Source organism: Cannabis sativa, chromosome 3, assembly GCF_029168945.1.
Source record: "Cannabis sativa cultivar Pink pepper isolate KNU-18-1 chromosome 3, ASM2916894v1, whole genome shotgun sequence".
Taxonomy (NCBI): Eukaryota; Viridiplantae; Streptophyta; class Magnoliopsida; order Rosales; family Cannabaceae; genus Cannabis; species Cannabis sativa.
Window position 1 is genome coordinate 76465951 of NC_083603.1, and position 72089 is coordinate 76538039.

The 72089-nt window shown below is 32.4% G+C and overlaps 1 protein-coding gene across 1 annotated transcript; it reads left to right on the forward strand.

The window, feature by feature from the left end:
* Nucleotides 1-20837: 20837 nt before the first annotated feature.
* LOC133036291 (uncharacterized) lies at nucleotides 20838-23826 on the forward strand. Its single transcript, XM_061112842.1, has 7 exons — nucleotides 20838-21101; nucleotides 21346-21426; nucleotides 21925-22032; nucleotides 22270-22437; nucleotides 22548-22658; nucleotides 22781-23101; nucleotides 23200-23826. Exons 1-7 carry the CDS (start codon nucleotides 20838-20840, stop codon nucleotides 23683-23685), a joined length of 1539 nt encoding a protein of 512 aa, XP_060968825.1. The 3' UTR covers nucleotides 23686-23826.
* The last annotated feature ends 48263 nt before the right edge of the window (nucleotides 23827-72089 follow it).

Below are 72089 nucleotides of genomic sequence, written 5' to 3' on the forward strand. Positions count from 1 at the left end.
GTTCAATTTTAAAATAATTAAACTTTTCCAAGTTTTTTTGAACCTTCTCTAAATATTTCGTCATTTTCAAGCATTTTGCTTAGGATTCTCCCAAGACTTGATTTATAATTATTTGTGAGGCACCAAAGCATAGAAGGTTTTTAACCTTCAATGTCTCAGCTATTCTCAATCCAGCCAACAAGGCCTCATATTCTACCTCGTTGTTTGAAGTATCAAGTTGAAATCTCAATGCATAGTGGAATTTTGAGTTTTCAGGCAACATCATTATGAACCCTGCCCCTAGCCATTCTCATTTGATGCCCCATCTACATATAATTTCCAAGTTTATGCATCGTGCTTAACAACTGGGTCTTCTTCTGAGATTATCCCTTCAATTAGAAACTTGACCAAAGCTTGACCTTTGATTGATGCTCTCTGGTGGTAGGTTATATCAAATTGTCCCAACTTGATCGAACATTTTATCAATCTTTCTGAAGCATCAAGTTTTGATAAAACTGGTTTTAGTAGTTGACCTATCAGGACATTGATTAGATGTACCTAGAAATATAGCCGTAATTTGCAAGATGCATGAATCAGGCATAATGAAAGTTTTTTAAGAGGGGGATATCTTAATTCTGTCCCCCAATAACCTTTTACTAACATAGTAAACAAGTTACTAGTGTTTTCCCTCTTCTCGCACTAAGGCTGCACTGATTGCATGTTCCAAGACAGTAAAATAAAGGTATAAAGTTTCTTTAGAGGTGTTGATAGATGCTTCTTTATGCCTTTAAAAGCTTCGTTGCATACCATTCAAATTTCTTATTGCCTCGTAAAACATTAAAGAATGGAAGGCATTTATCTGTTGATTTCGAGATGAATCTATTTGATGCCGCCATTCTTTCTGTCAAAGCTTAAGCTTCTTTAGGCTTTATTGGTGAGGGCATCTCGACTAGGGCCTTAATTTTTTCTAGGTTAGCTTCAATTCTTCTCGCATTTACTATGAAACCAAGAAATTTTCCCAAGAAAGCCCCAAAAGAGCATTTCTTTAAATTAAGCTTCATATTAAACTTTCTGAGTATCTTAAAGCATCTGCGAGGTCCTTAGTGTGATCTTCACTTTTTATCAACTTCACCATCATATCATCGACATAGACTTCCATATTTCATCTGATCTCATTCCCGAACATACCATTCATTAGTCGTTGATACGTCGCTCTAGCATTCTTTAAACCAAATGGCATGGCTTTATAACAATAAAGTCCCATATTCGTTACAAAACTTGTATGTTCCTGATCAGGGATATGCATTTTGATCTGTTATATCCAAAATATGCATTCATAAATGTCATTAGCTCATGTCCTGCTGTTGCATCCACTAACTGGTTGATACTAGGTAGTGGGAAACGATATTTTTGACATGCCTTATTCAAGTCTGAAAAATTGATACAAGTTTTCCAGGTGCTGTTTGGTTTTGGGACAAGAACTAGGTTTGAAATCCACGAGGGATAAAAGGCCTCGCATATAAAGTCATTGGTCAATAATTTATCAACCTCTTCTTTAAGTGCCCTTTGTCTCTCGGGGTCTAAGGGTCGTTGTTTTTGTCCTTTTGCTAGGTAACTGGGGTCGATATTTAAATGATGACAGATCACTTTAGGGTCTATCCCTATCATGTCTGAATGGCTCCAAGCAAATTTATCCTGGTTTGCCTTTAAAAAATCATTTAACTGCTATTTTAGTTTTTCATCCAAATTCTTCCCAATATAGAGACATTTTGTGGGATTATTTGGATCTAAAATAACCTCTTGCAGCTCTTCAATTGGTTTAAGCTGGTTATTCTCGTCTTGGACTCTGGGATCTAGATCCTCCTATTCCTTCTCGCCTTCTTCTATTATGACTACCATCAATTAATGATTGGCTCTTCTATTTTGAAGTTCTATGCTATAACATTTGCGAGCCAACAATTAGCCGCCTTGTACTACACCTACTCCTGCTTGTGTTGGGAACTTTAGAGATAAGTGTTTGATTGAACTTACTGCCCCTAGTCCAATCAATGTAGGGCGACCCATAAATATATTATAAACTGATGGAAGATCAACAACTAATAACTCCTGCATTAGCGTCGTTGATAATGGTGGCTCTCCTACAGTTAATGGTAGTTCAATGATGCTTTGGCTGGCAACACTATCACCTGTGAATCCACATAAGCTTACCATTCAAGGTTTTAACTTCATATCGTGTAACCCCATTTTCTTTGATGTATTCTTGTAAAGGATATTTATTGAACTCCCATTATCCACTAACACTGTGTTCACTCTCTTATTGCCGAGTTGAACTGTAACGATGAGAGGATCGACATGCAGATACCGCATATGCTTTGTATCTTCCTCCAAGAATATAATTGGAGGTTCATCTATCTTTGCTTTTTTTACTGGTTCTAGAGCAAACATCGATTGTTCGTTCTTTATTTCATTGCTATATCTTTTCTGGGCATTATTATTGTTTCCAGCGAGATGCGGCCCTCCCGAAATGACCAATATATCCTCACCCTCAATAGGGAGAGGTTCATTCTATGGTTATTCGGGTTAATAGGGTGATTGGGGTGGTTTGGCTTGTTCCCTTCATGTTTCACATACTGTGTGAAATATCCATGCTAGATTAGACTCTATATCTTGTCTTTTAGTTGTCGACACTCTTCAGTAGTATGCCCTATATCTTTATGAAATTGACAAAATTTCGTTAAATCTTGTTTATGTCTCGCATGTCTCATTGGCTAAGGTTTGCGAAATGTAACCTTGTGTTCATTTCCAAGAAAAATGTTGTCACGAGTTTCATTCAACTCGTTGTATACTAAGTAGATTTAAACATACTTGTCATGGTTTTTTTTTCTGTCTTTTTAATTTTAGATGATTCTCTAGAGTCATCTTTTCTTTATGTGTTTGAACCACTTGGATTATCTATTTTAGTTGAGGTGGTACTTGATGTTGCAGTACTCGTGCTGGGTTTACTTCGCGAGCTAGTCTTTAGCAACTTCATCTCGTTCCTTACTTCTCCTTTATGCACAAATACTTGTGCTCTTTCATTGAATTCATTAATGTTCCTTAGTGGACGACCTTGTAGGTCATCCCGAAACTCACTTCTAGCCGTAGAAAGGTCGGTTGTGATCCCTACTTGAAGAGTAGTAAGCTGAATACTTTTATTTAGGTTTCTAACCTTTGCAGCGGCTGCGCTAAAGCGACTCAAGTAAGCCTTAAGCGAATAACCTGGTTGGTACTTTATGTTAGTTAAGGATGACGCTTCAAGTCACCTGTCTCTAGTAGCTTGAAATTGTTTCTTAAAGTCCTTGGATAGTTGTTCCCAAGACATTATTGAATGATGAGTAAATTTGTCGAACCAGCTACTCGTTGCTCCAGTTAAAGAAGTTGGGAAAAAGATGCAACACAAATTATTCGAGACATTGCTGGCTCGCATTATGGTATTAAAGTTATTCAAGTGAGCAACTGGGTCTGTAGTCCTATCATACTGCGAGACATGTGGGTTTTTGAATCGTTGAGGGAATTCAGAATTCAAAATATTACGATGAAACGGCTCGGTTTCCTCATCCGAGTCATAACTGGGTAATTTCCCATGTTCCCCATCGTGATACTTTCTGAACTTATCCTCCAATTCAATGATTTGTAATTGGATGGGATCCACCTATTGTTGATTTGCATTAACTTGATGGCATAAGTCAGGTGCATTCTGATTTAGTCGCTCGCGAAGATCGAGTTGTCTATGATTCAAGTGCTCGTAAAGATCTTGTTGTCTTCGCTCGTAATTACTCATAGACCTCATCTCTAAGTAACTCTCAGATTAGTAGTTTTGCATATTCCTCATGCTTTCTTGGTCAACATAACGTCAAGGTCTACTTCCCTCTCATGTTTGCCTACCCGATCGACTGTTTCCTTGAGACCTTGAGTGTTTGGAACTAGAACTTCCTTCGTCTTGTATCAGCCTTCTCCTTCAGAAGAGGTTAGATACATGCCCTTTATTTAGATACATGTATACATTTCCCCTCTTTGATCGAGAAAGGCGTTGAGGGTGTCTTGGAGGTAGCCCACTTGTTCTAGGTTAGTTTCTAGGGTTTCTCTCGTTGCCACGAGGGTTTCCTTGATCCCTAGGTTGAGGCTGTCTCGCATCCTCATTCATGCGAGAAGCTTCTGGTACATCAGTCTGTTCATTCCCTTGGTTAGTAAATCCTTAGGATTCTTGAGGAACGTCTCACCGTTGCTCTTAATTATTTGTTTGCTTATCCACTAGAACATCCCTAGTGCCCCAAAGTTGTTCTTCCTGGGTGTTTTGGGGATATCCCTAGTTTGCTTCATGTCTCCTGGTTTTAGAACCTCGTGGTCTGCTTTGTGGTCTTCTTTGAAAGTAGGGGTGTAGAGGTAGAATCGCTCCCTGCTTCATATAATGCTCTGACTAGGCCATCCACCTAAATGCTATACAATGTGCTAGCTAGTCTTTAGTGGGCCTATCACATCAAACTTCTCCTATCGCCTCCTCAGTCTTTTGTACAAAGCCTGCTCGATAGAGTTTATACTTGACAAAGTTAGCGTCAGTGCCTAGGAGAGAGATGTTTCGTTCGTCTGAAGGGAGTTGAAGAATTGCCTGAGCCCTCTTCCTAAGTTCTAGTGTGAACAGAGGATGATAGTAGGACGGAATGTGTTGGAAACTGGTATGATTGGTGTCCATCCCCTTGACAAAATAGTAGTCCTCAACGAAGCCACATATTTTTATCACCTTAGTATCGGTGATGCCCATCAGCCATGACTCCTTGATCTGAGAGAAGTAGAATCACCCTGACCTATTTTTCTTGGGGCTTGAATTCAGGTCAACAACCAGTTGGTATCATGAGGAAAAATGGTTCACCCCATCCTTGCAAGGCCTCTAACACGAACAGGGCATAATGATACTTGAGGCCCTTGGGAGTGAATTGTGTTGGGCTGATGTGGTAATCGTTGGCCATCTTCTTGAAGTATGGAAGCAAAGGAAGCATTACACCTTGCTTGTGATGAGCTCCCGACAAAGCACAATAACCCTCTCTAGGGTCGATAGCCAGTTTACCAAGGGAGGGAAGGAAGCATGTCCTCGAAAAGATTAGTCAATCTTTTAATGGTCAGGATAGATGGCAGAGAAATCTATTAATCTCCTTTTGAAACTCTCCTTCACATGGGATGAGCCTCGGTGTACTCCTCCTTGACGTACTCCCAACCAGCTTCCAGGACATCACTTGCTTTAAAAACAAGTTCTCATTCCCCATTAGAACCGCCAAACAATAGCACCTAAGCTACCCCCTCTTCCTCATCTTATTCAGCATCAGAAGGAGTAGCGGGATAGATCTCACCATGGTCCTCCACTTCTTGGACTTCAACATCTCCAGCAGTTTCTTCTTCCTCGATGGCAGGACGAGCCTATTCTGCTCTAGCCAGAGTAGCTAGACGGGCAATATTGGGGTTAGTAGATGAAGGTTTCCTAACAGTCTATTTGGTTCGTGCCATCATCGTATTTTTGGATGGAGCATTATCAGAGGTATGCTCTGCAATATTCAAAACAAAAATAGCAATAGGTTTTCCCTCAGCAGCTGGGGCCGGGCGGCCCTCGCGCAATTTATCAACCATGCTTGGATGGACCCTAACGTCCAACTAGCAGGAAGATAATGCCTCCAACCTTTCTTAAGTTCCCAAATGAAATGATCGTATCCCTCACCACGAATCTGACCGGGATAGGAATGATGTTGCACCTCGAGCTCCAGGGAAGGTGTACGATTGCTACTTATTTCCCAATCTTTGAAGCTAAAATTTGAAAGATCATCACTAGATGAGGATGGGCTAACACTGAGATGGGGATGATCTTGGTAAAAGAGTTAAAGAAAATCCTAGTAGATATGATGCTTGCTTCCCCAAAACTCTCTAGGATTCATCTACAAAAGGTGGGAGACATGAGATTAAGAGTTTGTTGGAGTAACAAATGAAAAATAGATTGTGTATACCGACCATGGCTGATTCAGAATCAAAAGAAAAGGTTTCACCCAAAAATAGAATCTTTGATCCTAAAAGTTTGAAACATCGAATTGGAATCTGATTTTCACTAAAAAATTATGGACGAGTGAAAATGAACGTTGTAAGGTTAAAATTGAAGCGCAGTTAGATAATCAGATGTTATGGTTAGTCATGAATGAAATTTCCAAATCCTAAACCTAGTTATTCTATGGTTAATTTATAATAGTTCAAGAACATGCAAAATTCATAGCACAAAATTTCAGAAACCATACATGCATTTCAGTGCAAATGTGTAAAAGAAAGGAATGAAGAACTTACTCACTAATTTGAAGCTTTCTTGCCCTTCTTGGATAGTTTTGTCAAGAGTTTTCATATGAATTACTCAAAGAATTTGGGAGAAAACTTGGCTGAAAATCTTTTGCTCTGATTATTTAGAATTAAAATGGCTAAAAGTTATACCAAGGGCTCCTAGCTCTATTTATAAGCAATCTGAAAAAGGAATTAATCTTTTCAAAATTCAAATTTTTGGGTTTCCCCACCAAAAGTAGACGTTAAGCACTCATTGTAGGGAGTACAACTATCAATCGTGCTCAAGTATCGAACCCTAATTCGAGGTGTACCCGTCAATAAGCATTAAATGGTCAGATATCAAAGAACCCGTAGTCAGAGTCACATTGAATCAACATCCATCATCAAAGACATGCGTCACCCATCCAGACAAGACTCCAGGCTGAGTGAAGTCTACGTGTGATCAGGAAGGTCTCATGCAGACTTGGGGGGAAAATGTTATCCTATTTTTAGCACCTTGACGTGGTAACAAGAATGGATGATACATGTCCCACATTTTTGATACCTTGAAAAAGGAAAGTATTCCTAGCAGCCCATTAATGGTTATTTAACATTTGTAACACTTGGATACCCGAATAGGATGGTCGAGACGATGTCCGACCAAGATGCAAACATTCTTATGCCGAGCGACTCCTGTAAGATGGAAATTTCAGAGATGAATCTCATTGTTTCGAAGACATAAAGATAATCCCTATAATTGTGGGATTGAGTCAGAGAATAGAGGCAACACACTTTAGTTTCCTATTCTTTACATTGTAATTATAAAATTAATATTGTTTCCTATTTTATTTATTATAGACAAAGGGAAATCATTCTTCATGTATTAAGGCCCTATAAATATTGTCATAATCTCAATTTGAAAGGGATGGGAAAAATTGATTCAGAAATACACTTAAGAGAGAGAATAGTGATCTAAGAGGAGAAATAACTCAGAGATCAATTATAAGAGCTTTCGAGAGGAAGAATAATTTATTCCTTCTCTCAAGTCAATACAAATACAAGGGGAGTAGGATATAACCATTCTCATGGGGCCAAACCTCTTTAAAATATGGTGTTCACTTTACTTTACTATTTTTGCTTTCTTTTATTTATCTTATTTAATTGCTTTATTTTTGACTCATTGTGATTGGCTAGAAGTGAGGTCAACATTTTCCTGCTTCCATTAAGAGCAAAAACACAAGCCTTTGTCTTCGTTTTGATAGGTGAACAGGATGGTTGTACAAACTTGATGGGGAGGCCTTACTAATCAAGGCAACCAAATGGTGAAAGATCCCAACGTGCAAACTCCTAGAAACATGAGAGTGCCACTAGGAACAAACGCTGAGCAAGCTAATGCACAACCTCTTACGGTAGGTCGTGGAGTAAATTCCCCTCTAGTTGGGTTCATGCCAAGCGTACAAGAGACTAGAAACACTAGTACAACTACCAATCAGACCACTCCTAGTTGTGAGGTCTCGTCCACTTCTAATACTCGAAGGCCAGCTGGAGATGACACTAAACTCTAAAATCTGTGAGAGGCACTTGGGCTTATGAAGGCCATAACAACACTCTGTATCATGATCAGAAGGATTAGCAACCCTAACGAGTTTAATTATGTATTAATAAGAAATTATATTATTATATAATTTAATATGTGAAACTATACTGATAAATTGTATTTTAAGACCCTGTTGTTGTACTAGGGACATTTTTATAATTTTGACTCGAGAAGGGTCAACATATAATTTTATGATATATCGTGCTTATGGGCTTTATTATTATATAGTATGTTTATTCTATCTACGTGCATGTGTTTTCTAACAAGTTGGCACGGTATAGTCACAACTGAGTATTTTGGGCCAAACCAGGTTTGGGACCCAAAATACATTTTTGGGATTTAATTTTGGCATTAATATGATAATTGAGGAAATCTAAAATAATGTGTTATATATGTGTGATTAGAATGATAATTTTACCATTGATACTTATGTATGTCATTATTTATGCCTTAATGACAATTTGGTCATTTGACCATCTACTGCATTTTCAACAAAATGAAATTTTGGAAATTGGAAAAAAAAAATTCTAAATTTTCTTAGCTCTAGCCGACCCCACCTCTCTCTCTCCTTCATCTCTTTTTTTTTTTTTTGTTGATTTTGGTAGAGAAAAGCTTGGATTTGGAGTTACTTGTGCTTCCTTTTGTTGGTGAAGCTTGAGGGTGCTATTTTACCTCTTTATTTCTGAATTTAAATGTTAAATATTGTGATGATCATTAGTGTTTATGATGTTTTTTAACTATGGATGCATGTTGTGCTATTTCTTTTTTGTGGATTTCGGATAATATCTTGGTAATTTTGTGTGTTTGAGCTATTTGGATTATCTTTAGTGCATTTAGATTGTTTTGGTTGAGATTAGGGTTGAGAATTGGGGTTTAATTTATGGTTTAATGCTCTATTTTTTTGGGTATTCTTTATGGGTTTGAATGCTTTGAAGTTAGAGTTCATGGTTGTGGTTAGTCGTGGTTTTGAAGGGCTTGATTAAATTGTTAATTTTAGTGTTGTTGTTAGCTTTGGTTAAGCTCAATTTCTTGCCTAATTCTTGAGTATGTTAGTAAGGTTTTGATTTTAGGTTTGAGCATTTTTTGGATTGAGTTTTGGTAGGTTTTTCGTTTATTTTTTGAGGGTATGTAAAAATTGCTATTTTTGGGTTTCCAGGGCCCCTTGCTGCGGCCACGGCTGGGCTCGTCGCGATGTGGGAAACTTCTACGTTGCTCTCCCCAGCGAGGCCCTATTTTCCCTAGGAATTTTTGGGTTTTTGTTTTTGCCATAACTTTTGACTCGAGACTCTGTTTGGGATGTTCTTAAATCGTTCGAAGGCTCGTTTCAGGCTCTATATGCTTATCTGTATTTGGGATGCAAATTATGTGATTATGTGAAATTGAATTTTGGGATCCACCCTATTTGTGAAAACACAAGAATTTGTGACTAGGATTGCCGACACTTGCTCAAGAAGACCCAGGGATTTGGAATCTCCACATACTTGGGATATTAGGTAAGACAGTAGTTAGCAAGTAGAGTTAAGGGTTGTGGCGCTCATATTTGATATTATGCTTGTCATTGAGTAAGAAACTGAGATTAGGGTTATTAACCTAAAGTGAGCAGTTATACGATCTAGGGTTATTACTCTAGTGTTTAAATGATTTTGAATGCAATACTATGCTAAGTATGTTGAGATAAAGAATTGTTTAGGTGAGGCATAATTAGGTTAGACTCAGTAATCAAAACCGAGATAAACTAATCTAATGCCTTATTATAAATAGACATGTGAGCGCAACACATATGTCTATGCTAACTAGACAGTAGAATGGCATCAATATTTATTTGAATTGAGAATATATTGTATATCGTTATTTATACTGTCTTATTGGACTTGGCTCACGGGTGCTCTACTGTGCAGAAAAGGGTAAATTAGTTTGTGACAACGCGGGTTGAGTCTACCAGTTGATGTGTTTTTTATTCTCTATTTTTTCCATTTAGGTCGGCATGTAAAAATAACTTGTAATGTTTCTCAAAGGTTTTTTACGGGATCCGAAAACGTGTGTAATATTTTGGAATGTTTTGTAAAATTGTAATAGTTACAAGTTATATTTTCATTCCGTAATTAATTTAAAGTTTAATTTTGCTCTTTTCTATTAATCCCAGTTTAGCGGGATTAGGTTATGTAGCATGGGGGATCGTAGCGTGCCTATTTGTTAGAGTTTTACAATTTTGTATCAGAGCGCCAAGGGTTTTAAACTTCCTGTAGGCCGACTGAACATGTACAATCATCGTTAGAGACAAGCTCGACTCGTGGTGCAATAAGTGTTGAGAGTAAATGCTTAACTGGTTATGTGATAAATTGTTTACCATTTTCCATTTTAGGCAGCATATGAGCTTCTAGAAATGAATGTTATATGAAAATCATGATTAATGTTTAAATTGATAAATGTTTATTTAAAAAGAGAAATAGTAAGTATAAGTTTAGGTTAAGGCAATAAGTGTGTAAGTGTGGATCAAGTGCCTGACTTACCAGGGTTGTTGATTTCAGGGCTATTTGAAAAAGAATGGAGCCTCCACAATCATCTAGACCACAGGGCGACCACGTAGAGCCTGGTAAGGACCAAGCCAATCCACCGGCACCGCCTGCACCTCCGTAGAATCCGAGGGATAATGCAGGGGTTAACAATGCTAATCCACCTACCGACTGGCAGCCAATGTTTGTCAAAATTGGAAGCATTATACTTCGTCAAGAAGATTAATTGCGCTGGTTTAGGCAATCAGCACTGACAGCCCCAACATAACAAGTGTTACCACCAGCTCCTGTTCCAATGCTGGGTAACCTGAGATTTATTCTACCACATCGAGATTCAGTGTTTGAACATTTTGTCAAGTTACAACCTCCAACATTTTAGGGAGGTAATGATATCATCAAGGTTGACCAATTGATGAGCACTATTATCTGCATCCTAGATAATATGGGGGTGACAGGAACAGAACAAGTTAAGTATGCTACATTCATGTTTCAAGAACATGCCCGTGTCTGGTGGGATATTGTGAGGCAGACTCGAGATGTCAGTACTATGTTTTGAGAGTAATTTAAGAGCCTATTTGAAGAAAATTTTTATAACATTGCCATCAGAACTTCCCATATGGAAGACTTTGTGAAGTTGACTCAAGGGAAGAAGACATTGGCCGAGTATACCCTGGAATTCGATCACTTATCCAAGTTCGCAGGTGATCTGTTACAGATAGACGTCACCCAGAAACAAAAATATGAAAGGGGATTGAATGCAACTATCTATTGGGACAAGTTAGCCTTGATTGTTGAAGAGGCAAAAGAACATGTGATTAAAGAGAAAGGTTCTAAGGATGTTGTCACGGCATCAAACCCTAGTGTGGGTGGTAGTGTCAGTAAGGGGACCGACAATGGCAACCCAGATCACAAACAGAAAGCTAAAGCTTCCGGAACACTGGGAAGTAATAGAAAATTTTGAGGAAATAGAGGTGATTGTTGTTGGATTATATTTTACCAGGATCTAGATTTACTACCATGTATGTTATTTAACATCTTAAATATGAATCTCTAAAATAATGTTATTTAAACACATATAAAGTTTGAGAAACCTTACAGTGGTTGCAGCAGAATAATAATGACTCCTTCCGCTCAGATCTCTAACCCTTGTATCCTTTCTGTAGCAGAGTATCACCAAGATCTGAGCCCGATTCTCCTTCTCTTGAATTTGGATTCTTCACAGTCTTACACACTATGATTGAGGACCACTTGATATGTGTGGGCATGTACTCAATCACTAATGGCTGAATTTTGGTTTTTTGAAGAAGAGGCTATGATGTTTCGAATTGAAGAAGAAGAAAATGAAGAGCTCTCATCAACCTAGAGAGAAAACTAGGTTTTTAGCTTTGGATGCATTAGTTGGATAATGAGACCATAGCCTTCTTTTTATACTAATTTCCAATAGGGTTAGGGTTGAATTATTTGGAATAAAAAAATGATAAAAATAGAGAAAAATAAGCTGTTGGAATTATTTTACCAGGATCTTAGATTTACTAACAAGTACGTTGTTTAACATCCTAAATATGAACTTCTAAAACGATTATAAATAAACACATATAAAGTATGAGAAACCTTACAGTGGTTGCAGCGGAATATGATGTCTCCTTCCACTCAGATCTCTAACCCTTGTATCCTTTCTGTCGCAGAGTATCACCAAGATCTGAGTCTGATGTCCTTCTGTTGAATCTGGATTCTTCAAGATCTTCCACACTATGATTGAGATACCACTTGATGTGTGTGGGCACTACTCTATCAATCAAGGGATTCGTTTCAATAATGAAGAAGAGAGAGAGAGAGGTGGTGACTAGGTTTGGTAGAAGGCACTCAGGTTTTTCTCTGAAGGAATAAGATGCATCATCTTTTCCTGAAGCCATCACTATCTATTTATAGTATGCCACCTAGGGTTAGGTTAGAATTATTTGGCATTAAAATAATGAAAAAAAAATTAAACGATAAAACCTGCATAAGTGGCCGGCCAAGGCTCTAAGGATATTGGGCCCCACTTTTGCAATTTTGCTGTTTTATCATTTCTACATCTCATTTTCTCAAAAACGACAATTTTCAAATTCAACCATTTAAATGCCAATTTCAACTATTTAATAACCAAATTTAATTATTAAATAATATTGTCATTTAATATATTTATTAATTAGACTAATCAAAGTCTCTTAATTAACAAATATACCCTAGAAACTCTTTCTTTACAATTTTGCCCTTGCTTATTGAAAAATTCACAAACTAGACATAGTCTAATTTTAGAATTATAATTGATTAGCCAAAATCAATTAATTGAGTCATACAAGTAGTATTGTCTCAACTAGTGTGGGGACCATGGGCCTATATATCCGAGCTTCCAATAAGCAGACCAAGAACTTACCAAGTAAATTCACTGACTTATTAATTCTTTGTTGCATCCATGCATAGAACTCAGAATTGCACTCTCAGCTATATAGAACGCTCTATATGTTCCACCATATAGTATTAATTATCCATTGTTATAATCCTAATTTGATCAATGATCCTCGATATAGATGATCTACATTGTATAGGTATTAAATTACCGTAATACCCTTCAATGTATTTTATCCTTAAAACACTTAGCCCCATATAAATGATATTTCAGCAAAGTGAAATGAGTACTAAATCATTTATCTCTGTTTAGCCAAGCTCAAAGGAAATCATCATTTACTTTCTATTTGCCAGATGGAAGCTATAGATTCCATATCTATGTTTAGCGCTCCCACTCAATCGCACTACCATGTTCCAAAATGTACGTATCACCCTGACACAAAAGTAGGCTTAACTAACAAATCAAAGAACATGTGTAACACTCCTGAGATTGAACCTAATCATATCAGGACTAAGATCATTTGATCTAGGATCAACTAGGTGATATTGAATTGAATAGATATTACGGTAAGTTTAATATATCTAAATCAAAGTTCAATATCTGTCCCTTTCGATGCATACTCCATGCATCCAAGCCAAGCTTTACTTTGACCAATGCTCTGGAAAGAACATAGCATTTATCCAAGATGCAAGTAAACTATGTTGTAGATTTTCATATTAGTAAAACCATGTGTTTTGATAAATCTAGGAATATCGTTAATCACATAATCTTGATTACTTTCAACTATGCTGACGACACAATAAACAAGAATAAAAATGTGAAAAGGGTTTGGATGAATTTATAAATAAAATAGACAAGTAATTGATAAAATGAATCAAATAACACACAAATGAATGAAAAATACTTATGTTTCTTTATAGATATTGAATAATAGAGATTACATTAAAATGGAGTTTTATTTAGGGCATAAAACCCAACAAACTCCCACTTGCACTAATATAAAACTAATCATTACATATCAATTAATCGTAAATTCTGACGGTGCTTTTCGAATGCAGTTCCTGCCAAGACTTTGGTGAATGGATCAGCTAAGTTGTCCTCTGTGTCCACTTTTTCCACCAGTACATCCCCTCTTGCCACATATTCTCTAATGATGTGATATTTCCTTTCTATATGGTTTCTCCTCTTGTGGCTTCGATGCTCCTTACTGTTGGCTATGGCTCCAGTGTTATCACAAAGCAAAACTAGTGGTTTTTCCATTCCAGGGACGACACCGAGACCTGTGAAGAACTTTCTCAGCCAGACAAGTTCTTTGGCAGCCTCTGCAGTAGCTATATATTCTGCCTCCATGGTAGAGTCTGAAATTGCAGTTTGTTTAGCACTTCTCCAAACCACTAGTCCACCCCCAAGAGTAAACACCATCCCAGATGTAGATTTCCTGTCATGAAGACATGCCAGGAAATCTGAGTTGGTATAGCCTATGGGATTTAAAGCACCATCCTTGTAGACTAACACAAATTGTCTTGTACTCTTCAAGTATTTCAGAATATAATTAACAACATTCCAATGTTCCTGACCTGGATTTGTCTGATACCTGCTCACGATTCCTACTGCATAACAGATGTCAGGTCTAGTGCATAATATTGCATACATTAGACTTGCAACTGCAGAAGCATAACGAATTCTTCCCATGTCCTCTATCTCTTGAGGATCAGTGGGACACTATTCGTTAGATAGACAGGTACCATATCTAGAAGGCATAGTCGCCCCTTTGGTGTTTGTCATTGAGAATCTCTCTAAAACTTTATATTTGTAAGTTGTTTGAGAGAGAGAGCAAGGGATCTGTTCTTCCGATTTCTGATAATTTGAATACTGAGAACATAGGCAGCCTCACCCAAATCTTTCTTTTCAAATTGAGTGTCTAACCATTCCTTGATGTCAGTCATTTTCTTGACATTGTCGCCAATGATCAAAATTTCGTCATTCTGAAGAAAGCCGTAGGTCTTGATGATTTCATCAAACCTTTTGTTCCACGAGCGAGAAGCTTGCTTAAGTCCTTAAATAGACCTATTTAACTTGCAAACTTTCTTTTCTTGCCCTGGAAGAACATAGCCTTCTGGTTGCTCCATATAGATGGTTTCTTCAAGAACTCCATTTAGGAAGGCTGTCTTAACATCCATTTGCCAAATTTCATAATCGAAAGCAGATGCGATGGAGAGAAGAATTCAGATGGAGTTGAGCATGGCGACTTGACTAAAACTTTCCTCATAGTCCACACCTTCTTTTTAGGTATAACCCTTGGCGACCAGTCTAGCTTTAAAAGTTTTGACTTTGCCTCCAGCGCCTCTTTTCTTCTTGTAGACCCACTTACATCCGATTGGACGATAGTCATCGGGTCCGTCTACATATTCCCAGACTTTGTTCTTTTTCATGGAATACATTTCTGAATCCATACCGGCTGACCATCGTTTCCGTTCTGGACTTGCCATTGCCTGTTTATAGGTTAATGGGTCGTCTTCAATACAGTCACCAACGACCATATTAATTTCACCATCCAAGCCATAACGAGACAGTTTTGTAGAAACCCACCCACTACGACGAGGAGCAATGATCTTCTGAACAGGAACTTTAGTGGTAGTTCTCTCAGTTGTTTTGACTGAGGGAGTGGGATTATCCTCTTCTTGAGTGGAAGAGGACGGAACATTGGAAGGAGTTATATCTGAAAGCATTTCCTCTAATACAACTTTACTTTTCGATTTGTCATCTTTAATATAGTTTTCTTCAAGAAAAGTAGCATTTGTAGAAACAAACACTTTGTTATCCTTGTAACTATAAAATAGTCCACCCCTAGTCTCTTTAGAATTTCCGACAAACATGCAAACTTCAGTTCGCGATTCCACTTTGCCTTCTTTCTTTCTCAAGACATGAGCAGGGCACCACCAAATTCTATAACGGTGTAAAATAGGTGTACGACCATTCTATAGTTCGACGGGTGTCTTAGGAACTGCTTTAGATGGAACAACATTTGAAATGTCATTTGCCATCTCAATAGCATATCCCCAGAAGGACGTAGAAAGAGTTGAATAACTCAGCATAGACCTAACCATTTCCAAAAGAGTGTGATTTCTTCTCTCTGCTACTCCATTTTGCTGTGGAGTGCTTGGGGCAGTATATTGGGATTCAATTCCAAGTTCAATTAAATGATCTTTGAACTGCATATCCATATATTCTCCACCCCTATCAGTTCGCAATATCTTTAATGTTTTACCTAATTGGTTTTGAGCCAAAGCATGAAATTCCTAAAACTTTTCAAACATTTCAGATTTCTTTTGCATTAGGTAAAGAAAACTGTATCTAGAGAAATCATTAATGAAAGTGACGAAATACTCATAACCACCTCGGGCTTTGACATTCAGGGGTCCGCAAACATCAGAATGCACTAACCCTAGGGGTTGTTTGGCGCGCTCTCCCTTTGCAGAGAAAGAACGTTTAGTAATTTTTTCTTCTAGGAAAGACTCGCATACAGGAAATTCACCTTGTTGGGTTTTATGCGCTAAATAAAACTCATTTCAATATAATCAGATTTACTTATTAATATAGATCAGAAATAACATTTAATGTTGCATGGTTCACATGATTTATTTCATGATTGTATGTACAAAATGTATAAATTCATCTGAAACCCTTTTCACATACTTGATCCTGTTTATTGTGCCGTCAACACATTGGAAAGTAAACATGACTATGTGAATAAAGTTTCCTAGATTTATCAGACACAGGGTTTTACTGATATGATAATCTACAACAAGAGTTTACTTGTATTTGGAGAAATACTATGTTCTTTCCAGAACATTGGTTAAAGTAAAGCTCAGGTTGGATGCATGGAGTATGCATCGGAAGGGACCGATATTGAACTTTGACTTAGATTTATTAAACTTACCGTAATATCTATTCAAGTCAATATCGCCTAGTTGATCCTAGATCAAATGATCTTAATCCTGATATGATTAGGCTCAATCTCGAGAGGCTATTCGTGTTCTTTGATTTGTTAGTTAAGCCTACTTTTAGGTCAGGGTGATACGTACATTTTGGGAACACGGTAGTGCAATTGAGTGGGAGCGCTAGCATAAACATGGAATCTATAGCTTCTATCTGGCGAATAGTAAGCAAAGGATGATCTCCTTCGAGCTTGACCAAACGAACATAAATGGTGGAGTACTCATTTCACATAAGCTGAAATATCATTTATACGGGGTCAAGTGTTTTAAGGAATAAATACATTGTAGGGTGTAACGGTAATTTAATCCCTTTACAGTGTAGATCATTCATATAGAGGATCATTGATCAAATTAGGATTATAACAATGGATAACTAATGATGTGTCTATATGGTGGAACATATAGAGCATTCTATATACTGAGAGTGCAATTCTAAGTTCTATGCGTGGATTCAACGAAGAATTAATAACTTAGTGAATTTTAGTCCTAAATTCTTGATCTACTTATTGGAAGCTCGGTTATATAGACCCATGGTCCCCCCACTAGTTGAGATAATATTGCTTGTAAGACTCATGTAATTGGTTTTGATTAATCAATTATAATTCTCAAATTAGACTATGTCTATTTGTGAAATTTTCACTAAGTAAGGGCGAAATTGTAAAGAAAGAGTTTATAGGGGCATATTTGTTAATTATGATACTTTGTATGGTTCAATTAATAAATATGATAAATGACAATATTATTTAATAATTATTTATAGTTATTAAATAGTTAGAATTGGCATTTAAATGGTTGAATTAGAAAATTGGCGTTTTTGAGAAAATCAGATGCAGAAAAGGTAAAACTGCAAAATTGCAAAAAGTAAGGCCCAAATCCACTTGTATAGGGCTGGCCACTTTTGTAGGAAATTTAAACTGATATTTTCATTATTTTAATGCCTAATAATTCAAACCTTACCCTAGTGGAATGCTATAAATAGATAGTGAAGGCTTCAGGAAATTTACACTTAAATTTCTACACTTCTGATTCAGAAAAAACTGAGTCTTCTCTCTCCCTATCTTTGGCTGACCCTTCTCTTTCTCCTTCCCTCTTCAATTTCGAAAATCTTAGTGTGAGAGTAGTGCCCACACACAGCAAGTGATACCTCAATCATAGTAAGGAAGATCGTGAAGAAAGATCATCAGCAAAGGAGATTCAGCATCAAAGATTCAGAGAAAGAGATCCAGGTTCAGATATTGATAATGCTCTGCTACAGAAAGGAATCAAGGGCTAGATATCTGAACGGAATGAGTCATATTATTCCGCTGCACCCAATGTAAGGTTTCTTAAACTTTATATGTGTTTATTTCATCGTTTTAGAAAGTTCATATTTAGGATGTTAATAAACATACTTGTGAGTAGATCAAAGATCCTGGTAAAATAATTTCCAACAACTGGTATCAGAGCCATGGTAATTGATTTACTTGCAAGAAATTTGGACTTTAAAACGATTGTTTGTATGTTCTTTGGATGGTATCATGTTGTATTGAGTGTTATTTAATGATTGATTGATGTTTGTGAAATTTTCGTAAAACATAATTGTGATTTTATCTCTGGAATTATTTTTATTGGATAGTATGGAAAAAATTAAGCAAGTTAGCCTTTTACAGAACTTAATTTGGATTTTATTTGAATTAGTTATGATTTTTTGAAGATTTGAAAAAATCGGGGCTCTGCTGATATTTTCCTGCGATCGCAAATCTGTCCGTACAGTTTCGAAATCTTTTGTTTTTCTTCAATTTTTCATGCTTTTTCATGGAATTAACTTCCAATTTTTTGTATAGTTTTGTATTTATACTATTACTATTCCTAATTCAATTCTAATTATCATTTTGAATTAATTTAATATTTTTTAAATTTAATTCAAGATATTAGTGTAATTTGAATTTGAATAGAATTAGTATCTATCTTCTTGCTTAAAAAAATCTATCTTATTTTTAAATTTGATTATATCTTATTTTTTTTTAAATTTAAGGTCAGATTTTATAAGATATTTATAAAATCTTTTATGATATTTTTTAAAATATCTTATCTTTTAAGATATTTTTAATTATATCTTATCTTTTAAGATTTTTTTTTAAAATCTTTTTAGATATTTTGACCTTATTTAAATTTAAAATAAGATATTTATAATCATGTAATTTTAAATAGATGTAAGATATTTTGCTAACTTTAAATTTTGTTATTTTATTTATTTAAATTAAATTTAAAATCTGAAAAGATATTTCATTTATCTTTTCTATTTTTTATTTTTAAAATAACATTTAAAATTTAAAAGTAGTTAGTAAATTTTTGAAATGATATTTAGGTTGGTTGAAACCTAATTTTTCAAAATTGTAGGTTTAATTTTAAATTTAATTTTAATTTTCGAATTTTTTCAAATTTTTTTTAAAATTTTCGAAATTTTTTTATTATTTAATTAATTATTTTCGAAATTAAATATTTCATTTAAAATTAAATAATTCCTACATCCAACTATCCAGCTAACCTTGTTGCAGGAGTATGTGTTTTAGCTTATGTGTAAGTTTTCAAAACCTATTATTACTTGATTGCAAATAGCCATGGTTACTTTTTGCCAGATCTAATGATCTGATGGCTCCCTTGGTCAAGATAATAATTTGTAACAGGTATATTTACAATCTTCTTTCATCTGTGTATGACCTAGCAACATGATAGGACCCATCCAAAGTGTGCCTGTGTGAGCCTATGTGTTTAATTTTATTATAGATGCATATAGGTTAATGTTGCTAAAATAAATTATCATAGTTATTGATAGAATTTATTTAGGCCCATTTAGTTTTTGGGCCTATTCAATTAATAACAGTTGTTCTTATTAAGGTTAAATTCCTCTCTTTTGGGCCTTGTGTGAGAGTTGGGAGCCATAGAAGTGGGTACGACATACTGAACCCAGCACCCCCTCACACAAACCACCCTAATTGTGAAGGCCCATTTGCCTGATTTGAATGACTGTACTAGGTTAATTACACTAGTTTAACCTAATAAAATTGATTAGCAACATAATTAATTTCATTTATTTTGAAATTAATTTAAGAAAATTATAGTTTAAAGAATTTTTTATTCTAAGCTAAACTATATGTATTTTCTTGTATTTAATTAAATATAGAATTATAACCATCTAGATTCTTTCTGGAACTTAATTTAAATTTTTCATTAAATATTCTTATTTAAGTTGATATTTAGTTATTTACAACTAACTAACTTAAATCTGAATATCTTTTGAATTTCAAATTTCAAAATTAAGTTGAGTAATTTTAAGCATTGGTTATTAAGATTCTTTAGATATTTTTTAAGTTAATATCTTTTCAAATATTAACTTAAAATGGAATATTTTCAAATTAAGTGGTTATAACTTAATTTTTGATATTTAATTAAATTTAAATTTGAAAAATATTTAAGTTCTAGATTTTTTCTAATACAACTTAAATTAGATATTTTTTCAAATTTTGTGGAAAAGATACTTAGTCAAATAAGATATTTTCTAGATAGTTATTTCTAGACTACTTATTATTTCTAATATTAAATAGGAAAATATTATAAATTGTGAAATTAATTATTTAATTAATTTTGGTACAATTTATTTTAGAAATTTTTACATGAAAAATCCTTTTTACACACTTTATTACATAATTACCCTCACACGCCTATTACTACATTTATACTTACAAACTTATTTTTATTACACATTTACCACTTACTCATCATACCATGCATACACGTGTTCTCTCCCCATGCATCATCAATCAAATCATACTCTCTTCCCTCTCTTTTTTCATTTTGTTTTCATTTCATTTTCTATTCTTCATTTCTGTTCTCTAAGTTCATTTTGAATTCAAGTAACCTCCATTAACCACCCATAATTTATCACGTTTTTCCCTCTTATTTTTGGTTCATCCACGAATTTTCAACTTCCTCTTAGCCCACGATTTAGCAACTGTTTTTCCCTCTCTGTTTCATTTTTTTTCAATCTTATTTATACCATGGCAATCACTCGGTCATCTTCATCCCCTTCTCCAGTTCTCAAAAAAAAATCAAAAATGGGCAAGAAATCTTTGGCCAACAAATCCAAGGGTAAACGCCCAATCAATGATGATTTTGATTCTGATTTTGAAGCTCCCATGCCGAAGCGTGTGAGACCCCATTCTTCGAAGAAATCGAAGCTGAACTTGGAGGAGCCCACGCTTCCAGAAATTTCTGGGAAAAAATTTCAAAAATCTATTACACATGCTGAAGATCGGACTGAGGTTGGTTTTTCGTTTTATTTTCGTTTCCCCCTTTCTTCCATTTATGCTTTACCCAGATTTTGGTGTTTTCATGTTCATTATGCTTTGTGTGATTTTAGGGTTTCATTTGCGCATTTTGTTTCATGTTTTTAAATTTTTTAGTTATTTATTGTTGCTTTTGATCATTTCATTTGATTCTGGTCTGGGTGTTGTTCTTTAATTTTGTTTTGTTTTCTTTATTTTCAGTGTTTTTTTGTGCTTACAGGTTATGTGTTTTGTTTTCGTTTTTGGTGTTTTCAATCATTCTTCGGTAGTTTCTTTTCAGTTTTTTAATAGTTTGTTACTGGTATGTTTTGTTGTGTTTTCGATTTTCATTAGGTTTAGTTGTTTGCTGTTATATTTTAGATTTCAAAACGATTTTCAAATCTTTGCTTTATATTTTTCTATAGTTGTATATGTTTTTTAGTTTGTTTGTTGTTTTAATATAGTTTTGTTGTTCTTTTTATACTGCATTTTTCGATTTCTTTTAGGGTTAGTTGTTTTACTGTTTTTTTTATGTTTCCAAACGATTTAAGGTCTTTCCTGTTATTTTCTGTGTAGTTGTTTGCCATTGATAGTTTGTTTTTAGTTTGTTTGTAGTTGTATTACGGTTTTCATCTTGTTTAACTCGGGATTTATAATTTATATTGGCCCTTTTTTGTTATGTTGCGGGTTTGGGATCTGTAAATTTAGTCCTTCGATTTTTACGGATCTAAGTGTGTGTGCACCGAGTGTGTGATTCGTGATAAATAATATTAAAAACACTTTATCTGTTAATTTGCTTTCTTTGTTTCGTCAAACTCAGTTTGGGCATTTTCTGGATATGCCTGAGTTTGTTTTTCACCCACAAGTCGTTCATAGTTTATTACTAAGGGAAGTTTTACAGCCTAATCCTAAGGAGTTTTGGGCTAAGGTTGCTGGCCGTTGCATACGGTTTAGTGCCGAAGAATTTTACCTTATTTCTGGTTTAGATTGTTTCGGTGATTGCAACAAGTTGTTGTTTTCACAGGAAACAAATCAATTGGTAGAAACATGTTTCCGTGGTGTAAAAACTATTGACAACAAAGCCATCGAGGATGCTTTTTTGGGTAGTCGGTGGGGTTTGGATGAGTCTATTGGTTTGAAAATGGCTGTTTTGTATTTCATTCAGTGTTTTCTTCTTAGCAATACTCCTGACAAAGAAGTGTCTAGGTTTGTTCTAGATGTAGTTGATAGCGGTCGGTGGGATGAGTATTGTTGGGGTAGGGAATCATTTGAATTGACAATTGACTCATTCAAAGGTAGGATTGAGCATGGGATCATTATGAAAAATAGAAAGGCAGAGAAGGGAGGCCAATATGATGGCTGGTATAGGGCATTGGGATGTCCTTGGGTTTTTACTGTTTGGTTTTATGAATGCTGTCCTGCAATGGTGAACTCTTTCGTAAGAGAGTTTCATCTTCTATTCCCGTGATTACGAACCGGAGCAACACCATCGTCACCAAAAATCCAACCCTTCGAGACTTGAAGGGCAAGATTTTTGATTTACCTTTGGAGAAGGTACTTTACAGTTTCTTTACTGTTTTTTTCCTGTTTCTTTTCAGTTTTATATATGTTGTTGTTTTTTGGTTTTTCCAATTGTTTTAATTTTTTTTCATATTATGTTTAATTATGCTGTTCAGTTGAAGATAAAAAACATGCGTCCTACTGATGAAGAGAGGCAGCAGCTTCAACTTGACGGTCTATTTCTCGATGAATCTATTGATGAACGTGGTGTAGCGAAGCAATCCTTCGAGGGTGGCTCATCTTCAAAGAAGTCTGATTCAGCAGATATTGATTGGATGAAATCTAAGCTGGAGATGCTCAGTTCGAATCAATCATCATTGGCCGAGGACTTCATTTCGTTGAGGTGTTTTGTTGATTTTAATTTCAAATCCGTAATGACTGTAATTAAGGATATCCAAGAGAAGGTTAATGCCATTCATCGTCGTCCTTCTGACGAGGTATTTATTCTTATTTTATTGTTTAGGTTTTTTTATATTTTTTTTTGTATAGTTTCTTTACTGTTTTATTTAAGTTTCATTTATGTTGGTTGATACAGGGAAAGTCATCGGATGAATTAGTAACTCAAGATTCTGATGATGATCCTGATGATGATGATGATGATGATGATGCCGAGGATGATGAGAAGCAATTGCCTGATCCAGAAAATATTGATTCCGACTCCGACGATGGTTGTGAGTTGGTTAAAGTTGGTGGGGATGCTGATGATGCTGACAAGGCTGTTACTGCTGTCCCTTCTGCTGATGTGAATCCTTCTGAGGATGTTGGAGGGAGTGATAAAAATGTTAAGGATGTTGAGAAGCCGAAGGGCGATGAGTCTCGATTGAAGGGGGACGATTTCTTTGATGGGTTGAGCCAGCTTGTAATAGATGATGATCAAGTTGTGTTGGCTGGCTTGGAGGCTGTTGCTAAAATCAATGTAAGTTTACTTTTAATTGTTTTCAAAAAAACTAGGTTTCTTTTTGGTTGCTCATTAGTTTCTAGTATGTTTTGCAACTGTTTTAATGCATTCTTTATTTTTTAGGTCTCCGCACCCAATCCAGATGTTGTTGGTGAAAAGTCAGATGCCCTTCATACTGATGAAGAAACTGAGGATACTGTCTCTGATACACCTCTGTTGGATAAGAGGAAGCGTGCTCCGGCCTTGAAATCTCCATTTGTTGATTTCGGGTCCGGCGATGTCGGGAGCACTCCAATGGAGCTTATGTCCTCGGGTTCTCGCCACTGGGATGATAGGGATTTCAAAATGGTGACTTATGTGAAGGGCCTTTCTGCTCTTAATGATGCTTTTGCTGATCCCGTATCTACCGAGATTGAGGCAAAATTTGACTCTTGGATTGGTGAAGGATTGCTTAAACATCCTGTGTGACTGTTTTTTATTAAATCTTTTTTGTATTATTTTTTTTTTCCGGTTTATTCCCGTTTTAATGCTATTTTTTTGCTGTTTTTTTGTTGTTGTAGGCATTATAATTGTTATGAAGACGGCGCAAAGAAATTTACCCCGGGTTTTAGGCTAGGTGTTGATTATGTTGAGGATAAAACTTGGTTTTACCATTTGGCCACATGCGACATGTTTATGAACGACTCGGGAAAGTTTCCAATTTATATTGTACTTATGGTAGTTTGTTTTTAGTTTCTTTATAAATGTTTTTTAGTTTTGATACTACATTTCAGTTTTTTTACAGTTGTTAAACCTTTTCATTTGTGTTTCTGTGTTGTTTTTTTTTCTCAGCATATGAACACCATATTCTATTACCTTCGGAAAAAAGGTAAGTATTCTTCCGCTGTGACGTTGAATTTCGCAACCACTGATTGTCTTTTTGATGATTCCATCCAAGCATTGTACCACAAATTTAACAAGGCCAAGTCAATGAAGACTAAGATGTCACACATTCACGCTGCCCACCCAATTGCGCATTACATCCGAGGTATGCGCATTCCCTGTTCCAAGCCTTGGTATGAAGCCGATCACGTGCTTTTCATCATCAAGTTAAGAAGGGAAAGTCATTGGGTTTTTGGGCGTCTTGACGTGCACGAAAGGACGTTATTTCTGTACAATTCTTTGAGAACCGCGAAGATGAATGCCGCAGCTAGGAATGCGATGAAGGCTTATTCCGTGTTGCTGCCTTTGTTTTTCGATTTACTTGGGTTACGGGAAGAATAGAGCACAAGTTCCTCGCCTCGCTTTCGACCCTACGGCTCCATTCGTAATCGTGGAGCTCAAAGGGTCTTGCGTCTCGGCGAAGAAGTGAGTGTTTCTTTTAAGTTTCTTTTATGTTGTTTTTTAGTTTCTAATCTGTTTATTTTTTCTCTATGTTTTTTAACAGTGATTGTGGAGCATATGTTGCTGCCTTTGCTGAATTCTTTATACACGGAAAGGATGTCCCTGCAGACTTTGACATCGAAGTTTATCGAACCCGACTTGCTTCACTTTTTTACTCGTACGGACAAAGGAAAATTGACGAAAGTATTGACAGCGAGGATGAGAAGCAAACCAAGTCTTCTAAGGCATCTAAATTGAAGAAATAGGAACTTTTAATTTGGTGGCTCTATTATGTTATTTGTTGAATCTATTTACTTGACAAGTTTTAGTGTTGTTGTGTGTTTAAAACTATGTAGCTGGTTTAAAACTTTTAGGATATTTGACATTCACTCCTTATAATATCTTTATTGTATAGGTTTGTATTTCCCAAAGTTGTGTGTTTTTTTAATTGTTCAAGTTCTTATATACGGTCGCACAACTATGGAGAAACTATTAACCAACTAAATACAAACTATGTTTTCATTTTTCCTAAATAGTGCTATGAATGTATATTTATTCTTCGTATTCCATTAACTCTTTTCCCTTATTCAAGTTATGTTTTATCAATTATTGATCGATCGCCTTTAAAACTCGTAAAGAATAAGTCATTCCGTACTTAATATTTTACAAAGGGTCGCAATCGTAACAAAACGATTTTGAAACTATTAAAAAACTGTTTCAAATTTCATAAAAATGAAATCCCATGTATTTAGAGCATCACGGATCAACTTCGTTTGAATTTGCACACAAAATTAAACAATTCAAATATTTCATATGTATCTATTTTATTGCTTGATTGTTGCATGTCTTTCGATTGTGTCCGTGTTGTCCACATTTGCCGCACCTGTTATGTTTTTTTGTATCCCATTCAGATAAAAACCTTCGTTTCCTTGGTCTTCCAGATCTTATTTTTTGGTTTGGTGGCAAAACAATGATATCTTTTATGTTTTGTGGCACATCCCAAGTTGTGTGATTGTGTACCGGATATGTTGAGCCGCTGTATGTTTCAAGCCATGTTCGCGTGGTGTAATAACCCGAACGTAGTTGTAAACATTCAAGTTCATCTCTTTTATAACAAAGCAAGCGCATGAGCACACGGTAACTCATCAAGTTGGAATCGTTGCAACCGCATGTTTTCTCCTTGAGGTTGATGACCCATGATCCTGGTTAGTTCAATGACTTCGAACATGGTCTCGTTTATTGGTTTTACTCGCGGATTAAGTGTAAACTCGTTAATATGTATAACAACGAAAAACAAACTATAAAGAAACTAAAATGCAACTAAAATATTTAACATGTCATTACATTTTCGTTAATGATTCCACAAAGTTGTCGACTAATTTCTTTTCTCGCCGTAGGTGTTAAAAATGTTGTTGTTTTCTCGTGCTTTTTTCCCGTTTGTGTATGTCCATTGTTGAATCAATGCTCTCAATGACTCCATCGGTGTTGTGATTGGTAGCTCTCTAGTCGCCAAGTTTGCCGCATTTAGAGATTCGGCAATGTTTGAAGTCATAGTTGAATACCGTTGTTTTTGCGGTGGTATCTTGACCATTTGTGGTATCCAACTTGTTGTAAATATGGTCTTACACGGATGTCCAAGCTGTCCAACTCGCTCATATGGTATTCAAATTTCCTCTCTCGTGTATGCTCCGTCGGCGAAGAATGGTTTATCCGGCTTGCTTGCATTCTTCTTGAAGGTTGCTTTTAGGTTGCTTAACGAGTGGTATACACAATAGCAATGTGTGATTTCGGAAATACTTGACAAGCCGCCTTACTTATGCTCTCATGTCTATCCGAGATCAAGCACCGTTCCTCTCTAATCCCATATGTTTCTCTCACTTTTGTGAAAAACCATTGCCATGAGTTGTTGTTTTCTCGAATCCACAACGAAAAAGCTAGTGGAAAAATGTGCCCATTTGCATCCCGTGTACAAGCAGAGAGCATGTACCTCCATATGTTGATTTAAGGAAAGTTCCGTCAACAACTATTATAGGTTTGCATTTCTTCCATCCTTTTATTGATGCATCCAAAGGCGACAAACAAGTACTTGAAGCCGTTGTCATTCTCTCGTTTCCATGTGCACTATTGTTCCGGGATTAGTTTTTTGCAACATGTGCAAAAAACCGGCAGCAACTCCGTATGATTCGTTGGCTTTTCCTCGTAATTCTTCTTGCGCGTGCTCTTTGCTTCTCCATGCTTTCATGTAGTTCATTCGACCCCATACTTGTGTTTCATTTCTCCTCTCGATGTCTTGTGGCGTTTGAGTTGTTTTTATGTTGGTGAACCGTGGTTTGATGTAGTTTCCAATCAATTTCGTTGTAGCTTGTCTCTTGTCGGCAAATCTGATGTTTAGATCACAAGTGTGTATCACCTTTCTGTCGTACTTTCGAATGATGAATGACTTTGTTGGACCGTTTCTGGATGCTGTTAGTGCCCACTTGCATTTTGGATCCAAACAACAAATCTTGTATGTTCTTGCACATGATTTTTTAACTCTGAATTGGAAGTTGTTCCTAATTGCATAGAAACCAAGCACACTCTGCAGTGTTTCTTTGTCTTTGTATATTTGTGCTTCTTCTATTTCCGGATGATGCGGATCTCGTGATTAGTAGTTCGTCATAATCTGTGATTTCGGTTCCTTTTTTCTCGTTGTTTTCCGCTTGCTCAACCATTTCCTCTCGCCACAAGTTTTGCATAGTCCATGAAGTCAAAACTTTCTTCCCCAAATTCCAAGTACTCTTGCTTCAATTATATGTTGTTGATTTGTTGAGTCTTCTGTTGTTGCTGCATTGTATTCGATTGGTTGGAAGGCGCTTCTATGTGTAATTAATGAATTGTCATTTCCAAAGAATGTTGCATCGATGGTTGTTGTTGGGTTGTTGATGACATTCACACACATTGGGTATGTTGTGAAGTCGGGGTCTTTCAGTTTGAGTTGTATGTAGAAATGCAGGCTTTGATCATCCTTTATCCTCAATGGTTGGTATCCTTCCTTCACTTGATATTTCAGTTGCAAAACAGTGTTTTCTTGGTTGCATTCCAGGGCATCTTTGAGTTTCTGTTGCAAATCTTCATAGTTACAATTGGCAGAAATGTAGTGTCCACTGGCTTCATAATTTTCATAATTCATTCGATCATCGAATTTTCCATTGTAGAAGACTAGGAATGGAATGTCTTTCCTTTCCTGTGTTTTTGCAATGGTTATTAGTCCGAGGCAACGAATTTTAAAACTGGTTTTATTATGTTATGAAATAGAGTACAAACTTACTTCTATCTCTGTTCCTTTGTTCAAGCATTGTATTTCCTGTCCTGATTCCTGATTTTGCCATTTTTTTGGTTGTTAATAAACTACAAAGAAACGAGAATAAAACTATTAAGAAACTTCATTTAAATTTTGGGAAGCTAACCATGTCTCAAACTGTTCTGTCCTCTATCTTTTCCACAATAAATTCCTGCAAAAAACGTAATGAAACTATTATTAAATGATTATGCAACTGTAAACCAACTGAAAAACCACAATTATATCCCCAAAATTACATAGTTCTTACGCATTGTCATTTTTCATCATGTTTATTCGAATCAGATCGATTTACAACTATTATAAAACTAATTTGCTACCATTAACATAGATCTTACCTTGTATATATGCTAGCTCTTGGTACTTGTCATATAACACTTCTTCATGATTTCTAAACCATTTTCAAACGATAATGCAACTGTAAGCCAACGCAAAAAAAAAAATAAAAAAAAGTTATTAGTATCCCTTGTTTCCGTAATCAGAATCAGTTCTTGTTTATGGGTTTTACCATATGAATTTCCTGTTGCACACCAGTGAATCAACCAGAATGCAACTAAAAATGCCGTGTATCATTGTTGAAAAAAAAATTCAGTTCATACCTTTTTTTTTTGGATTTGAGGGGGAGCTCCAGATCTGTTCAATACAGATTTACATTGCTTCAATCTGAATTTTCGACGATCGTTTGAGTGATATTGCACTATAAAAACCGAAATCAAATGTTGAAATTCAGTTTCTCCACGGTTGTCCTGCTCTTTTTTTTAAAAAAATTTCTGTTTAGATCGTTGGATTTGTTCGTTTCCTATTGAAATTCGACGGGATTTACAGTTGTTTTACGTTCGATCTGGTTTCATTCTGGTTGCGTGGCCGACTGCATCGATGGAGCTTCATTCATCCTCTCCGTTTGTGACGTGCGGCTGAAGGTAAGGGCAAGTGGTATTTTTGTAATATTTTCATTTTGGGCTGTACAAATGTTCATTGGGCCGGCCCACAGTATTGTTGTAATATTTTTCCATTTTTAGAATATTCCTGTTTTTTTCCCTTTATTTTAAGTATATTTTTCCTAGTATTAAACTAGAAATTAATAATTAAGTCTTCTCTACACTTAATTATTTATTTCTTGAATTTAATACATTTAATTAATTTAAAAATTAAATATCTAAGTTGATTTTTATCATCATACTTAAATATTTCTTTTTCATGACATTTAATTAAATAGAAAATTATTTTTAGTTGAAATTTTTTTTTTTCAACTAAATTTAAATAATTTTCAAAATATATATATATTTTTTATTTTATTAATCAATTTTCGAAATTGCATTTCTTAAATGCTAGAATTTCGAATTTTATCTTGAAAAATAGATTAAGTTGTAAATTAAATATTTATTTTAATTAATTCTTGGATCAACTTAAATCAATGATTATTTCATTTATTGATTAATTTAAAATAAATTGAATTAAAGTATATTATTAGAAATTGAATTAATTAGTCAAAGGAAAATCTAGATAGATGATATTTTTGCTTGAAGTATTTTTCTAGTGTATTTAATTAAATAGAAAATTAATATTTAAGTTGATTTTCATCATCATACTTAAATATTTGAAATTTTTCTTATATATTTAATTAAATAGGAAAATTATATTTTTTGTTGTAAATTAATTTTATTAATTAATTTTGGGCCAACATTAAATTAGAATAATTTTTCCAGGATTAATTTTTTATTTTAACATGCATTTTCGAAAATTGTATTCTTAAATACTTTAATTTTTCGAAATGCAATATATATTTATAGAAAATTAAATTTGAGTTGTAAATTAATTTATATTAATTTTGTAACAACTTAAATTGAATATTTTTCTAAATATTTATTGGAAATTATTACTAGGATGGAAATAATTCATGTTATTTTTATATCCATCTAAGTAAAATTTATAAATATTAAATTAAAATTTATATTTAGAATTTTTCATTCTAAAATGGAAATTTTAAATAAATATATATTTAAAATAAATAAATTAAATAAAGAGAATCAAAGAAAATACAACTCACTTTAAATAATGAGCTTGATTATTATTAAGATATTCGATCTCCATTGTTGGTCTTACAAAAGTTAAATGTTTTCAATATAACCTCGAGACGCTAGACTTCGTCCCCCTATGGATGGTTATTCGTTGAACGCATTTAACACCGTAAGATTTCATTTGATAAGTGTTTTGTAAGTTTTCGTCTCTATTAGACTCTCCCCTACGGTGACTACTTAGAGATAAACTTATGAAACATGAAACAATGGTAGAGGCTCATAAAATGAGAATAACCTTGACTCTCGCCTACCGGGACAACGTTGGATTCTTATTTTGATCGAATAAAAGGTTGCTAGAATGGTTTCTATTTTAGATGAGCTGACAACTCTATTCAATAAATGATGCTTTGACTCTCGCCTACCGGGACACTGTATCAGTTTATTGAAAACCTTGGAAATTATTTAGGATTGTATGTTTTAGTATTTTCACTAGTCATTCCTACTTGCTATATGCTTATAATTTTTGAATTGTGTATGAATTTATATTGAACCATGTTATTTTCTGTTATTAAGTTGTAGTTTAATTTCGAATCTTCATTGTTGGTCTAACATGTTTGTTTATCTAATGAGATAAATCCCTAGTAAATTTTCACCATTAGACATACATAATAGTGTTAGATCTCGAAAGATAAATATTGTATATGCGACATCTAGCTGTTCATCAATTGATGACACCTTAGACTAGTATTTTTACAATATGAAACAAGAAGATTACATAAATAAGATTACTTTGTCTTTCGCTAATCGAAGCATCGTTGGATTCTTATTTATAAACGAAATTATCCTAATTCCTCTTAGCTTATTCGTTTCGAATTAGCTTTAAAAACATATCATTGGATGAATGGTCTATAAATCATTTCATGTCATTCTATATTTTCTCTTAAGAAATTAAATGACGCATATGATTATAATCCGGAAATTCTATTCCCAATTGATATAAATCCTCAATCTTAGAAATCTCCTACTTGTATGGGCAAATCTGACTTAGAGTTTGTATTAGTAGTGGTGGTCCAAGAAAGAATTACTCATTATATTTGGTTGAATTTAAGTCTTTGACTTTAATTTTAGAATCCAAACAGAAATTTTCTTATATTTCTAATTCCAGATACAATACAGTTACACTTTCTCAAGTATTTAATATCCATCTTTTATTAATGGATTCAAACTGTATGGAATATGAGTTAGGTATTCTGTGACCAGGATCCACTTGCACTATTCTAAGAATTCTTTTATAAACTTATGTCATCAAAAGGCACTACCACATTTTTTTTTAATCTATGGCATTTGTATCTTGTTCATAGTGGATTTGACAAGATCAATCTCTGCAAAGAGTTATATGCCTATATCCACTGAAAGTAGTTCATCTCATTCGCAGATGGATGTACATTCAGGGGTGGATATGATTTTTTCGTTGTATTCTTAAAACGATAACTCTAGATTACACCTTTTAGCAAAGAAATTTGAAATGTTTGAAAAATTTCATTAATTTCTAGCAATGGTTAAAACCATTAAGGTAAGTGGTTAAAGATCTTGCGAACTGATAGGGGTGGAGAAATAGTTAGTAGATATGCAGTTCAAAGATCATTAAATTGATTTTTGAATTATATCCAAACTTACCTCCCCAGAAATTTCGAGTTGCATATTGATGATTAGTTACTAGTCGTTGCCTAAATCCTTCTATGGTAATACAATTTCAGAATGATGTAATGGTTGTATACTTAATGTAAATCATTACTAGATTCATGGATGACCTAATCAAAATCTTAAGAAAAGCTAGAACTGTTAACCATGGTTTGTTAGCTATTCTAAGTGATTAGGGGTGGACCATCCCATTGTCAATAGATAAGAAAGTGTTTGTTCAAACAAATACTACTTTTCTAAGAAAATGACTAAGTCTGAAAAACAAGTAGCAAATAAAGGAGATATTTAATTCTTGATTCCAAAAGTGTTCTATCATCTTATATAACATATGATGATCCCACTGCCTCTGTTGTCTTGTCACAACCGAAGAGATCAATACCATTTAGTTTTCTTATACATAATTCACGGTGCCTTGTCGTAGTGGGAGAGTTTCTAGGAACTCACCTTCTTATGACTTGGGAGACACTAGTGATTAAAATCCATTGTAAGTTTAAACAAGTAATGGATTGTCAAGATAAGAAACTAAGAAGAAAGCCAATAGAACTATGGTTTAATCCATTCACATGGAATAACCTAAAGTTTTCTATTACAAGGACATAAAAGGAAATTTTCGTTTATAAGTCCATTCAATAGACTTAACAAAACTTCATGTTCCTACTATTATAGGTTTGAGTTTATCTAAACCTATGCCTTGTGGTATACCTGGTAATTACCTACTCTAATGCAAGCAACTTACTTTAGTAAGATGCTGAAGCATTTTCTTTCTAATGGCAATCTATAGAAGCTTAACAACTTCTTAGGCATAGATTTTATTTATCTAAGGAAAAGTCTCAACTATTCCAGAAAAGATAAAGCCATGAAAGAATTTCTTATATCAACAGTGAGAGGTCTTAGATATGCTTTTGCATGCCTTAGACCAGACACCTGCTGTTGAGTGGGAGTAATGAGTAGGTATCAGATTAATCCAGGAGAAGAACATTGGAAGACAATCAAGTAAATCTTATGATAAAGAAGAGGAACTATATGTTAGTCTATAAGGGTGTGTTTAAAACTCTTAGACTACACCATATCAGATTTCGAAATTTGCCTTTGTGCTAGTAAATCTTTCTGATAAGATGGTGATTACTCTGGGGGTGGAATAGTGATTTTGGAGAAGTGTAAAAACCTATCTGAAGTCTCTAGGTCTACCAGAGAGAGACTGAATGTTAAAGTTGTAGGAAAGGTACTTATTCAGTCTAAGGAAAGTTCTATACATTTTTGGCACCATTCCAAATTGCCTTAAACTACTAGTGTTAACAGCCTGATTAACCAAAAGTAGTTGCCAAAGATATAGAATCCAGTATCCCAAGAGAGTAGACATATAGAGAGGAATTTCACATTATCAATGATTTTGTGATTAAAGGAAGAGTAATAGTGGAGAAAAGGTTGTGGTTAATTCAACCTTTCAGATCCTATTACGAGGAGTTTACTACTACTACACTTGATTTGTATATCAAGGTGTTGAGATTATTTGAAACGCACTTTTTGTTTTATATTAGTGCAAGTGGGAGTTTGTTGGGTTTTATGCGCTAAATAAAACTCATTTCAATATAATCAGATTTACTTATTAATATAGATCAGAAATAACATTTAATGTTGCATGGTTCACATGATTTATTTCATGATTGTATGTACATAATGTATAAATTCATCTGAAACCCTTTTCACATACTTGATCCTGTTTATTGTGCCGTCAACACATTGGAAAGTAAACATGACTATGTGAATAAAGTTTCCTAGATTTATCAGACACAGGGTTTTACTGATATGATAATCTACAACAAGAGTTTACTTGTATTTGGAAAAATACTATGTTCTTTCCAGAACATTGGTTAAAGTAAAGCTCAGGTTGGATGCATGGAGTATGCATCGGAAGGGACCGATATTGAACTTTGACTTAGATTTATTAAACTTACCGTAATATCTATTCAAGTCAATATCGCCTAGTTGATCCTAGATCAAATGATCTTAATCCTGATATGATTAGGCTCAATCTCGAGAGGCTATTCGTGTTCTTTGATTTGTTAGTTAAGCCTACTTTTAGGTCAGGGTGATACGTACATTTTGGGAACACGGTAGTGCAATTGAGTGGGAGCGCTAGCATAAACATGGAATCTATAGCTTCTATCTGGCGAATAGTAAGCAAAGGATGATCTCCTTCGAGCTTGACCAAACGAACATAAATGGTGGAGTACTCATTTCACATAAGCTGAAATATCATTTATACGGGGTCAAGTGTTTTAAGGAATAAATACATTGTAGGGTGTAACGGTAATTTAATCCCTTTACAGTGTAGATCATTCATATAGAGGATCATTGATCAAATTAGGATTATAACAATGGATAACTAATGATGTGTCTATATGGTGGAACATATAGAGCATTCTATATACTGAGAGTGCAATTCTAAGTTCTATGCGTGGATTAAACGAAGAATTAATAAGTTAGTGAATTTTAGTCCTAAATTCTTGATCTACTTATTGGAAGCTCGGTTATATAGACCCATGGTCCCCCCACTAGTTGAGATAATATTGCTTGTAAGACTCATGTAATTGGTTTTGATTAATCAATTATAATTCTCAAATTAGACTATGTCTATTTGTGAAATTTTCACTAAGTAAGGGCGAAATTGTAAAGAAAGAGTTTATAGGGGCATATTTGTTAATTATGATACTTTGTGTGGTTCAATTAATAAATATTATAAATGACAATATTATTTAATAATTATTTATAGTTATTAAATAGTTAGAATTGGCATTTAAATGGTTGAATTAGAAAATTGGCGTTTTTGAGAAAATCAGATGCAGAAAAGGTAAAACTGCAAAATTGCAAAAAGTAAGGCCCAAATCCACTTGTATAGGGCTGGCCACTTTTGTAGGAAATTTAAACTGATATTTTCATTATTTTAATGCCTAATAATTCAAACCTTACCCTAGTGGAATGCTATAAATAGATAGTGAAGGCTTCAGGAAATTTACACTTAAATTTCTACACTTCTGATTCAGAAAAAACTGAGTCTTCTCTCTCCCTATCTTTGTCTGACCTTTCTCTTTCTCCTTCCCTCTTCAATTTCGAAAATCTTAGTGTGAGAGTAGTGCCCACACACAGCAAGTGATACCTCAATCATAGTGAGGAAGATCGTGAAGAAAGATCATCAGCAAAGGAGATTCAGCATCAAAGATTCAGAGAAAGAGATCCAGGTTCAGACATTGATAATGCTCTGCTACAAAAAGGAATCAAGGGCTATATATCTGAACGGAAGGAGTCATATTATTCCGCTGCACCCAATGTAAGGTTTCTTAAACTTTATATGTGTTTATTTCATCGTTTTAGAAAGTTCATATTTAGGATGTTAATAAACATACTTGTGAGTAGATCTAAGATCCTGGTAAAATAATTTCCAACACACCTAAGACGACACTTTTCAATGGACCGTCTTTGGTTAGCCTATTGAGTCTATCATAGCCTATGTGACCTAAACGTAAATGCCATAGCTAAGTTTGTTCATCATTATCAATCTCTTTTCTTTTAAGGCTTCTAGGTCTAGCTACATTGAAAAGTTCACTGTTTAGTGCGATTTGTATATTTGGTCTTAAAACATAAATCCCTTGTTCCATGTGAGCAACACATATATGAAATCCATTACGAGAAATTGAACAATTAGAACTCGAAAAATTCAATATATAAGATTGTGTTTGTAAACATGAAACACTAATCAAGTTTCTACTAAAGTTTGGAATAAATAAAACATTTTCTAAAAGTAAAAATCTCTATTGAAACTTGAGGCGGGCTTTTCCTCTTGCTTTGACCGATACTAACTCGCCATTTCCAACTTTAACCTTCAACTCTTCTGGGTGCAGATTTTCCCAAGTTTCAAGCAGCTGCAATGAAGAACAAACATGGTTAGTAGACCCAGAATCAACAATCCATGTGGATTTGTCATTCTCTAAAACACATGGTTCAAAGAAAAAAGCACTACCTTCGTTTGAATTGTTTAGAAGTCAGGGACATCGTTTTTCTTGATGTCCCTTTTTATTACAATTCGAACATAGAAGATTATGTCTAATAATTGTAGTTGAAGTAGCAGCTTTGTTAGAAGCTTCATGCTTAATCCTTTTCCTTTGATTAATGTTTGCAAAACTAGGAGGTGGCATTGCAATCAAATTCCGTTCATGAGCTCGTAATTTTTCTTCGAGCTTATCCATGTCAGAAGAGTTAAAATTGTTGATCATGTAAGATACAACAAATGCATTATACTCTGGAGGAAGACTATTAAGTATGAATTGGCCCCATTGTTCCTTTGATAATTCAATTCCAAGTAGATTTGCCTTTTGGAACTTCAGATTCGTCATCAATAGGAGCGAGTTTATGCAACTACCAGGATGCATTTTCACACTACAGAGTTCATTTGCTAAAACATTGACTAGCAGTGGGTCGGGGTGTGGATTATTCATATTGGCACTACAAATATCAATAAAACAGAAGTAAGGTTTTTGGTCCAATAAATTCATACACATGTTCAGAAAATAACAAATAATCACATACGTTTATAAAAATACCAAAATGCTAACATATTTTATTTTCGAAGGTTTCCAACAAACTGATACAGTGTCCCGTTTAGGCGATAGTCAAAGCATCATCCATTGAATAGAGTTGTCAATTCATCTAAAATGATAATCATTCTAGAAACCTTTTATTCGATCGAAAAGAGAATCTGACGTTGTCCCGTTTAGGCGAGAGTCAAGCTCATTCCTATTTCATGAGCTCCCACCATTGTTTCATACTTTTGTAAGTCTTATAATAGTAGCCACCATTAGGGTGATCTATACTAATATAAAACACTTACAAATAATATTTATCTTTCGAGATTCTACGGCGCTAACTTGCTAATGAACGTTCCTCCATTAGGGAGGATTACTCAGTAAAATAATAACTATGTAAAACAAACAATGAAGATCGAATGTCTCTTGATTAAAGCTCATTATTGAAAAATATGCATTTTATTTAATCATTTATTTTATTCTATATTTTAATAATGAAAATTACAAATTAAAGTTGGTTAAGTAAAAAAAATATAAAATCTTTTTTAAAAAAATTCCAACTTTAATTAAATTTCAATTATTTAATATTCGAAAAATAAATTCGAAATTAAATAAATAATTAAAATATAATAAAATAAAATTTGAAAAATATCTAATTTTTATAGAAAAATCTAAAATATCCAACTTAAATATTTTTCAAATAAAATTTAATTAAATATTAAAATTAAGTTGTAACCACTTAATTTGAAAATATTTCATTTTAAGTTTATCCATATTTTAAAAAAAAAAATAACAACTTAAAAAATATTTAAAGAATCTTAATAACCATTTTCAAGAATTCCTCAACTTAATTTTAAAATTCAAAAGATATTCAAATTTAAGTTGATTAATAAAATTAGTTAGAAATAACTAATTTACAACTTAAATAGGAATATTTAATGAAATAATTAAAATAAGCTTCAGAAAGAATCTAGTTAGTTATAATTCTATATTTAATTAAATACAAGAAAAATACATATAGTTTATCTAGAAATTAATTCATTAAACTAAGTGTGTTTTTCTTAAATTAATTTCAAAATATATGAATGGAAAAATAAATTCTATTTTACTTTGAAATTAATTATGTTGCTAATCAATTTTATTAGGTTAAACTAATTTAATTAACCTAGTACAGTTATCCAAATCAGGCAAATGAGCCTTCAAGTTGGGGTTGTTCATGTGAGGGAGAGCTGGGTTCAGTATGTCGTACCCACTTCTATTGGCCCCCTAACTCTCACACAAGGCCCAAAAGAGAGGAATTTAAGCTTAAAATGAACAACTGTTATTAATTGAATAGGCCCAAAAACTAAATGGGCCTAAATAAAATCTATCATGGTGTGACATTTTATTTAACAACCTAGTTCATCTGATTAAAAAGAAAATTAAATGAACAACTTATATGCATCTAAACATAAAGTAAACATATAGGCTCACACAGGCACACAGATTTGGATGGATCCTATCATGTTACTATGTCATACACAGATGAAAGAAGAATGTAAAATTTACCTGTTACAAATTATTTACTTGACCTATTGACAATTGAACCATGGGTTAGTTGACCATGGCAATTTAGATTAAGCAATAATATGTTTTATAAAACTTACACATAAGCTAAAACACATACTCCTGCAACAAGTTGAATTGGATAGTTGGATGTAGGATTTATTTAATTTAAATTAATTGATAAAAAAATTCGAAAAATAATAAATAAATAACAAATATTTTTTTTCGGTTTTAAATAAATTTAAATAAAATAAATTAATATTTAAAATTAAACCTACAATTTTTGAAAAATTAGATTTCAACTAACCTAAATATCATTCCAAAAAAAATTTGCTAACTATCTTTTAAATTTTATGTTATTTTATAAATTAAATATTCAATAAAATAAAATAATAATTAAATATCCTTTTCTAATTTTATAATTTAATTTAAATAAAAAAATAACAAAATTTAAAAGTTAGCAAAATATCTTATATCTATTCAAAATATCATGATTATAGTAATCGTATTTTAAATTTAAATAAGATCAAATAATTTAAAAAAAAAAAATTAATATCTGACCTTAAATCTAAAAAATAAGATAAAATAATCAAATTGAAAAATAAGATAAAAAATTAAGCAAAAAGCTAGATTTTTACCTATTTTAAAGTTCAAATTACACTAATATCTTAAATTAATTTTAAAAAATCCAATTAATTTATTTCTGATAATTTGATTTGCAATATGAAAAGTAAAAATCAAAATACAAAACTACACAAAAAATCGGAAGTTAATTTCATGAAACAACATGAAAAATCGAAGAAAAACGAAAAAAATGTAAGCTGTACGTGTTGGGTTTTATGCCCTAAATAAAACTCATTTCAATATAATCAGATTTACTTATTAATATAGATCAGAAATAACATTTAATGTTGCATGGTTCACATGATTTATTTCATGATTATATGTACATAATGTATAAATTCATCTGAAACCCTTTTCACATACTTGATCCTGTTTATTGTGCCGTCAACACATTGGAAAGTAAACATGACTATGTGAATAAAGTTTCCTAGATTTATCAGACATAGGGTTTTACTGATATGATAATCTACAACAAGAGTTTACTTGTATTTGGAGAAATACTATGTTCTTTCCAGAACATTGGTTAAAGTAAAGCTCAGGTTGGATGCATGGAGTATGCATCGGAAGGGACCGATATTGAACTTTGACTTAGATTTATTAAAACTACCGTAATATCTATTCAAGTCAATATCGCCTAGTTGATCCTAGATCAAATGATCTTAATCCTGATATGATTAGGCTCAATCTCGAGAGGCTATTCGTGTTCTTTGATTTGTTAGTTAAGCCTACTTTTAGGTCAGGGTGATACGTACATTTTGGGAACACGGTAGTGCAATTGAGTGGGAGCGCTAGCATAAACATGGAATCTATAGCTTCTATCTGGCGAATAGTAAGCAAAGGATGATCTCCTTCGAGCTTGACCAAACGAACATAAATGGTGGAGTACTCATTTCACATAAGCTGAAATATCATTTATACGGGGTCAAGTGTTTTAAGGAATAAATACATTGTAGGGTGTAACGGTAATCTAATCCCTTTACAGTGTAGATCATTCATATAGAGGATCATTGATCACATTAGGATTATAACAATGGATAACTAATGATGTGTCTATATGGTGGAACATATAGAGCATTCTATATACTGAGAGTGCAATTCTAAGTTCTATGCGTGGATTCAACGAAGAATTAATAAGTTAGTGAATTTTAGTGCTAAATTCTTGATCTACTTATTGGAAGCTCGGTTATATAGACCCATGGTCCCCCCACTAGTTGAGATAATATTGCTTGTAAGACTCATGTAATTGGTTTTGATTAATCAATTATAATTCTCAAATTAGACTATGTCTATTTGTGAATTTTTCACTAAGTAAGGGCGAAATTGTAAAGAAAGAGTTTATAGGGGCATATTTGTTAATTATGATACTTTGTATGGTTCAATTAATAAATATGATAAATGACAATATTATTTAATAATTATTTATAGTTATTAAATAGTTAGAATTGGCATTTAAATAATTGAATTAGGAAATTGGCATTTTTGAGGAAATCGGTATACAAAAGGTGTTAAAATTGCAAAATTGCAAAAAGCAAGGCCCAATCCACTAAGTGTAGGGCCAGCCACTTTTGTAGGAAATTTAAACTGATTTTTTTCATTATTTTAATGCCATATAATTCAAATCTAACCCTAGTGGAATGCTATAAATAGATAGTGAAGGCTTCAGGAAAAACACACTTTTCTTCTGACTTTTTCTATTCAGAAAAACTGAGCCTTCTCTCTCCCTATCTTTAGCTGAACACTCTCTCTCTTCTTCCTTGATAATTTCGAAATCCTTAGTGTATGAGTAGTGCCCACACACATCAAGTGATACCTCAATCATAGTGAGGAAGATCGTGAAGAAAGATCATCAAGAAAGGAGTTTCGGCATCAAAGATTCGGAGAAAGAGATCCGTGTTCGGATATTGATAATGCTCTGCTACAGAAAGGAATCAAGGGCTAGATATCTGAACGGAAGGAGTCATTATATTCCGCTGCACCCAATGTAAGGTTTCTTAAACTTTATATGTGTTTATTTCATCGTTTTAGAAAGTTCATATTTAGGATGTTAATAAACATACTTGTGAGTAGATCTAAGATCCTGGTAAAATAATTTCCAACAACTGGCCTCAGAGCCATGGTAATTGATCTACTTACATGTAATTTGGACTTTAAAACGATTGTTTGTATGTTCTTTGGATGGTATCATGTTGTATTGAGTGTTATTTGATGATTGATTGATGATTGTGAAATTTTCGTGAAAAATAATTGTTATTTCGGTTCTGGCATTATTTTTATTGGATAGTATGGAAAAAATTAAGCAAGTTAGCCTTTTACAGAACTCAATTTGGATTTTATTTGAATTAGTTATGATTTTTTGAAGATTTGACAAAATCGGGCTCATTGATAGTTTCTCATGATCGCAGAACTGTCCGTACAGTTTCGAATTTTTTCAATTTTCTTCAATTTTTCATACTTTTTCATGGAATTAACTTCCAATTTTTTGTATGGTTTTGTATATATACTATTACTATTCCTAATTCAATTCTAATTATCATTTTGAATTAATTTAATTTTTTTTTAATTTAATTCAAGATATTAGTGTAATTTGAATTTGAATAGAATTAGTATTTATCTTTTTGCTTAAAAATCTATCTTATTTTTAAATTTGATTATATTTTTTTTAAATTTAAGGTCAGATATTTTAAGATATTTATAATATCTTTTAAGATATTTATAATATCTTTTAAGATATTTAAAAATATCTTATCTTTTAAAGATATTTATAATATCTTTTAAGATATTTTAAAAATATCTTATCTTTTAAGATTTTTTAATTAAATCTTTTTAGATATTTTGACCATATTTAAATTTAAAATAAGATATTTATAATCATGTAATTTTAAATAGATATAAGATATTTTGCTAATTTTTTAAATTTTGTTATTTTATTTATTTAAATTACATTTAAAAATTTGAAAAAGATATTTATTTATCTTTTCTAATTTTTTATTTAATTTTTATTTATAAAATAACATTTAAAATTTAAAAGTAGTTAGCAAATTTTTGAAATGATATTTAGGTTGGTTGAAACCTAATTTTTCAAAAATTGTAGGTTTAATTTTAAATTTTTTTTAAATTTCGAATTTTTTTTAAATTTTTTTTTATTTTTATTTATTTAATTAATTATTTTCGAAATTAAATATTTATTTAAAATTAAATAAATCCTACATCCAACTATCCAGCTAACCTTGTTGCAGGAGTATGTGTTTTAGCTTATGTGTAAGTTTTTAAAACCTATTATTACTTGATCGCAAATAGCCATGGTTACTTTTTGCCGCATCTAATGATCCGATGGCTCCACTTGGTCAAGATAATAATTTGTAACAGGTATATTTACAATCTTCTTTCATCTGTGTATGACCTAGCAACATGATAGGACCCATCCAAAGTGTGCCTGTGTGAGCCTATGTGTTTAATTTTATTATAGATGCATATAGGTTAATGTTGCTAAATAAAATGTCATAGTCATTGATAGATTTTATTTAGGCCCATTTAGTTTTGGGCTTATTCAATTAATAACAGTTGTTCTTATTAAGGTTAAATTCCTCTCTTTTGGGCCTTGTGTGAGAGTTGGGAGCCATAGAAGTGGGTACGACATACTGAACCCAAGACTCCCTCACACAAACCACCCCAATTGTGAAGGCCCATTTGCCTGATTTGAATGACTGTACTAGGTTAATTACACTAGTTTAACCTAATTAAAATTGATTAGCAACATAATTAATTTCATTTATTTTGAAATTAATTTAAGAAAAACATAGTTTAAAGAATTTTTTTTATTCTAAGCTAAACTATGTGTATTTTCTTGTATTTAATTAAATATAGAATTATAACCATCTAGATTCTTTCTGGAACTTAATTTAAATTTTTCATTAAATATTCCTATTTAAGTTGATATTTAGTTATCTTCAACTAACCAACTTAAATCTGAATATCTTTTGAATTCAAAATTTCAAAATTAAGTTGAGGAATTTTAGGCATTGGTTATTAAGATTCTTTAGATATTTTTTAAGTTAATATCTTTTCGAATATTAACTTAAAATGGAATATTTTCAAATTAAGTGGTTACAACTTAATTTTTGATATTTAATTAAATTTAAATTTGAAAAATATTTAAGTTCTAGATTTTTTTCTAATACAACTTAAATTAGATATTTTTTCAAATTTTGTGGAAAAGATACTTAGTCAAATAAGATATTTTCTAGATAGTTATTTCGAGACTACTTATTATTTCTAATATTAAATAGGAAAATATTATACATTGTGAAATTAATTATTTAAATAATTAATTTTGGTACAATTTATTTTAAGTATATTTTTTCCTAGTATTAAACTAGAGATTAATAATTAAGCCTTCTCTACACTTAATTATTTATTTCTTGAATTTAATACATTTAATTAATTTGAAAATTAAATATCTAAGTTGATTTTTATCATCATACTTAAATATTTCTTTTTCATGACATTTAATTAAATAGAAAATTATTTTTAGTTGAAATTTATTTTTTCAACTAAATTTAAATAATTTTCAAAATATATTTTTTCTTTATTTTATTAATCAATTTTCGAAATTGCATTTCTTAAATGCTAGAATTTCGAATTTTATCTTGAAAAATAGATTAAGTTGTAAATTAATTATTTTAATTAATTCTTGGATCAACTTAAATCAATGATTTTTTCATTTATTGATTAATTTAAAATAAATTGAATTAAAGTATATTATTAGAAATAGAATTAATTAGTCAAAGGAAAATCTAGATAGGTGACATTTTTGCTTGAAGTATTTTTCTAGTGTATTTAATTAAATAGAAAATTAATATTTAAGATGATTTTCATCATCATACTTAAATATTTGTAATTTTTCTTATATATTTAATTAAATAGGAAAATTATATTTTTTGTTGTAAATTAATTTTATTAATTAATTTTGAACCAACATTAAATTAGAATAATTTTTTCCATTTTTATTTTAATATGCATTTTTCGAAAATTGTATTCTTATATACTTTAATTTTTCGAAATGCAATATATATTTATAGAAAATTAAATTTGAGTTGTAAATTAATTTAAATTAATTTTGTAACAACTTAAATATTTTTTTCTAAATATTTATTGGAAATTAATACTAAGATGGAAATAATTCATGTTATTTTCATATCCATCTAAGTAAAATTTATAAATATTAAATTAAAATTTATATTTAGAATTTTTCATTCTAAATTGGAATTTTTAAATAAATATATATTTAAAATAAATAAATTAAATAAAGAGAATCAAAGAAAATACAACTCACTTTAAATAATGAGCTTGATTATTATTAAGATATTCGATCTCCATTGTTGGTCTTACAAAAGTTAAATGTTTTCAATATAACCTCGAGACGCTAGACTTCGTCCCCCTATGGATGGTTATTCGTTGAACGCATTTAACACCGTAAGATTTCATTTGATAAGTGTTTTGTAAGTTTTCGTCTCTATTAGACTCTCCCCTACGGTGACTACTTAGAGATAAACTTATGAAACATGAAACAATGGTAGAGGCTCATGAAATGAGAATAACCTTGACTCTCGCCTACGGGACAACGTTGGATTCTTATTTTGATCGAATAAAAGGTTGCTAGAATGGTTTCTATTTTAGATGAGCCGACAACTCTATTCAATAAATGATGCTTTGACTCTCGCCTAGGGACACTCGTATCGGTTGTTGAAAACCTTGGAAATTATATAGGATTGTATGTTTTAGTATTTTCACTAGTCATTCCTACTTGCTATATGTTTATAATTTCTGAATTGTGTATGAATTTATATTGAACCATGTTATTTTCTGTTATTAAGTTGTAGTTTAATTTCGAATCTTCATTGTTGGTCCAACATGTTTGTTTATCTAATGAGATAAATCCCTAGTGGATTTTCACCATTAGACATACATAATAGTGTAAGATCTCGAAAGATAAGTATTGTATATGCGACATCTAACTCGTTCATCAATTGATGACACCTTAGACTAGTATTTTTACAATATGAAACAAGAAGATTACATAAATAAGATTACTTTGTCTTTCGCTAATCGAAGCATCGTTGGATTCTTATTTTAAACGAAATTATCCTAATTCCTCTTAGCTTATTCATTTCGAATTAGCTTTATAACATATCATTGGATGAATGGTCTATAAATCATTTCATGTCATTCTATATTTTCTCTTAAGAAATTAAATGACGCATATGATTATAATCCCGAAATTCTATTCCCAATTGATATAAATCCTCAATCTTAGAAATCTCCTACTTGTATGGGCAAATCTGACTTAGAGTTTGTATTAGTAGTGGTGGTCCAAGAAAGAATTACTCATTATATTTGGTTGAATTTAAGTCTTTGACTTTAATTTTAGAATCCAAACGTAAATTTTCTTATATTTCTAATTCCGTATACAATACGCTTACACTTTCTCAAGTGTTTTAATATCCATCTTTTATTAATGGATTCAAACTGTATGGAATATGAGTTAGGTATTCTGTGACCAGGATCCACTTGCACTATTCTAAGAACTCTTTGATGTAACTAAACCTATGTCATCAAAAGACACTACCACATTTTTTTTAATCTATGGCATTTGTATCTTGTTCATAGTGGATTTGACAAGATCAATCTCTGCAAAGAGTTAATATGCCTATATCCACCGAAAGTAGTTCATCTCATTCGCAGATGGATGTACATTCAGGGGTGGATATGAGTTTTTCGTTGTATTCTTAAAACGATCACTCTAGATTATACCTTATGCAAAGAAATTTGAAATGTTTGAAAAATTTCTTAAATTTCTAGCAATGGTTAAAACCATTAAGGTAAGTGGTTAAAGATCTTGCGAACTGATAGGGGTGGAGAAATAGTTAGTAGATATGCAGTTCAAAGATCATTAATTTGCTTTTTGAATTATATCCAAACTTACCTCCCCAGAAATTTCGAGTTGCATGTTGATGATTAGTTACTAGTCGTTGCCTAAATCCTTCTATGGTAATACAATTTCGAATGATGTAATGGTTGTATACTTAATGTAAATCATTACTAGATTCATGGATGACCTAATCAAAATCTTAAGAAAAGCTAGAATTGTTAACCATGGTTTCTTAGCTATTCTAAGTGATTAGGGGTGGACCATCCCATTGTCAATAGATAAGAAAGTGTTTGTTCAAACAAATACTACTTTTCTAAGAAAATGACTAAGTCTGAAAAACAAGTAGCAAATAAAGGAGATATTTAATTCTTGATTCCAAAAGTGTTCTATCATCTTATATGACATATGATGATCCCACTGCCTCTGTTGTCTTGTCACAACCAAAGAGGTTAATACCATTTAGTTTTCTTCGACATAATTCGCGGTACCTTGTCGTAGTGGGAGAGTTTCTAGGAACTCACCTTCTTATGACTTGGGAGACACTAGTGATTAAAATCCATTGTGAGTTTAAACAAGTAATGGATTGTCAAGATAAGAAACTAAGAAGAAAGCCTATAGAACTATGGTTTAATCCATTCACATGGAATAACCTAAAGTTTTCTATTACAAGGACATAAAAGGAAATTTTCGTTTATAAGTCTATTCAATGGACTTAACAAAACTTCCTGTTCCTAGTATTACAGGTTTGAGTTTATCTAAACCTATGGCTTGTGGTATACCTGGTAATTACTTACTCTAATGCAAGCAACTTACTTTAGTAAAATGCTGAAGCATTTTCTTTCTAATGGCAATCTATAGAAGCTTCACAACTTCTTAGGTATAGATTATATTTACCTAAAGAAAAGTCTTAACTATTCCAGAAAAGATAAAGCCATGAAAGAATTTCTTACATCAACAGTGAGAGGTCTTAGATATGCTTTTGTATGCCTTAGACCAGACACCTGCTGTTGAGTGGGAGTAATGAGTAGGTATTAGATTAATCCAGGAGAAGAACATTGGAAGACAATCAAGTAAATCTTAAGATTAAGAAGAGGAACTATATGTTAGTCTATAAGGGTATGTTTAAAACTCTTAGACTACACCATATCAGATTTCGAAATTTGCCTATGTGCTAGTAAATATTTCTGATAAGATGGTGGTTACTCTGGGGGTGGAATAGTGATTTTAGAGAAGTGTAAAAACCTATCTGAACTCTCTAGGTCTACCGTAAAGGGACCGAATGTTAAAGTCAGCAGAAAGGTACTTATTCAGTCTAAGGAAAGTTCTATACATCTTTGGCACCATTCCAAATTGCCTTAAACTACTAGTGTTAATTTCCTGATTAACCAAAAGTAGTTGCCAAAGATATAGAATCCAGTATCCCAAGAGAGTAGACATATAGAGAGGAATTTCACATTATCAATGATTTTGTGATTAAGGAAGAGTAATGGTGGAGAAAAGGTTGTGGTTAATTCAACCTTTCAGATCATATTACGAGGAGTTTACTACTACTACACTTGATTTGTATATCAAGGTGTTGAGATTATTTGAAACGCACTTTTTGTTTTATATTAGTGCAAGTGGGAGTTTGTTGGGTTTTATGCCCTAAATAAAACTCATTTCAATATAATCAGATTTACTTATTAATATAGATCAGAAATAACATTTAATGTTGCATGGTTCACATGATTTATTTCATGATTATATGTACATAATGTATAAATTCATCTGAAACCCTTTTCACATACTTGATCCTGTTTATTGTGCCGTCAACACATTGGAAAGTAAACATGACTATGTGAATAAAGTTTCCTAGATTTATCAGACATAGGGTTTTACTGATATGATAATCTACAACAAGAGTTTACTTGTATTTGGAGAAATACTATGTTCTTTCCAGAACATTGGTTAAAGTAAAGCTCAGGTTGGATGCATGGAGTATGCATCGGAAGGGACCGATATTGAACTTTGACTTAGATTTATTAAAACTACCGTAATATCTATTCAAGTCAATATCGCCTAGTTGATCCTAGATCAAATGATCTTAATCCTGATATGATTAGGCTCAATCTCGAGAGGCTATTCGTGTTCTTTGATTTGTTAGTTAAGCCTACTTTTAGGTCAGGGTGATACGTACATTTTGGGAACACGGTAGTGCAATTGAGTGGGAGCGCTAGCATAAACATGGAATCTATAGCTTCTATCTGGCGAATAGTAAGCAAAGGATGATCTCCTTCGAGCTTGACCAAACGAACATAAATGGTGGAGTACTCATTTCACATAAGTGAAATATCATTTATACGGGGTCAAGTGTTTTAAGGAATAAATACATTGTAGGGTGTAACGGTAATCTAATCCCTTTACAGTGTAGATCATTCATATAGAGGATCATTGATCACATTAGGATTATAACAATGGATAACTAATGATGTGTCTATATGGTGGAACATATAGAGCATTCTATATACTGAGAGTGCAATTCTAAGTTCTATGCGTGGATTCAACGAAGAATTAATAAGTTAGTGAATTTTAGTGCTAAATTCTTGATCTACTTATTGGAAGCTCGGTTATATAGACCCATGGTCCCCCCACTAGTTGAGATAATATTGCTTGTAAGACTCATGTAATTGGTTTTGATTAATCAATTATAATTCTCAAATTAGACTATGTCTATTTGTGAATTTTTCACTAAGTAAGGGCGAAATTGTAAAGAAAGAGTTTATAGGGGCATATTTGTTAATTATGATACTTTGTATGGTTCAATTAATAAATATGATAAATGACAATATTATTTAATAATTATTTATAGTTATTAAATAGTTAGAATTGGCATTTAAATAATTGAATTAGGAAATTGGCATTTTTGAGGAAATCAGATACAAAAGGTGTTAAAATTGCAAAATTGCAAAAAGCAAGGCCCAATCCACTAAGTGTAGGGCCAGCCACTTTTGTAGGAAATTTAAACTGATTTTTTCATTATTTTAATGCCATATAATTCAAATCTAACCCTAGTGGAATGCTATAAATAGATAGTGAAGGCTTCAGGAAAAACACACTTTTCTTCTGACTTTTTCTATTCAGAAAAACTGAGCCTTCTCTCTCCCTATCTTTAGCTGAACACTCTCTCTCTTCTTCCTTGATAATTTCGAAATCCTTAGTGTATGAGTAGTGCCCACACACATCAAGTGATACCTCAATCATAGTGAGGAAGATCGTGAAGAAAGATCATCAGCAAAGGAGTTTCAGCATCAAAGATTCAGAGAAAGAGATCCAGGTTCAGATATTGATAATGCTCTGCTACAGAAAGGAATCAAGGGCTAGATATCTGAACGGAAGGAGTCATTATATTCCGCTGCACCCAATGTAAGGTTTCTTAAACTTTATATGTGTTTATTTCATCGTTTTAGAAAGTTCATATTTAGGATGTTAATAAACATACTTGTGAGTAGATCTAAGATCCTGGTAAAATAATTTCCAACAGTACGGATGGTAGGCAGGTGCCAGGAAGGTTTCTGCATGATTTCCACGTGTGCAAGAGAGGGATCATGTTGGAATTAATTTTACCAGGATCTTAGATCTACTCACAAGTATGTTGATTTAACAATCTAAATATGAACTTCTAAAACGATAAACAAAACACATAAAAGTTAAGAATAACTTACAGTGATGGCAGCGGAATTAAGTGTCTCCTTCCACTCAAATCTCTAACCCTTGATTCCTCTCTGTAGCAGAGTATAATCAAGATCTGAGTCCGAATGTCCTTCAGTTGGATGTGATCCTTCACAGTCTTCCAAACTATGATTGAGGTACTGAATGATGTGTGTGGGCACTTCTCTCTCACAAAGGAATTCCGAAATTCTCTCTATTTTTCTCTCTTGAATTCATGTGATATATGCATACAAAGGCATTCAAAGAATTCTCAAGAGTAGAGAGAGGGGCAGCCTTATATAGGAGAAGGGAAGAACTCAACTTTCCAAATAAGCAGTTTCCTCTTTTACTGTGTAATTGATTAACTGCCTTATTTAGTGTGATCCGCCACTTTTCTATTATTGCTAGGCTTTGATTAGCAATTACATGGCAATTAAAATTGAAAATAATAATTGGGAAACAAGCAAAGAGGTGGCCGGCCATGGTGTGTTATGGGCCTCACTTGGATTTTGCAGTTTCCTCAATTTTATTTCTATTTCTCCAAAAATGCCATTTTTCTAATTCTAACCATTTAAATGCCAAAACTAATTATTTAATAACTAAAATAGATTATTAAATAATATTGTCATTTAAAATAATTATTAATTAGACATGCAAAGTCTCTTAATGAATAATTAAACCTAGAAACCCTTTTACTTACAATTTCATCCTTAAACTGTGAGAATTCACAAATTAGACATAGTCTAACTTTTAGAATTATAATTGATTAATCATGAATCAATTATAGAATCTTACAAACAGTATAGTCTCAACTAGAATGGGGACCATGGATCTATATTTCAAAGCTTCCAATAAGTTGAACTGATTTACCAAGTAAATCCCTAAGTTATTAATTTCTTGTTGAATCCACTCTTAGAACTTGGAATTGCACTCTCAGACTTATATAGAGCATATTATATGTTTCACGATATCCATATGCTATCTCATTTAACCATTGTTATAATGTTAATGTGATTAAAAGATCCTCTATATAGATGATTTACATCGAGATGGGACCAATTTACCGTTTACACCCCTTAATGTATTTCGCCCTTTAAAACACTTAGTTACCTGTAAATGATGTTTTAGTGATCTAATATATAGTCACTGAAACAAGAGCTCATCCATTTACTTCTATTTAACTAAGCTCAAAGGGAATCATCACTTGAATTCTATACACCAATGGAAGCTATAGATTCCATATTTATATTCAGCACTCCCACTCAGTTATGCTATCATGTTCCCAAAATATACATATCACCCTGACCCAAAAGTAGGCTTAACTAATAATTAAAAGAACAGAATAGCACTCCTGAGATTGAGCCGCAACATGTCAGGATTTAGATTCTCTTAATCTAAGATCATCTTCTGATATTGACTTGGAAAGATACAATGGTAAGTTTATAATATCTTATCTAAGTTCAATATCGGTCCAGTCCAATGTATACTCCATACATTCGAAACTAGTATACTTTACCAATGTTCTAGAAAGAACATAATAGTTACTCCAAGTGTAAGTATACTTTATCGCTGATTATCACATCAGTGTAAATCCAAAACACTGATGAACAGGGACTAAGTCTTTTGAATCATATAATCACAATCACATTCCACTGTATTGACAATACTGTAATTGTGAATGACTATATGTTCTGGATTTAATTGATTTTGTGCATATATCAAATATGTATATTAAACCATAAACATGTAACATACATGTAATCATAAATCACTTCAAAATTCTAAATTGATAACTAATCAGATTGTAATGGGTTTTATTTAGGGCACAAAACCCAACAAACTCCCACTTGCACTAACATAAAACAAGTTGTGCATTACAATCAATCTTTCGTCTCGATCCTCTGATCAAGAGTAGTATGTTTGAATCCACCCATATTTCCGGAACCAGGTTCATAAAACTTATGAAACCTCCTTAACTATACGCTTTACTCATCAAGGGATACTGAAATCCTTACTGCCCATTAAGTACATCTGAACAAACAGAAGACATATCTCTCAAATTTTAAAATTTGGAATTGAGATAATGCAGTGTGGAATTTTCTTCAGTAAAATAACTTTATGGTAATTTCGAATTTACAAAGTTATATCTTCTGTGATGGAGCTTGAATTATTATAGATGGGTTTTTACACTCTTCTACAATAATTCCTCCACCCCCAGAGTAACCACCATCTCAAATTCTTAATGAGTCGGTGTGGATATTAGGATCACTAATGCATAGTTCCTTAATATCTAACATATGGGTCACTTTTATAAATCTTTCTTGATTGTCCCCTAATGTTCCCCATTTGATTACATCTCAGATGGCTCCCACTCAATAGTAGATGTCTGGTTAAATAATGCTTTTAGCCTCTTATTATTGTTTTGAGGGATATCTCGTTGTGACTTATTATCTTAGTCTGAAACTGTAAGTTTCTCTAAGACTAGGTCAACAACATGGCAGTCTAGTATTTGAAGTGTAAAATACTTGCTAGAGATTAAGCAATCAAATCAAGATACCATAAAATGTTATGAGAATTAGAAATCTTGGTTCAAGTCATTCGAATAGACTATGCAAGAATTCTTCTATCTTATTCTCATAATTCTAATAAGTTATTTTTATCCATGTGAATGGTTAGATTTGTTTTATCAGTGAAGTTCTTAAGTTCCTATCACAAATGTCAACCAAATGAAGATGGGTAAAGAATTTTAATATTCTCCCACTCAACTAAGGTAATGTGATACATTATCAAAGAACTTTAATGGTATCATTAATTATTACAACAGTAAATCTAAACTGGAACATATAATCAAGATCAAGGATTTATTCTGATAATAGCTAATTTATTATATTATTTCCATGTTTAAAATTATGTGTCACAAAGAGTACTGTGGAATAAAGTCCACCCCTAAGTTTATAGAGATTATGATCCACCCGTAAAGGTTGTATAGATCATGATTCCCTAAGTGTGATAGAGAGTGTGTGGAGTTGAATATAATCCAGAGTTCATTAGATATAAAAGATCGTTGAACTGCATATTATTCTTAACTTTTCTCCACCCCTATCAGATCAAAAGATCTTTTTATTAAACAAATTCTCAATAATTGTTTTAGAATTAACAATTATTCATAAACATAGAAGTAATTTAGTTTATGTAGTAATAACTCTGTAAGAAGTTTAAATAACTATAGAATTTGTATCAATAATAAAAACACATACACATACAAACATAATAAATATAACAATTGGTAATCGATTTATAAGATAAAGTACTGAAGTTCAACTCATAAATTGCAATTTTAAAAAAATAAATTTTATTATAAACCCAAAAAAAATTGTCTGCAATATTATGAGAAACGAACAGGGAATAAAATCCCAAATTTGAAATTCAATTGTTTGAAACATTAAACAATTAATTCAAAAAAAAAAAAGATGAGCTTCTTCTTTATCATAGACGATCTCCATCCACAATCCAGCTTTCAGATCCAACTCGCTAAGACAGCATCCGAGTTTAAGAAGCTTGAGCTATAAGAAGAATAATAAACAAGGTTAGTAGTCCAGAATTAATAATCCAAATGGATAATAATTCACTAAAACACATCAGTTTATAAAGAAATACCTTGTTTCTTTGCAAGAAGCTTAGGACATTGAGATTTCCAATGGCCTTTCTCATTGCAATAGAAACATTTTCCTTTTGGTGTATCACCAGAAGCCTTAGCCTTTTTGTTCTTAGCTTCTTTCGCAGCTTGAGCTCGCTTCTTGGCATTTTTCCACTTCTTCTTATTATTGGATTTGGAAGTAGAAGCAACATGTGCCTCAGGATTACTCGTCTTATTACCATTTCCAAAATTCTGAGGTTTATTCCCTCTTTTCTTGGGACCTCCAATCAAATTTTCATATGTCTGAAGGTCATTGACTAATGCATGAAAGTCTTGTTCCTTCTTATTCATGACATAATTTGATGTATAGGGCAGAAAGTCTGGAGTCAGACTATTCAAGATGAGACTCAATTGAGTAGTCTGATCCATTTCAGCACCATGATTCTGGGCTTCCTCGAAATAACTTGCCATCTGGAGAAGGTGATCACGCACATTCTGATGGGGTTCCATTCGTGCGTTGATGAATTTCTTAGTCGCGTCAAAACGAGACTGGATAGATGCCATACCGAATAGCTCAGTTAACTGCGTCATGATTTCTGTAGCCGTGACAGTGTTAGCAAACCTTGTTTTCAAGGTGTCAACCATGCTGGAAAGCATGAAGTAACGAGCTTTATTGTTAGCATTCTGCCAACGCTCGAACTTCTCTTTAACAGCTTTGGTTGCATTGTCACCTGGCTGCTCAGGGGACGGCTCAGTCAACACAAACAAGGCACTTTCACCTATGAGAGCAATATTAATGTTCTCTCTCCATTTTGGAAAGTTAGCTCCATTTAGCTTATTTTCAGTCAACAGTGATAACATGGGATTCGGCATTGCAATTCAGGATACTACAAGATAATAAATAGATATCAATTATGGTTTAACACAAAATCTTATTCTGAAATTATTATCACATAGCAAGTAGGAATGACTAGAGAAAATACTAAAAAATGCAATCCTAAATAATTTCCAAGGTTTTCAACAAACTGATATCAGTGTCCCGTTTAGGCAAGAGTCAAAGCTATCATCCATTGAATAGAGTTGTCAGCTCATCTAAAATGACAAACATTCTAGCAACCTTTTATTCGATCGAAAAGAGAATCTGACGTTGTCTCGTTTAGGCGAGAGTCAAGGTCATTCCTATTTCATGAGCTTCCACCATTGTTTCATACGTTTGTAAGTCTTATACAGTCGCCACCATTAGGGTGATCAATACTAATATAAAAATCTTACAAATATTCTTATCTTTCGAGATTAAACGGCGCTAACTTGCTAATGAACGTTCCTGCATTAGGGAGGATTACTCACTAAAACAATAGCTATGTAAAACCAACAATGGAGATCGAACATCTTAATAATAATAAAGCTCATTATTTAAAATGTATTTTTTTCTATTATTTATTTATTTTAAATTTGTATATATTTATTAAATTTAAATTTAGAATAAAACTCTAAATAAAATTTAATTTAATATTTGTAAAATTAAACTTAGATGGTTAAGAAAATAAAATGAATTCTTTCCATCTTAATATTAATTTCCCAACAAATATTAAGAAAATTACTTAATTTAAGTTGTATTAATTTAAATTAATTTGCAACTTAAATTAAAATTTTCTACAAATATATATATATATTGTATTTTCAAAAATATACAATTTTCGAAATACTTTAAAATAAATCAAACTTTACTTAGAAAAAATACTTCAAGCAAGAATACTATCTATCTAGATTTTCTTGACTAATTAATTCAATTTCTAATAATATATTTTAGTTCCTTTATTTTAAATTAATCATTAAATGAAAAAATCATTGAGTTAAGTTGATTCAAAATTAAATAAAATAATAAATTTACAACTTTAATCTATCTTTCAAGATTAAATTCAAAATCATCTTGCATAATCAAATGCAATTTCGAAAAATAATTAATAAAATAAATAAAATATATTTTGAAAATTATTCAAATTTAAGTTGTTATGGAAATACCCAACTTAAAATAATTTTCTATTTAATTAAATATCATGAAAATAACAATATTTAAGTATCATTATGAAAATCAACTTAGATATTTAATTTTCAATTTAATTAAATGTATTAAATTCAAGAAATAAATAATTATGTGTAGAGAAGGCTTAATTATTAATTTCTAATTTAATACTAGGAAAAATATTCTTAACATGAATTGTACCAAAATTAATTATTAAATAATTAATTTCACAATCAATAACATTTTTCTATTTAAATAATAGAAATAATAATTAGTATAGAAATAACTATCTAGAAAATATCTCATTTTAACAAAATACCTTTTCAAGATTTGGAAAATATCTTATTTAAGTTATTAAAGAAAAAATCTATAATTTACAACTTAAAATTTTCCAAATAAAATTTAATTAAATATCAAAATTAGGTGGTAACTACCTAATTTGAAGATATTCCATTTTAAGTTTAAAACCAACTTAAAAATATTTTTTAAGAATCTTCAATAACTAATTCCTAGAATTCCTCAACTTAATATTAAATTCAAAAGATATTCAAATTCAAGTTAAAAAACAAAATTAGTAATAACTAATTCATAACTTAAATAGGAATATTTAATGAAATAATAAAAGTAAGTTTCAGAAAGAGTCTAGTTAGTTAAAATTCTTTATTTAATTAAATATAAGAGAAATACAAATAGTTTATCTAGAAAATAATATTCTACAAACTATGTTTATCTTAAATTAATTTCAAAGTAAGAAATTAATTATGTTGTTATTCAATTTTATTAGGTCAAACTAATTTAATTAATCTAGCACAGTTATCCAAATCAGGCAAATGGGCCTTCACAATTGGGGTTGTTCATGTGAGGGGGGCTGGGTTCAGTATGTCGTACCCACTTCTAAGGCTCCCAACAGTCACATAAGTCCCAAAAGAGAGGAATTTAACCTTAAAATGAACAACTGTTATTAATTGAATAGGCCCATTAACTAAATGAGCCTAAATAAAATCTATCAAGTTATGACATTTTATTTAGCAACAACAACCTATATGTGTCTATAACAGAAATTAAACATATAGGCTCACACATGCACACAGATTTGGATGGATCCTATCATGTTACTAGGTCATACACAGATGAAAGAAGAATGTAAAAATTACCTGTTACAAATTATTTACTTGATCTATTGACAATTGAACCATTGGTTAAAATCAGATCATTGGATCTGTCAACAAGTTAACCATGGCAATTTAGATCAAGCAATAATAGGTTTTAGAAAACTTACAAACAATCTAATACACATACTCCTGCAACAAGTTAGATTTGGATAGTTAGAAGTAGGATTTATTTAATTTTAAAAAATTAAACTTTATTTAAAAAAAAAAACGGTTTTCAAAATAATATTTAAAATTAAACCTACAATTTTAAAAAATTAGGTTTTAAGTAACCTAAATATCATTTCAAAATAAATTTGCTAACTTTCCTTTTAAATTTCATGTTATTTAATAAATTAAATATTCAATAAAATAGAAAATGGTAAATACATACCCTTTTCTGATTTTACAATTTAATTTAACTAAGAATAACAAAATTTAAAAGTTAACAAAAATATCTTATTTGCCGTTTTAAAATACCATGATTATAGTAATCTTATTCTAAATAAGGTCAAATTACTAAAATAATATTTTTATAAAAAAAATTAATTTCTGACCTTATATTTAAAAATAAGATAAAATAATCAAAATTTAAAAGAAATAAGAAAAGAGGTAAACAATACTTTATTTTAACCTATTTTCAAATTCAAATTACACTAATATCTAAAATTAATTTTAAAATAAAATTAATTTATTTCTGATAATTAGATTTGAAAATTGAAAAACAAAAATGAAAATACAAAACTACACAAAAAATCAGAAGTTAATTCCATGAAAAAGCATGAAAAATCAAAGAAAACGAAAAAAATGGCAGGTGGTACGGACAGTATGCAAAGCATACTGTCCGTGCGCGTGGAAAGGGAGACACAGCCGAGAAAACTCGGCGCATGCACTCCTGTGCATGATTTCCGAGCGCGTAGGGAAGGTGCTCACCACCTCGATTTTTTCCGATTTTCAAAAATTCATAACTAATTTAAATTAAATCGAAATCGAGTTCTATAAAATGGTAAATTGCTTAGAATTTTCCAAACTATCCAATAAAAATAATTTAAGATACAGATAATCGATTATTTTTCCCAGAATTTACAAACATCAATCAAACATCAATATGACACATCATGAAACCATCCAAATCACAAACAAATCGTTTTAAGTCCAAATTTCTTGCAAGCAAATCAATTACCATGGCTCTGATACCAGTTATTGGAATTAATTTTACCAGGATCTTAGATCTACTCACAAGTATATTGATTTAACAACCTAAATATGAACTTCTAAAACGATAAACAAAACACATAAAAGTTAAGAATAACTTACAGTGATGGCAGCGGAATTAAGTGTCTCCTTCCACTCAGATCTCTATCCCTTGATTCCTGTCTGTAGCAGAGTATAATCAAGATCTGAGCCCGAATGTCCTTCAGTTGGATGTGATCCTTCACAGTCTTCCAAACTATGATTGAGGTACTGAATGATGTGTGTGGGCACTTCTCTCTCACAAAGGAATTCCGAAATTCTCTCTATTTTTCTCTCTTGAATTCGTGTGATATATGCATACAAAGGCATTCAAAGACTTCTTAAGAGTAGAGAGAGGGGCAGCCTTATATAGGAAAAGGGAAGAGCTCAACTTTCCAAATAAGCAGTTTCCTCTTTTACTGTGTATTTGATAAACTGCCTTATATAGTGTGATCCACCACTTTCCTATTATTGCTAGGCTTTGATTAGCAATTACATGGCAATTAAAATTTAAAATAATAATTGGGAAACAAGCAAAGAGGTGGCCGACCATGGTGTGTTATGGGCCTCACTTGGATTTTGCAGTTTCCTCAATTTTATTTCTATTTCTCCAAAAATGCCATTTTTCTAATTCTAACCATTTAAATGCCAAAACTAATTATTTAATAACTAAAATAGATTATTAAATAATATTGTGATTTAAAATAATCATTAATTAGACATTCAAAGTCTCTTAATTAATAATTAAACCTAGAAATCATTTTATTTACAATTTCATCCTTAAACTGTGAGAATTCACAAATTAGACATAGTCTAACTTTTAGAATTATAATTCATTAATCATGAATCAATTATAGAATCTTACAAATAGTATAGTCTCAACTAGAATGGGGACCATGGATCTATATTGCTGACCTTCTAATAAGTTGAACCGATTTACAAGGTAAATCCCTAACTTATTAATTCTTTGTTGAATCCACTCTTAGAACTTGGAATTGCACTCTCAGACTTATATAGAGCATATTATATGCTTCACGATATCCATATGCTATCTCATTTAACCATTGTTATAATCTTAATGTGATTAAAAGATCCTCTATATAGATGATTTACATCGAGATGGGACCAATTTACCGTGTACACCCCTCAATGTATTTTGCCCCTTAAAACACTTAGTTACATGTAAATGATGTTTTAGTGATCTAATATATAGTCACTGATACAAGAGCTCATCCATTTACTTCTATTTAACTAAGCTCGAAGGGAATCATCACTTGACTTCTATACACCAATAGAAGCTATAGATTCCATATTTATGTTCAGCACTCCCACTCAATTATACTATCATGTCCCCAAAATATACGTATCACCCTGACCCAAAAGTAGGCTTAACTAATAAATCCAAGAACATGAATAGCACTCCTGAGATTGAGCCTAAGCATATCAGGATTTACATTCTCTTAATCTAAGATCAACTTCTGATATTGACTTGGAAAGATACAACGATAAGTTTATAATATCTTATCTAAGTTCAATATCGGTCCTGTCCAATGTATACTCCATACATTCGAAACTAGTATACTTTACCAATGTTCTGGAAAGAACATAACACTTACTCCAAGTGTAAGTACACTTTATCGTTGATTATCACATCAGTGTAAATCCAAAACACTGATGAACAGGGACTAAGTCTTTTGAATCATATAATCACAATCACATTCCACTGTATTGACAATACTGTAATTGTGAATGACTATATGTTCTGGATTTAACTGATTTTGTGCATATATCAAATATGTATATTAAACCATAAACATGTAACATACATGTAATCATAAATCACTTCAAAATTCTAAATTGATAACTAATCAGATTGTAATGGGTTTTATTTAGGGCACAAAACCCAACAGATCAGACATCCCTGGGCGTGTTCTTCGGACAGCACCTTGTCCGAATATATGCTCCTGACCGTGTGAATGGGCCTTCCACACGCGTGGGATGAGGTGATCACCTTATCGTTTTTCAAATCTTCGAAAAATCATGACTAATTCAAATAAAATTGAAATTGAGTTCTGTAAAAAGGTAAATTGCTTAATTTTTTCCAAACTATCCAATAAAAATAATTCCAGAAATGAAAATTCAATTATTTTGCAAAAAATCTCACAAGCATCAATCAATCATCATATAACACACAGATCAACATGAAACCATCCAAATCACACACAAATCGTTTTAAGTCCAAATTTCTTGAAAGCAAATCAATTACCATGGCTCTAAGGCCAGTTGTTGGAATTATTTTACCAGGATCTTACTAACAAGTATGTTGTTTAACATCCTAAATATGAACTTCTAAAACGATTATAAATAAACACATTTAATGTATAAGAAACCTTACAGTGGTTGCAGTGGGATATGATTTCTCCTTCCACTCAGATCTTTAACCCTTGTATCCTTTCTGTCGTAAAGTATCACCAAGATCTGAGTCCGAATGTCCTTTTATTGAATCTGGATTCTTCACGATCTTCCACACTATGATTGAGATACCATTTGATGTGTGTGGGCACTACTCTATTACTCAAGGGATTCGGTTCAATAATGAAGAAGAGAGAAAGAGAGGTAGCGGCTAGGTTAGGTAGAAGGCACTCAGGTTTTTCTCTGAAGGAATACGATGCATCATCTTTTCCTGAAGCCATCACTATCTATTTATAGTATGCCACCTAGGGCTAGGTTAGAATTATTTGGCATTAAAATAATGAAAAAAAATTAAATGATAAAACCTACATAAGTGGCCGGCCAAGGCTATGGATATTGGGCCCCACTTTTGTAATTTTGCTGTTTTATCATTTCTACATCTCATTTTCTCAAAAATGACAATTTTTAAATTCAACCATTTAAATGCCAATTTCAGCTATTTAATAACTAAAATTAATTATTAAATAATATTATCATTTAATATATTTATTAATTAGACTAATCAAAGTCTCTTAATTAACAAATATACCCTAGAAACTCTTTCTTTACAATTTTGCCCTTGCTTAGTGAAAAATTCACAAACTAGAGATAGTCTAATTTTAGAATTATAATTGATTAGCCATGATCAATTAACTGAGTCTTACAAGTAGTATTGTCTCAACTAGTGTGGGGACCATGAGCCTATATATTAGAGCTTCCAATAAGCAGACCAAGAACTTACCAAGTAAATTCACTGACTTGTTAATTCTTTGTTGCATCCACGCATAGAACTCAGAATTGCACTCTCAGATATATAGAACGCTCTATATGTTCCTGTTCGGTTTTATGCCCTAAATAAAACTCCATTTCAATGTAATCCGGATTATTTAATATCAATAAAGAAACAGAAGTATTTTTCATTCATTTGTGTATGTTTTGGTTCACCTTATGAGTTATTTGTCTATTTGATTTATAAATTCATCCAAACCCTTTTCACATACTTGATCCTGTTTATTGTGTTGTCAGCACAGTGGAAAGTAAACATGACTATGTGATTAAAGATTCCTAGATTTATCAGAACACTGGGGTTTTACTGATATGACAATCTACAACAAAGTAAAGGATGATTTCATTCGAGCTTAACCAAACAAAAATAAATGGTGGAGTACTCATTTCACTTAGCTGAAATATCATTTATACAGGGTTAAGTTTTTTAAGGATAAAATACATTGTAGGGTGTTACGGTAATTTGATCCCTTTATTGTTGGATATTATTTTACCAGGATCTTAGATCTACTCACAAGTATGTTTATTAACATCCTAAATAAGAACTTTCTAAAACGATAAATTAAACACATATAAAGTTTAAGAAACCTTACATTGGGTGCAGCGGAATTAAATGACTCCTTCCGTTCAGATCTCTAACCCTTGTATCCTTTCTGTAGCAGAGTATTATCAAGATCTGAACCTGGATCTCTTTCTCTGAATCCTTGATGCTGAATCTTCTTTGCTGATGGTCTTTCTTCACGATCTTCCTCACTATGATTGAGGTATTGCTTGATGTGTGTGGGCACTACTCTAATCACTAAGGTAATTTCGAAATTCAAAGGAAGAAGCAAGAGAGAGAGTGGCGGCTAGAGAAGAGAGAGTGGAGGCTTAGGTTTTTCTGATTCAGAAAAGTGTAATTTTCCTGAAGCCTTCACTATCTATTTATAGCATTCCACTAGGGTTAGATTTGAATTATATGGCATTAAAATAATGAAAAAATCAACTTAAAATACCTATAAAGGTGGCCGACCATGGCTTTAGTGGACTGGGCCTTGCTTTTTGTAATTTTACAATTTTAACACCTTTTGTATCTGATTTTCTCAAAAATGCCAATTTCCTAATTCAATCATTTAAATGCCAATTCTAACTATTTAATAACTACAAATAATTATTAAATAATATTGTCATTTATCATATTTATTAATTGAACCATACAAAGTATCATAATTAACAAATATGCCCCTATTAACTCTTTCTTTACAATTTCGCCCTTACTTAGTGAAAATTTCACAAATAGACATAGTCTAATTCGTGAATTATAATTGATTAATCAAAACCAATTACATGAGTCTTACAAGCAATATTATCTCAACTAGTGGGGGGACCATGGGTCTATATAACCGAGCTTCCAATAAGTAGATCAAGAATTTAGCACTAAAATTCACTAACTTATTAATTCTTCGTTGAATCCACGCATAGAACTTAGAATTGCACTCTCAGTATATAGAATGCTCTATATGTTCCACCATATAGACACATCATTAGTTATCCATTGTTATAATCCTAATGTGATCAATGATCCTCTATATGAATGATCTACACAGTAAAGGGATTAAATTACCGTAACACCCTACTATGTTTTTTATCCTTAAAACACTTGACCCCGTATAAATGATATTTCAGCTTATGTGAAATGAGATCTCCACCATTTATTTTCGTTTGGTCAAGCTCGAAGGAAATCATCCTTTGCTTACTATTCGCCAGGTAGAAGCTATAGATTCCATGTTTATGCTAGCGCTCCCACTCAATTGCACTACCGTGTTCCCAAAAAGTATGTATCACCCTGACCTAAAAGTAGGCTTAACTAACAATTCAAAGGAACACGAATAGCCTTTCAAGATTGAGCCTAATCATAACAGGATTAAGATCATTTGATCTAGGATCAACTTGGCGATATTGACTTGAATAGATTTTACGGTAAGTTTAATTAAATCTAAGTCAAAGTTCAATATCGGTCCCTTCCGATGCATACTCCATGCATCCAACCTGAGCTTTACTTTAACCAATGTTCTGGAAAGAACATAGTATTTCTCCAAATACAAGTAAACTCTTGTTGTAGATTATCATATCAGTAAAACCCTGTGTCTGATAAATCTAGGAAACTTCATTCACATAGTCATGTTTACTTTCCAATGTGATGACAGCACAATAAACATGATCAAGTATGTGAAAAGGGTTTAAGATGAATTTATAAATCAATTAGACAAGAAATTGATAAAGTGAGCCAAAACATACACAAATGAATGAAAAATACTTCTGTTTCTTTATTGATGTTGAATAAAATAGATTACATTGAAATGGAGTTTTATTTAGGGCATAAAACCTGACAAACTCCCACTTGCACTAATATAAAACTAATTAGTACATATCAATTAATCCTAAATTCTAACGGTGCTTTTCAAAGGCTGTCACAGCCAAGACTTTGGTAAATGGATCAGCCAGGTTGTCCTCTGTGTCAACTTTCTCAACTAGTACATCCCCTCTTGCCACGTATTCTCTGATAATATGATACTTCCTTTCAATGTGTTTGCTTCTCTTGTGGCTTCGAGGTTCTTTACTGTTTGCTATTGCTCCATTGTTATCACAGAGTAGTACCAGAGGCTTTTCCATTCCAGGAACAACTCCTATCTTTGGTGAAGAACTTTCTTAGCCGGACAAGTTCTTTAGCGCCTTCTCGTCGCTATGTATTCAGCTTCCATAGTTGAGTCCGATATCGAGGTTTGTTTAACACTTCTCCAAACCACTGCTCCACCCCCAAGAGTAAACACCATCCCAGATGTAGATTTCCTGTCTTCAAGACTTGCCTGGAAATCTGAATCAGTGTAGCCTATGGGATTTAAAGCACCACCCTTGTAGACTAACACAAGATTCCTTGTACTCTTTAAGTATTTCAGAATATACTTAACTGCATTCCAATGTTCTTGTCTTGGATTAGACTGATACCTGCTCACGATTCCAACAGCATAACAGATGTCAGGTCTAGTGCACAACATTGCATACATTAGACTTCCAACTGCAGAGGCATAGGGAATATTTGCCATGTCCTCTATCTCTTGAGGATCAGTCGGTGACTGTTCCTTAGATAGACGAATACCAAATCTAGAGGGCATGTTTGCCCCATTGGCATTGTTCATGAAGAATCTCTCTAAGACTTTGTCTATGTAGGCTGTTTGAGAGAGAGCAAGAGATCTGTTCTTCCGATTTCTGATAATCTGAATACCAAGAACATAGGCTGCTTCACCCAAATCTTTCATTTCGAATTGAGTGTTGAGCCATTCCTTAATGTGAGTCATTTTCTTGACATTGTTTCCAATGATCAAAATGTCATCAACATAAAGGACCAGGAATACTACTATTTGGTCTTCCTTGAGTTGGTAAACACAAGGTTCATCTTCATTCTGAAGAAAGCCGTAGGTCTTGATGATTTCATCAAACCTTTTGTTCCATGAGCGAGAAGCTTGCTTAAGTCCATAGATAGACCTGTTTAACTTGCAAACTTTCTTTTCCTACCCAGGAAGAACATAACCTTCTGGTTGCTCCATATAGATGGTTTCTTCAAGTACCCCATTGAGGAAGGAAGTCTTGACATCCATTTGCCAGATTTCATAATCGAAAGCAGCAGCTATGGAGAGAAGAATTCGGATGGATTTGAGCATGGCAACAAGACTAAAAGTTTCCCCATAGTCCACGCCTTCTCTTTGGGTATAACCCTTGGCTACAAGTCTAGCTTTAAAAGTTTCGACTTCGCCTCCAGCTCCTCTTTTCTTCTTGTAAACCCACTTGCATCCTATCGGATGATAGTCGTCAGGTGCGTCTACATATTCCCAGACTTTGTTCTTTTTCATGGAATCCATTTCTGAATCCATGCCGGCTGACCATCGTTTCCGTTGCGGACTAGCCATTGCCTGTTTATAGGTTAATGGATCGTCATCAATACCATCACCTACGACCATATTGATTTCACCATCCAAGCCATAACGAGCAGGTTTTGTTGAAACCCTCCCACTACGACGAGGTACGGTTGTCTTCTGAACAGAAACTTTAGTAGTAGATTTCTCAGTTTGTTCAACTGAGGGAGTGGGATTGTCCTCTTCACGTGTGGAAGAGAACGGAACATTGGAAAGACTTATATCTGAAAGCATTTCCTCCAACACTACTTTACTTTGTGATTTGAAATTCTTAATATAGTCATCTTCAAGGAAAGTGGCCTTTGTAGAAACAAGCACTTTATCATCCTTGCGACTATAAAATAGTCCACCCCTAGTCTCTTTAGAATTACCGACAAACATGCAAACTTCAGTACGTGACTCAAGTTTTCTGTCTTTCTTTCTTAAGACATGAGCAGGGCACCCCCAGATTCTGTAATTGCGTAAACTAGGTGTACGACCATTCCAAAGTTCTAAAGGTGTCTTAGGGATTGATTTAGATGGAACAACATTTAAAATGTCGGTTGCCATCTGAATTGCATATCCCCAAAAGGACGTAGGTAGAGTTGAAAAACTAAGCATAGACCTAACCATTTCCAAAAGCGTGCGATTCCTTCTTTCTGCAACTCCATTTTGCTGTGGAGTGCTAGGGGCGGTTAATTGGGATTCAATTCCAAGTTCAATTAAATGATCTTTGAACTGCATATCCATATATTCTCCACCCCTATCAGTTCGCAAGATCTTTAATGATTTACCTAATTGGTTTTGGGCCAAAGCATGAAATTCTTGAAACTTTACAAATATTTCAAATTTCTTATGCATAAGGTAAATATGTCCATATCTAGAGTAATCGTCAATGAAAGTGACAAAGTACTCATAACCACCTCGGGCTTTGACATTTAAAGGTCCGCAGATATCGGAATGCACTAACCCTAGAGGGATTTTGGCACGCTCTCCCTTTGCAGAGAAAGAACGTTTAGTCATTTTTCCTTCCAGGCAGGACTCGCATACTGGCAATTCACCTAAGACGACATTTTTCAATGGACCGTCTTTGGTTAGCCTATTGAGTCTATCAAAGCCTATATGACCTAAACGTAAATGCCATAGATATTTTTCATTATCATCAACGATCTTTTGCTTTTTGTGGTTTCTAGGTTTAGCTACTTTAAAAAGTTCGTTATGTAGGGCAAATGGTGTTTCTGGTCTAAGAACATAAAGCCCCTGTTCCATGGATGCAACACAAATCTGAATGTCATTTCGAGAAATGGTAGAACCAGAATCCGAAAAATCTAATTTGTATTGTTGCAATTGTAAGCATGAAACAGAAACTAAGTTTCTACTGAAATTTAGAATGTATAAGACATTGTCTAATTCCAAAATTCTGTTTTGAAACTTGAGTTTGGCTTTTCCTCTAGCTCTAACCGAAACCATTTCGCCATTACCAACTTTAAGTTTCAACTCTCCGGATTTCAAATAATTCCAATTCTCAAGCAATTGCAATGAACAACTTACATGGTTTGTAGACCCAGAATCAAGATCCAAATGAATTTATCATTCTCTAACACACATGATTCGAAGACTAAAGCATTACTACTTATTCGTTTGTTAATTGTTGTTCTTGCTAGTTCATTTTGTTGTGAAGTATAACTTGAGGAAGTGGAATCACTTTCTCTTATCTTCTCAACTAAGCTTGAAGTAGTAGGATTTATGGAGTTATGAACTATTTGCTCTTCAGAGTGAACAATTCCCAGCTTACACCTTTACGGAATTTAAAGTCCATCATGAGCATATGTTAAGTATTACTCTGACAAGGAGTTTATAACTTCAAGTTCAATTGCTAAGATATTAACTAGGAGTGGAATGAGAAGGGGATTATAGACACTACAACACATCAATAAAACAGAAGTAAGGTTTTGGTTCAAAATTCATACACAACTTCAGAAAATAACAAGTAATGACATATGTTATAGAAATACTAAATCTAACATAGTTTATTTTCCATGGTTTCCAACATAATGAAATACAGTGTCCCGGTAGGCGAGAGTCAAAGATGTCATTAGTTGAATAGAGTTGTCAGCTCATCTCAAAATAAACATTTTAGCAACCTTTTATTCGATCAAAATGAGAATCCAACGTTGTCCCGGTAGGCGAGAGTCAAGGTTATTCTCATTTTATGAGCATCCACCATTGTTTCATGTTCTATGAGTTTATCTCTAAGTAGTCACCGTAGGGGAGAGTCTAAATAGAGACGAAAACTCACAAAACACTTATCAAATGAAATCTTACGGTGTTAAAAGTGTTCAACGAATAACCATCCATAGGGGGACGAAGTCTAGCGTCTCGAGGTTATATTGAAAAAGTTTAACTATTGTAAGACCAACAATGGAGATCGAATATCTTTTGATTAAAAGCTCATTATTTAAAAATATATATGTATTTTGTATAATCATAACATTCGATATTATAATAATGAAAAATTACAAATTAAAGTTGGTTTAAGTAAAAAAATCAACTTTAATTAATTTTCAATTATTATTTAATTTGAAAAATAAATTCAAATAAATATCGAACAAGTTCCATAATATAATAATGAAAAATTACAAATCAAAATTGATTTAAATAAAAATCAACTTTAATTAATTTTCAATTATTAATTAAATTCAAAAAATAAATTTGAATATTTAAATGGAACAAATTTGAAAATATCTCACTTATGTTGTTTTAGAAGAATCTAAAAAATCAACTTAAATATCTTTCAAATCAGATTTAATTAAATTTAAAATTAAGTTTTAACCACTTAATTTTGAAGATATTCCATTTTAAGTTAATATTCGAAAAGATATTAACCTAAAAAATATCTAAAATATTCCATTTTAAGTTAATATTCGTAAAGATATTAACTTAAAAAATATCTAAAGAATCTTAATAACCAATGCCTAAAATTCCTCAACTTAATTTTGAAATTTATGAATTCAAAAGATATTCAGATTTAAGTTGGTTAGTTGTAGATAACTAAATATCAACTTAAATAGGAATATTTAATGAAAAATTTAAATTGAGTTCCAGAAAGAATCTACATGGTTATAATTCTATATTTAATTAAATACAAGAAAATACATATAGTTTAGCTTAGAATAAAAAATTCTTTAAACTATAATTTTCTTAAATTAATTTCAAAATAAATGAAATTAATTATGTTGCTAATCAATTTTTTAATTAGGTTAAACTAGTGTAATTAACCTAGTACAGTCATTCAAATCAGGCAAATGGGCCTTCACAATTGGGGTGGTTCATGTGAGGGGGTGCTGGGTTCAGTATGTCGTACCCACTTCTATGGCTCCCAACTCTCACACAAGGCCCAAAAGAGAGGAATTTAACCTTAATAAGAACAACTGTTATTAATTGAATAAGCCCAAAAACTAAATGGGCCTAAATAAATTCTATCAAGAACTATGATAATTTATTTTAGCAACAACAACCTATATGCATCTATAATAAAATTAAACACATAGGCTCACACAGGCACACTTTGGATGGGTCCTATCATGTTGCTAGGTCATACACAGATGAAAGAAGATTGTAAATTATACCTGTTACAAATTATTATCTTGACCAAGGGAGCCATCAGATCATTAGATCTGGCAAAAGGTAACCATGGCTATTTGCAATCAAGTAATAATAGGTTTTGAAAACTTACACACAAGTTAAAACACATACTCCTGCAACAAGGTTAGTTGGATAGTTGGATGTAGGATTTATTTAATTTTTAAATTAAATATTTTATTTCGAAAATAATTAATTAAATAAATAAAAAATATTTCGAAAAAATTTTAAAAAAAATTTGAAAAAAAAATTTGAAATTTTTAAATAAAAAAAAATTAAAAATTAAACCTACAATTTTTGAAAAATTAGGTTTCAACCAATCTAAATATCATTTCAAAAATTTGCTAATACTTTTAAATTTTAAATGTTATTTTATAAATAAAAATTAAATAAAAAATTAGAAAAGATAAATAAATATCTTTTTCAAATTTTAAATATGATTTAAATAAATAAAATAACAAAATTTAAAAAATTAGCAAAATATCTTATATCATTTAAAAATTACATGATTATAAATATCTTATTTTTAAATTTAAAATAAGATAATATATAATCAAATTTTAAAATAAGATAGATATTTTAAGCAAGAAGATAGATACTAATTCTATTCAAATTCAAATTACACTAATATCTTGAATTAAATTTAAAAAATATTAAATTAATTCAAAATGATAATTAGAATTGAATTAGGAATAGTGATAGTATAAATACAAAATTATACCAAAAATCGGAAGTTAATTCCATGAAAAAGCATGAAAAATCGAAGAAAAACAAAAAAATTCGAAACTGTACGGACAGATTTGCGATCGCAGGAAAATATCAGCACAGTCCCGATTTTTTTTTTTCAAATCTTCAAAAAATCATAACTAATTCAAATAAAATCCAAATTAAGTTCTGTAAAAGGCTAACTTGCTTAATTGTTTCCATACTATCCAATAAAAATAATTCCAGAGATGAAATCGCAATTATTTTTCACGAAATTTTCACAAACATCAATCAATCATCAAATTACCATGGCTCTGAGGCCAGTTGTTGGATATTATTTTACCAGGATCTTAGATCTACTCACAAGTATGTTTATTAACATCCTAAATAAGAACTTTCTAAAACGATAAATTAAACACATATAAAGTTTAAGAAACCTTACATTGGGTGCAGCGGAATTAAATGACTCCTTCCGTTCAGATCTCTAACCCTTGTATCCTTTCTGTAGCAGAGTATTATCAAGATCTGAACCTGTATCTCTTTCTCTGAATCCTTGATGCTGAATCTCCTTTGCTGATGGTCTTTCTTCACGATCTTCCTCACTATGATTGAGGTATTGCTTGATGTGTGTGGGCACTACTCTAATCACTAAGGTAATTTCGAAATTCAAAGGAAGAAGCAAGAGAGAGAGTGGCGGCTAGAGAAGAGAGAGTGGAGGCTTAGGTTTTTCTGATTCAGAAAAGTGTAATTTTCCTGAAGCCTTCACTATCTATTTATAGCATTCCACTAGGGTTAGATTTGAATTAAATGGCATTAAAATAATGAAAAAATCAACTTAAAATACCTATAAAGGTGGCCGGCCATGGCTTTAGTGGACTGGGCCTTGCTTTTTGCAATTTTGCAATTTTAACACCTTTTGTATCTGATTTTCTCAAAAATACCAATTTTCTAATTCAATCATTTAAATGCCAATTCTAACTATTTAATAACTACAAATAATTATTAAATAATATTGTCATTTATCATATTTATTAATTGAACCATACAAAGTATCATAATTAACAAATATGCCCCTATTAACTCTTTCTTTACAATTTCGCCCTTACTTAGTGAAAATTTCACAAATAGACATAGTCTAATTCGTGAATTATAATTGATTAATCAAAACCAATTACATGAGTCTTACAAGCAATATTATCTCAACTAGTGGGGGGACCATGGGTCTATATAACCGAGCTTCCAATAAGTAGATCAAGAATTTAGCACTAAAATTCACTAACTTATTAATTCTTCGTTGAATCCACGCATAGAACTTAGAATTGCACTCTCAGTATATAGAATGCTCTATATGTTCCACCATATAGACACATCATTAGTTATCCATTGTTATAATCCTAATGTGATCAATGATCCTCTATATGAATGATCTACACAGTAAAGGGATTAAATTACCGTAACACCCTACTATGTATTTTATCCTTAAAACACTTGACCCCGTATAAATGATATTTCAGCTTATGTGAAATGAGATCTCCACTATTTATTTTCTTTTGGTCAAGCTCGAAGGAAATCATCCTTTGCTTACTATTCGCCAGGTAGAAGCTATAGATTCCATGTTTATGCTAGCGCTCCCACTCAATTGCACTACCGTGTTCCGAAAAAATATGTATCACCCTAACCTAAAAGTAGGCTTAACTAACAATTCAAAGGAACACGAATAGCCTTTCAAGATTGAGCCTAATCATAACAGGATTAAGATCATTTGATCTAGGATCAACTTGGCGATATTGACTTGAATAGATTTTACGGTAAGTTTAATTAAATCTAAGTCAAAGTTCAATATCGGTCCCTTCCGATGCATACTCCATGCATCCAACTTGAGCTTCACTTTAACCAATGTTCTGGAAAGAACATAGTATTTCTCCAAATACAAGTAAACTCTTGTTGAAGATTATTATATCAGTAAAACCCTGTGTCTGATAAATCTAGGAAACTTCATTCACATAGTCATGTTTACTTTCCAATGTGATGACAGCACAATAAACATGAGCAAGTATGTGAAAAGGGTTTAAGATGAATTTATAAATCAATTAGACAAGCAATTGATAAAGTGAGCCAAAACATACACAAATGAATGAAAAATACTTCTGTTTCTTTATTGATGTTGAATAAAATAGATTACATTGAAATGGAGTTTTATTTAGGGCATAAAACCTAACATTTACAGTGTAGATCATCTATATAGAGGATCATTGATCAAATTAGGATTATAACAATGGATAATTAATAGAGTTTCTATATGGTGGAACATATAGAGCGTTCTATATAGCTGAGAGTGCAATTCTAAGTTCTATGCGTGGATTCAACGAAGAATTAATAAGTGAGTGAATTTAAAAGGTAAATTCTTGATCTACTTATTGGAAGCTCGGATATATAGGCCCATGGTCCCCACACTAGTTGAGACAATACTACTTGTTAGACTCATTTAATTGGTTTTGATTAATCAATTATAATTCTCAAGTTAGACTATGTCTATTTGTGAACTTATCACTTATTAAGGGCGAAACTGTAAAGAAAGAGTTTATAGGGTATATTTGTTAATTAAGAGACTTTGGTTAGTCTAATTAATAAATATAATTAATTATAGTTATTAAATAGTTATAATTGACATTTAAATGGTTGAATGTGAAAATTGGCAATTTTGAGAAAATGGGATACAGAAATGATAAAACAAGAAAGTTGCAAAAGTGAGGCCCATTTCCACAAGGCTTGGGCGGCCACATGCATAGGTTTTATCATTTTATATTTTCATTATTTTATTGCTAAGTAATTCAACCCTAACCCTATGTGGTATTTTATAAATAGAAAGCAATGGCTTGAGGAAAGTAATACAATTGCATCTCATTCCTTTTAGAGAAAATCCTAAGCCATAGCCATAAAGTAGTGCCCACACATAGCAAGTAGTACCTCAATCATAGTGTGAAAGATTGTGAAGAATCCAGATTCAACAAAGAAGGACATTCGGGCTCAGATCTTGATAATACTCTGCGACAGAAAGGATACAAGGATTAGACATCTGAGTGGAAGGAGACATATTATTCCGCTGCACCCAATGTAAGATTTCTCATACTTTATATGTGTTTACTTATAATCGTTTTAGAAGTTCATATTTAGGGTGTTAATCAACATAC

Bases quoted from the DNA above. Each gene is read 5' to 3' on its own strand.
- LOC133036291 (XM_061112842.1), top strand. From the start codon at position 20,838: ATGGCAATCACTCGGTCATCTTCATCCCCTTCTCCAGTTCTCAAAAAA. The intron at 22,033-22,269 runs GTTGCTGGCCGT...TATTTCATTCAG, and splicing joins CTAAGGAGTTTTGGGCTAAG to TGTTTTCTTCTTAGCAATAC. The intron at 22,438-22,547 runs GCAGAGAAGGGA...CTCTTTCGTAAG, and splicing joins TCATTATGAAAAATAGAAAG to AGAGTTTCATCTTCTATTCC.